Genomic DNA, 72,089 nt, shown 5'->3' on the forward strand with positions numbered 1-72,089 from the left:
AGTGGCCAGTAACAGAGCCCAGTCCAGCACTTGGGTGGCAGCGCTCAGTGCATGTTAGCTTCCTTTCATCCTTCAAACTCTGTAGCTGTTTTCCTTTTGTCCTTCAAACACTCACAAGAGAATGATCTGGCATGCTATATATGCTTTTAGAGCAGTGGTTCTCAACCTTCCTAATGCCGTGACCCTTTAATACAGTTTCTCATGTTGTGGTGACCGCCAACCATAAAATTATTTTCGTTGCTACTTCATAACTGTAATTTGCTACTGTTATGAATTGTAATGTAAATATCTGATATGCAGGATGTATTTTCATTGTTACAAATTGAACACAAGTAAAGCATAGTGATTAATCACAAAAACAATATGTAATTATATATGTGTTTTCCGATGGTCTTAGGCGACCCGTGAAAGGGTCGTTCGACCCCCAAAGGGGTCGCGACCCACAGGTTGAGAACCACTGTATTGGCTTTCAAGGTTTGTTTTCTGAGCCTCACATAATCAGACGAGTTATGCCTAATCAGCCAGAGATGCAGTCTTCTTTGGAGGGTAACAGCTTTAGATTTTGAAAATACATGGCCTTGACTGCATTTATTCTCAGTGCATCACTAAAATGACAAGTTTCATTCCTCACAACGTATCAGGAATTCTGTTTCTTAGCAACACCCCTCCCACAAGCAATAAAAGACAGAACATGATTCCCTTTGGGCATTAGAAGTCTGCTCATAATACTAAAAATGTGGCAAATTTTCCCTTAGATGCAGAATTAGTAATCATTCTCTACTTCTGAAAGACAATACATTTGAGACCCTTCAAAGTAAAGCATTTGAAAAGTTTGGAACATTTTTCGTTCCAATACTTGCTATTTCAGGGCTTGTTTTTAAAGATATTACAAAATTTTAATGTAATAGGTCTTACACAATCCAAAATTGAGAATTAAGCTTTTCTAATTTGTAGCTGTTTCCTCCTACCACCTTCCAAGTTCACTGTTCAAGAAAGTATAACAGCTTTCTAGTTTTGAACACCAGCTGCACTCTTTAGTTATATATTCAAGAATTCAGAAAATAAAAAATCTACATTTTTGGTCAAGTATAAAGTAAGCTTATTGTACATGTAAAGTTTATTTAAAGGTTAAAATCCAAATAAATCCAGTATTTATCTTATTTTATTATCAATTTTGTCACCAAATAATAAGTTACTACATTTACTAAGAGATTATGTGCCAGTTGTTCTATTGAGCACTTCAAATGCTTTATTTTCTCTTCATAAAAACCTTATGTGGTGACCTAAGATTGAAGTTCTCCATAGGATGTAATGGATGCTCAATAGTGCTATGTTCTCCTGAGGAGATAGAAGATTTATCAATGATTGGTGATGTGGGAAAGTAAGTAAATGTTTCCCAAGTTTAAAAAACAAAACAACCTCATGTGATGGGTATTATTAATTCTCATTAACTGTGGAACTAAGACTTATAAACATTAAGGAACCAGCTCATGGTCACACAGCTAGTAGTAATAGAGACCCATGCATGTAAGTAATATATTAATCTTTATACTTGAATAATGACCTATTTTGTTGAATCTAATTAAATGAATAAATAAAACCACCTGTAATTTCCTATTTCTAGGGAAGGTAGTCTTCAGTATTACCGAAGGAACTTGAACACATTCATAATACTTAATCCTTTAACTCCGTAATTGTTTGTTACAAAGAAGGCATGTTGAATGATTTGAATGCACTAAAAAGGCCCCAATGAGCTTTGATGGCTTTTGGAACAGATAAGTTTCTCATCAACAGAGCCAGACTATTTTTTTCAGCTGTTTGACAATCAGAGTAACTTACCACATCTTCTCTGCAATTCTGTCCTGTCCTGTGGGTAACTAGGAGACCAGCAAGCACAACAAATGTAGTCACAATTATTTAAAGTGTGTTCCCATCTAATGGATCTAAATTTTTCTTAGACACCTGACATTTGAATGGCTATCATTTTCTATGACTAAAAAAAATTCTTGCCATTATAACTTAATAGGCCTCTCCTGAACTTTACACAAGTACTCCAGCAAATATACTATGTGTTATGCTGTTGGCACAGTCCAGCAAAGTGCATTATCATTTAGCTATATATTAAAGTATCTTGAGAGGGACTGCTCTCTCTCTCTCTCTCATATATATATATATACATACATACATATATGTAAAATGTAAACTTAAATATATTCTATATAAATATATATAACATGTATGTATTTCTATATAGATGTATATATTAAATGAAGTATCTTGGGGGTCAATATGTAATACATAGTATAAGGGGTGCTTGTAATGAAAAGATATATTAAATAAACATTTCTTCTTTCAGCTACCTTGTGATGTTAGTCCACTGCTAGAGGCATAAGATATTCTCTTAAACATTAAACACTAAATATGTGTAAATAATAAAAATAAAAATTGTATTCTGTACACCAAAATAACCCAAGTGAATTTTTCTAGTAAATTAGAGGAAATGCAATATACAAACTTTCATCCTCCCTGTTGGCCTGGACATTGCAGGAAGGTTTACTTGAGCTAGGTCTACAGTGACTACAAAATGAAGACTGCTCTGTGGCTCAAAAGATTCTCAGCCCCAAATCTTGGCCTCATTACAGGTTGCTCTAAGCAACTTTGCTTTTTATTGTGGCAGAGAAAAAAACAATGTTCACATTCAAAACTAAATTCAGGGGCATGACCAAGGTCATATAGGACTCTCAACACAATTATAATTCTATGCTTTGCTGATCCATTAACAAAGTATAATTGAATTCTAGGGAAAATATCAATGTAAGAATGACCTTGATTCAACTCTAATTTATAAAACTGAAATCCCTTAGTAACTCTGGTACTTGTGACAATTTGAAATGAGACTGGTGGACTAGCTTTGAGACTACCCACTCATTACAAGCACATGGAAATGGTGGATGAACATACCTTGCCTCCTAAACCCCAATTTGTTTTAATACATAGGTGAGTTTGAAAGAAAGGAAGACTTAAGTTTCAGAAATAAAGAGGGGAATTCAAAGCTAAAGTGTAAGTGCACAAGCTAATGCCAACATTGATGGAGGTGGGGTATCTAATGGCCAGGACTGAAGGTTTAGACCTACAGAAGGCATCTCCTTGAATCCCAACTAGACAGAGAACTGAAACTAAATTCTACTAGTACATATAAGAACCAAGAAAGACTACTCCTTGAGTATAGGAACCAAGACCACCTTATCTTTCTAGTCCAGTGAAACAGCTAGGAGCCTTGGTTGTCTATGCATAATACAAAGTGGATTAAAAACAATATGCTCCAATGAGAAAGTAGAACTTTAAGCCTGCACTTGTTGCACAGAATCCAAATTTACTTCACTCTCTTCATATAGAATGCCCAAGCTGAACATTTTATATAAATGCTGAAACCCCAGGGGCCTGTTTGGTCTGGAGAGATATTTATTCCCAAAGTCCTGGACACAGAGGTCTTCCACTTGAAGAAATAGCACCTGTTGAGGATAGCAACAAAAATAAAATTACAGCCTCCAGGAGGAAAGGCTTCATCATGGAAAAAAAAAAAATAAAGCACTATAAATAAGAGGATTCATAGTATAACTACAGGGGAGCATAAAGTAGGAATGTTTAAGGAGGTGAGAGAGAAATTGAAAAATCAGCAAGAAAACTTGAATAGAACTTCTAAAAATAAAAACATAGGCATTGAAATTTTAAATTTTCATAGATGTATTAACAGATTAGAGATAATAGAATTAGTGAACGGAAGAAAGTTTTAAGAAAATTACAGAATCTAGTATAGAGAAATGAAAGATATGAGAAAAGTTCAGAGACAAAGAAGAGATTGGAAAAATCTAACAATATGTATGATAAAAGTTCCAGAAGGAAAGAATAAAGAGAATGAGGAAGAGTTGATAGACATATAATGGGCGATAATTTTCCAGGATTAAAGAAAGGCATGAGTCCACAGACTAGACTCATACTGAGTCACCACAGGATAAATAAATCAATCCCACCTAATCAAATCACAAAGAAACAGTAAAATGCTGAAGACAGAGAAAATCTCAAAGTAAATGAGAGAAAAATGAGTACCCAAAATGAAACATGGAATGACAGAACTCATCAACATTAGAGGCCAAAAGACAATGAAAGAGTATCTTCAAAATGCTGAGGAAAGAGCTGTTAGACTGAGACAAACATAGTTTAACACGCACAGTACCTTCCTCCCCCTGCTTCAAAATAGAAATATTAAAATTACTTTACGCCCTAACTAGTTTGGCTCAGTGGATAGAGCATCAGCCTGTGGACTCAAGGGTCCTGGGTTCAATTCCAGTCAAGGGCATGTACCTTGGTTGCGGGCACATCCCCAGTAGGAGGTGTGCAGGAGGCAGCTGATCGATGTTTCTCTCTCATCGATGTTTCTAACTCTCTATCCCTCTCCCTTCCTCTCTGTAAAAAATCAATAAAATATATTTTTTAAAAAATTACTTTACATTATCTCTAAAGTCTGAAAATTAATAAAAAGCCTCATTTAAAATGCAGTTGGTTAGACTAGAAAAGAGAATTTTCATTCACATGTCACTCAACGCATGCACTAAACTCCAACGGGAAGAGGCATACCTTTCATCTCCAACAGGAAGTGATACCATTTTACTACCTCAGCAGAAGGAAGAAAAGATTTCTCCTTGCCTAATAACAGCTCAGCCAATGAGAGACCGCCATAGCTATACTTCAAAATTTCAATTTCCTCCAATGGCCCCTCCAAGTCCATAACTGAGTGTTCCTCTCCTTTGTTTCTCTGGACTTGCACTCAGTTCACTATTAGACTGCAGGCATATCCCAAATTGCAATTCTTTTTTTTGTTCCCAAATATACCCATTTTGCTGGAGAAATATTTTGCTGTCTCTTACAACTTAACAGAAGTATTTAAACTGAAGACAGAGAAAATCTCAAAGTAAATGAGAGAAAAATAAGTACTCAAAATGAAAGGTAAGAAATTGTTTTCTTAAAAATAAGGATTATGCCGAAACCAGTTTGGCTCAGTGGATAGAGCGTCAGCCTGCGGACTGAAAGGTCCCAGGTTTGATTCCGGTCAAGGGCATGTACCTGGGTTGTGGGCACATCCCCAGTAGGAGATGTGCAGGAGGCAGCTTATCGATGTTTCTCCCTAATCGATGTTTCTAACTCTCTATCTCTCTCCCTTCCTCTCTGTAAAAAAATCAGTAAAATATATTTTTTTTTTTTTAAAAAAAGGATTAGAGTGTACTAGTAAGTAATGGTCAAATATAGAAAGAACCTGGCAGCTACCATCTTAACCAAGTGATCAAGGTAAGTATCAGTGATAAGTCATACTGGTATCATGTACCCATTGATGTGATGTAATGAGAAAGGCACTTCACCTTTGTGATATTCTTCCCTAGAAAATGACAATCCTAGTAAAATCATAAAAAATTATCAGATAGATTCTAATGGACAGATATTCTAGAAAATATCTGACCAGTAGTCTTCCAAAATGTCAATGTCTAGGAAAACAAGGAGAGATTGAGAAACTGTTACAGACTAAGGAGATATGATGACTACAACATACACTGTAGTGTCTTAGATTGGGTCCAGGAACAGAAAAAGGACATTAGTAGATTATTAGAAAAACTGTGAAATATAAATAAAGTTTATAGCTTGGTTAATTGCATTGTACCAATGTTAACTTCTTAGTTTTCATAAATTAATTTTGATAAGCTGGTACCATGTAATATGTTAACAGTTGGGGAAGCCAGAAAAAGGATATATAGGAACTCTCTTTAACTACCTGTGCAACTTTTCTGTACAACTGAAATTACTCCAAACTTTTAAAAAGTATTAAAGTATTCAAGAAATAAAAATATTCTATAAATCTTACTAATTTATGTAATTCATCTGTAAAATAACAAGTAATTTTCATAATTCACACAAATCAAGACTTGTTCAAAAGTAAGTCAGTGATAGAAAACTAAGCACTATAAACACGTTTATTTTTAAGATTATAGAAAAATCAGAAAGGTTTAAATGTATAAGCTCTTTATGTGTAACTAAAGATTCCAATTTCTTTAAAAAGTTACATTTAGATGAATAGAAGGTATCCTAACATCAGCTACTCCAGATTAGCAAGGAATTGTTGCCTACTAACAAAGAATGTGGACTTATTTTGCTACTTGGTACATATATTTGTTTAAGATTACCTTGAAAGTGCATGAGGACTATCTCCAATTTTCCTTTAAACTTCATTATAAACAAGTCACACACATTTAAATTTATCCTTGACCTAATTCTATTTTCAGAATTTCCCAAAATTTAGCTACCATCCACTACTTTAACAATTTGTCCTGAAAGAATTTAACACATACATAAAATATACCTAAGGATTACCTGTGTATACCTGGGAGATGAGATTGGTGGTTTTCTTTTTGCTTATTTTCCAAAGTCTTAGTAATTATCATTTGACAGTGCCTGGTCCTGCAGGAATTCAATATTACTGACTGAATACTCAACTAGCATTACTTTTACTATTAAAGAATCGAGGTGGGGATAGTGACCCAGAACCCAGACCCAGATACCTGTAAAGGAGTGGGGCCCAGTAAGGGGTATGTGAGGGGCTGGGGGTGGGGGAGGGGGAGAGTGGGTTCCTAGGCAAGAGGCTCCAGCAGGAGCTGATACTCCTCATGATAATTCTCTGGCGACAAGAGAATTTCTGCCTTCCCTGACTTGGTCCTTTTCAAATGCGCGGACCATCCACAGAGCAGCCAGAACAGTCAGTAAAGATCTGAAGCCTCTCCAGGGAGTTCACCAATGGCTACAGTTACAGAGCCTACCTACTGTCACAGTGTCATCACAGCCCACTCACCACCACCACGTGGACACCTGTCACTTCTGCCTGGACATCCTGGAGGACAAATGGTCAGCCCATCCTGCTCTCCATACAGGGCCTGCTGAGAACCCAACACCAATAGCCCTTTGAACACACATGTTGCTAAGTTCTGGAAACACCCACAACCTTTGAGAACCTGCAAGAAAACTACTCAGAGCAGGTCTCCCTCCAAGAGCTGCTGTTTTTTCTCCTGATGGTCTCTTCTTTGATTGCTGTGTAGGACGTTGTATGAAGCTGCAATGTCATTTTCGTTTTCTGGTTTTTTAAATGTCTCCAGTTGAGCCCTTGTAATGAGTAGATTAAATATTTTGTCTTAAGAAATCAAGGTGGCTGCTAAATTCTAGGACTAAATATTACCACAAATAAAGTTTTATAATGTACAAAGATATTCAATTGTAAGTGCCAATCCTAGGATCAATTAATACTGGTTAACTATAATGTAAACCAGCCAAAGTTATATTTGGTCTTTCAGAAAAGGAAAAAAGGAAATAAATAAGGCTCAAATATGTCTTTAAAGTAGATCTCACTTTACAAGAGATTGTTTACTGGAAAGTTTTAGAAATATTTTTTCTAGAATAGACTGAATCTTTTTTTCCATTTTTATTTTTGGCAATAATGTCAAATAATTTAAACCACTTCACTTCTTGATTTACAGCAAAGTATACAGTGGTTAATAAGCACCTAAATTGTTTTAGTTTAACTACTGCTCTTTAAATCCTTCTTTAATGTGAATGTTTTAAATGTATTCCTTTTGTAAGTATAAATTTTCAATTTTTTAAGGCAGAGGACCATAGTTTAGTTTTTATATCAAATATTAGGAAAATAAATTATACATCTGAGATAATTATATAAAGTTGAGTTCATTTTACTAGAGATCTTATTTAAAAGTCTTTACAATAAACAAAATGTAAGGTAGCATAGCACCAAGGAACCAATTATTTCACAATTCCCATAACCCCAAGTTATTCAAGAAAGAACCTGCTGATAGTACAGAGATGGGAGAAAGGATTTAAAAAAGTATTTTAAAAGGAGTATCTTGAGGACATAAGACTTTTCTTTGTTCAAATCCTTAAAAATATAACATCCTTACCCTATAAATTTCAATTTTCTTTTAAATATTGGTGGTGGTGTTCAGGGACAACCACAGAACCAAGGGTATAGAAAACTATGGTTTAAAAAGGTCCTGTCAAAAGGATGGCAAAGCATGTACTTGTTATGGATGTGGCAGGTTAATGATTCAAAAGGGGAAAGCCTATTCTATTGAATATTTGTCTATGCATGAGAGAGTACAAATTACAGCCAGTGCATTTTCTAGACCTATTAAATCTTTTTGTATTAGGAAGATTACATATAAGGAAAAGACAATGAGCACTTAGGTTTTATGATTTAAAAGTCACGGAAATAAATTTCTAAAACTTACCTTCATAGTAATATATTTATGACATGCTTCTGATACCTAATACCAAAGCAGTTTAAAAACAAAGAGTTAAAAGCAATCCCTCTCCCATGCATTTGACAACAAGTCTTCCCATCTTTAGTTTCTATGGTCTTCACTGAAAAAAAAAAAAACCAAAAAAAACAAAAACAAAAAAAAAAACACAAACCTGTACCTAAGTCATCTTTTTTACATAGAAATATTAATAATAAATGCTGTCTTAAGTTCTAACCACAAATTGTTTTTTGAAGCAAGAGTCTGCTATCAAAAAGCATTACGATAACATCAATCAAGTATTAAGAGTTAATAAAAATACACTTGTATTTGGTGCAAATTTAATTTTATTAGACCTTACAATGAATGTTGTGGCATATCATTTTCCATTGTGTGACAATTTATTGGCTGGCACCTGAATACAGTACTTCTTCTGAAAAATACACAATGGGAATGGACAAAAGGGAGAGAAACTAGTTGTTTAATGACATATAACGGGAAGGGGGGAATGATGACCAATTAATTTTAGTTTCCTTAGTATCTAACTCTAAAATGGTTAAAGTTCCAAGCAATAATGCTGTTAGAGTGCACAAGAATGATTATTCTCTCATTCAGCCCCCACAATTCTGAGAAATTAATTTACAAGGATTATTATACCTGTAAAATTCAACCTAGGTTTCTGCTGGGCAATATGATTTTAAAGAACTAATTTTTCAAATATAGCCTAACAATTTTCCCAAGTCACAGTAGATGGGGGGTCTCTAAAATATTATACATTAGGTAATCACTTTACAAGTGAGCAATTACTTAACTTCAAAATCATACTGGGCACCAAATTATCTGTTGCTGATTTGGGTTTATGTGCCTGTCATATTTATGGATAAGAAAATGATGATCTTTTAAATCTATAATCCACTTGTCTTTATAAAGTGGACTAGTATCAAATCTGAGTAGAGTGACCATTTCTTTTACAGAAATGATCACTAGTGGAACATCTAAAATTCAGCAGGCCTTAACAGGGCATTTTTATAGAAATGTAGTAAAAACTTACATATTAACTCCAGCCAATATCACCATGCTACAATGTAGTTTGGATGGACTCAAATGACAATTAGCTCATTAAGTATTAAATTATTCATTTGTGGTTTAAAAAAAAAAACCACAAAATCTTTATCTTATTCAGTCTCACAACAATTTTGAGAATACTTTCTGACAAAGGCCTAAACAGTGTCTCAGGTCACATTACCAACCTCCTCTAAAAATCATGGACAATTTTTAGCTATTAAACTAACTGATTTTTCAAGCACTCCTAATGGCATTTGGGGAAATGGCAAACAGAGTAGAATTGCATCTTAAGTGAAATAAGGCATTTGAAGTTATCAAGATTGATGAACAGTTCTAAGTTATCTAAATTTAGTGATGAAAAAATGCTAAGTAAAGAAATCCTTAATTTATACTAGGGTTGTACAATTCAAGTTCACCTGTACAACAGTGTGAGATGTGCCTTACTATAAGAGCATGTAGGCCCTTCTACCCACTCCCAAAAAAGGAGGAAATATTAAATCACTTAAAAATCCAATTGCTCATCTTCTACCCAAAAATTAATGCGATCAACTAGTGTAGATTTATTCTACTGGCAACAGTTTCTTTAAAAAAAAAAAAAAATAGCTCAGGCATATATAATTCTTGTATCACAGGTTAGAGTCAATTATTTCAAAATATTGATGTCTGATATTTTTAGAATACTTGTCTAAATCACAAATTATTCTTAATATATGTGGCAGTTCAAATATTTCATCAAATTTGCCCATGGTAAGATATTAAAATCTCTTCATCAAAAGATTAGAGAGGAACCATTTAAATCCAATTCACCTCTTTTAATGGTGAAATTAAATTTACAACCTAGTAAAATAAGGATATCTTTTTAAAAATTAAACCTCAATTATTTAACCACAAAGTCTAATGCTGTTTTATTTATTTACTATTCTTCATTACAAGTATTTTATTGAGTAAAGATGAAATAAACCTAATGTGACTGTTTGCAATGATGACTCCTTAAATACTAGTACATCAACCCTCAGAATAAAATGACAGAAAAATCCCAGTGATCCAGCTCACTAAACTCACAGGTAAACCGAGTTTTTCTCAAACCAATAAGGAGTTTTTATTTATAACAATTTCATTAAGTAAGACATTTGCAGGGCAAATATGCCATCATAAATTTTATTCTGAAAAACAATAAAGTGCTGAATAATTACCTGAATCTTTTTAGTATGTTTCATTTATCTTAAGTTAAAAGAGCCCTTTCTGTGGCATTAGTAAAGCTGTTTAAAAAACACTGAGGGGGGAAAAAAAAGTAAAGAAAAACTAACTTTCAGTAAGGGAAAAGCACTGCAACCTTTTGTGTTTAACTATGGTGACAAATAATTGAGACCAAAATAATTCATGCAAGTTATCTTTAAAGGTATACTTAAGCTTGAAGAAAGAAAGAACACTGTTACTGACCTTTGATACAATGGCAGTCAATTGCATACTAAAGTATCTTAATTATCCTAGATGTCTAGATTTGGCTTGGCAAGCATCATGCCATTGACATGCTTTAGCTCTTTTTGTAACTAAAAATGATTTGCAGTTCAATTACTGAATATTTCAATGTGACTCATTAAGCCGTGTGATAAATTTTAGTTTAAATTGAAGCTTCTCTATTCCTAATCACTTCATCAGCACAAGCAGGACAATGCTGGCACAGCATGAAAGGTGGGTCACTTTAAAAAGATTCCTCCTTTTACTGCATGATATATTAAGATGACAGACCTAAATTTCAACTGGGTTAATGAGTTAGATTTGTTTCCCAAATTTAGCACATAATAACTTCAGTGGATTAGAGAAAGAAATCTCAGATGTGGAAGAAAAAAAAGCTTGAGCTCAGGTAGCTAACCAATAGCTCTAAAAATTGCCATGCTACAAGAGTACTTTCATAAAATGAACTTTGTAACAAACTCAACAGTGTTTTGAGTTGAAGTTGATCAACTGCTGCATAGAAAATATGCTAATATACAACAGTTAAGTTTAAGCCGGTGCGTAGAGAAGATAAAGCACTTATGGTAACTGCATATGGTAACAAGTCCATAAAGTTTGTACATAAAGTTTATGGGTCCATAAGGGGATGGGGAAATGATAAGTAGAAATGGTTAGAAAAAATATAAAGTGAAAATGGGAGAAGCTTGGAAAAAAGCAGAAAAGAAAGACCTTCAATTGTATAAAATTCACAAACCAGAAGGGTATAAAGATACCACTGAAGAATGGTTAACTCTGCCCCAAACACCCAACAGCAAACAAAACTAGAATGAATAAGCCTTTGGCAGACAATTTTAGAAATTTGAATTATGACATTACATTTTTCAATAATTCACAAACAATATATTATATGGTATATTTATAGTAAATACTGGGAAACCAATCCTGTAAATTTGATGCTTATAATGTTTTAGCCAATGAGAGCACGATGATATCAAGCTAAATGAATGCTGGTGTTATCACAACAGTGCTCATTTATGAAACAACTGTTAATAATTCGTGCTTTAACAGTGCTAAAATACAGTCAAATTATCATCTGTGAAGTGAAACAAAGGTCTCTAGCTTTTCTGGGATATGCCCCTTATAATATATTCTATGATTCACTATGACACGAGCAGCAAGACACTGCAATGTGGTATGATTTATGGGCTGGATCAAATTTTTAGCTATTTCTTTCTCGTCCAACAAGTCACTAGCAGTTTGTTTGTGCAAGTTTGTGGCATCAAAATGTGCACCTGATTTGATAAGGAGATTCATGATGTCTGGATGGTTGTTCAGAGCAGCAATATGTAGGGGACTGTTGTCATCGGAGTCTCTGACGTTCACATCAGCACCACATTCTATCAGTATGGCAGTAACTTGCAGAGATGGAAATTTGCAAACAGGATACCGCCCTACACATGTAGTATTCTTGTCCACAGCCAGATGAAGAGGGCTGAAGTTATTCTTTCCCCTTGGATGCAGCTTAAGAAATCTGTATATAGTCTGCTTTTTGAAGTAGTCCTGTTCTAGAGTACAAGGAACTTTTTCTAACAAGCAAATTAAGTGCAAAATGATGGAAAGAGCCTTATTTAACTGTAAGGGGTCAGCTGGACACTGAGTCTGTTTGATAGCTCGCTCTATTTCAAGGACACTTTTGCACAATATTCCCATAAGATCATCAAATGTAACAGTGGTACCCAGCAGGCCTTTAGCCCTATCCTGTAACATAAAAGAAAACAGTTCTGCAAAAGATAATAAGCTGCTGGCGGTCATTGGGCTTAACGGGTCCAAATTGTTCTGTTGCATATCCAAAGCATACTTCCATAGGTTGATGCATCGTTTGAAATTTCCAGAGTCTGCATAGACAGCGCCTCTATACCTAATATAGTAAGAGGTATCAGGATGAGAAGGACCAAGAATACGTTCTCTAATTAACAGTGCCTGCATTCTCATCTCATCAGGATCAGCAATAAGACCTTCTAGCTCTTCCGAACTGTTTACCTCCTTGGCATAATCATAAGCCATTATTAGTGTCTGAGGTACTGGTTTGCTAATTATATTAGTCCTATCACTGTACCTCATGTTCATTGCCTTTTTCCAGTATTTTAAAGCCCCAAGTAGATCTCTTTTTTTGTCTACAAATGTAGCTCCCAGAAGCTCTAAAGCATTGATCCGCTCTGTTTTGCTAGTCTGTGCATGGTGAGTCAGAAAATCCACAATATTTGTGTGACCAGTCACACTTGCTGAGAGAAGGGGAGTCATTCCATAACCATCCTTTTCCATCTTGGCACAATACATTAGAAGCATCTTCATGATGTCCAAACTTCCAGATTCTGCACAATCATGCAATGCAGTATTACCTTAAGGGGAGGAAAAAAAAGAGATAAAATATCTTGAGGGACCAGGATCCAATGTAATAAATGCATATACTTAAGAACCTACAGAATAACAGGCAGCTCCAACCTACCCTTAATAGGACAGATTTTAATTTGATTACAAATAAATAAACTGATACCGAGCATCTAAAACTAGTGTCTGACACACAACAAGGATTAAAAAAATACTTGTTAAATTTGTTGAATAAATAAAATGAAATGACCAAATTAGGCATGAAAAGATATCCAAGAATGAAATTCAAAATTAATCCATGGCCTCTTGATATTTTTAAATAATGTTTCCAGGTGCATATCTATAACTAAAACCTAATGAAATGAAAATAACCAGCTATTCACAGTTTTGCTGATAGTCACTTAATTTCCTGGGTCAGCTTTCATATTTGGAAATAAGAAATCTAGTCCATAATAGCTAAGATTCTCCAATTTGATTCTAATAGTAGTCAGAAATTATTTCTGGTTGTCAAGAGAACTGTTTAATCAAAATTCTTAGTAGCAAAGTACTTTCCTCAAAAAGCTCCCATAGAAAAACAAGTCCACTGAAATCTGAAAAATATGTGGGTGGTTCAATATGAACTTTAAAAGGAGACATCTGAAGTGTCTTTTCATAATAGATTATTTCCCACTATAATTTAATTTTTAAACAGTCTTTTTAGATGTACTAAATGTTCTAACACTGTCTTGTTCTTCCCACATATGGATTAAAACTGACAACAGGCACTGGCACATTAGTAAAAACATGTATAAAACATATTAAGACGTTATAACCACCGAACTGTTTAGCTACGTAAGTTTAATAATAAACATTTTACTAATTACCAAAACAAAAATTATTACAGAGGCCTTTGATATTCACATACAATGTTTACAGAAAATCTCAACAATTAGTCATTTTAGGCATGTGTACAGAAAAGCTTATAACACAGTTGGCTGAAGACAGCTATCCTAAGAAAGGCCTGCCTGCAAAGCCATTGGCTGGAATCTGACAACCATCTGGGAAACAGTTCAAAGACATACATAAAACTTTTCCTAAATGATAAAGGTGGCTCACCGTATGCAGTTTATGCTGAACACCTGCATTCCTTCTGAGAGTTTAGAATTTTGGGTATGTGCTCAGGAAAGGGTGCCTACATGACCAGCAGGACCTAATAAAAATCTTGGGCTCTGAGTCTCTAATGGGATTTCCTAGGCAGAAACATTGCACACATGCATTTGTGTTGTTAGGGGAAGATTGTAACCTTTGTGACCTCTCATGAGAAGAAGAGAGCATAAAAAACCCTACATACAGATTTCTCTAGACCCCACCTGTGCCTTTCTCATTATGATCTATCTGCATCTCCTTATTACATCACTGTAATAAGTCTTAGCTGTGAGTACAATTATATGCTAACTCACCTCCAAACATGGGGGTGGCCCTGGGGACCCTGGACAAAGCATGTATACTAACAAAATGGTTTAAACCTATAACTAAAATTCCCAAACAGTAACGATAATAATAGACTAGGACTTTATCTCTCCACAAGTTTAGTCTTCAATAGTATCTACAGGGACTAATTATTTGGATATGTTTATTCTGATCCAGGATTTCAGTGGTCTACAGTGGAATGGTGTCTGATAGAATGTTTAGCAATATGTATGGTAACCAAGCACTGAAAGAGTACAGAACTTCAAACTACTGATGTTAATTTGCTGAAAATAATTTCAATTAAACATAACTACTACACAAAGTATATTTTTTAAACTCTTGAATTAGGAATTCCTAATATTCTTATTTTTCTCTAAGAAATGAAAATGTAAACGAAATATAAATTCAGGGGTGGTCAAAAGTAGGTTTGCAGGTGTTTATATGCAAATACAATAATTAATAATAATACAAGAATAAACTCTGTATTTTGTGTACTCACAATTATACTTCTGCCTGCCCCATAAAAGAGAAGACTTAGATGGCATTCTCTATTCACTAACAAAATCAAGAATAATTATACAGCAAAAGCCAGTTTTGTTTGAGTTGATGTATTGGGAAAATACAGAATATACATATTTTGAATGCCCCATATATAGAAAAAAAAATGTTAGTTTAAAAAAAAAGAATAAGGAAGACTTTCACATTTAGAATTGGCAGAGGTAATATGATCACCTTCCCACTAAGAACTAAAAAAACTGAAAAAATGTATTTTTAAAAATCTATTTGACTTCATTTAAGAGCTAACAAGGGAACAACATCCAGGAAAGTAAAGAAAATAAGAAAAGTAAAGCCTACAATTTAGGGAAGCTTCCCTCAATGGCTGCTACCAATTCTGGAGAGACAAGTGAAAAACTGAGTAGAGCTTTTGACAACCATACAGAGCTAGAGAAGAAGTTGGAGTCCAGAGCCCACTGAAAAGGGAACTTTGAGCCTGGCTAGTGTGGCTCAATGGTTGAACATCAAACTATGACCAGGAGATCATGGTTCAATTCCCAATCAGGGCACATGTCTGGGTTGTGGGCTCGATCCCCAGTGGGGGGCATGCAGGAGGCAGCTGATCAATGATTCTCTCTCATCAGTGATGTTTCTAAATCTCTCTCCCTCTCTCTAAAATCAATTAAAACATTAAAAGAAAAAGAAGGGAATTTCAAAATCCCCCTACACTTTGGGTTATAGCTCTGAAGGTCTATACTATAGAAGTTAAGGTGAATTGCAAACATCATAGGAACTACAAACCAATTTTAATCACCTCAATATTAAAGTAATCCAGGACTGCTCATATACATAATAAAAAACCAAAAAGCAAATACAAATACTATTTAGAAGAAGATATTATCATACTAAGGCTCAAATTCTTTTTTATACAAGAGGCCCAGTGAACGAATTTGTGTACCAGTGGGGTCCCTCGGCCTGGCCTGTGGGATAGAGCCAAAACTGGCTCTCCAACATCCCCCAGGGGAGTCCCGGATTGCAAGAGGGCGCAGGCCAGGTTGACGGACCCCACTGGTGCACAATCAGAGTGGGGAGAGACCCAGGAGGTTGGCTAGCCCAGGAGGGACCGAGGGAGGGCTCCAGGGCGTGTCCGGCCCATCTCGCTCAGTCCCGATTGGCTGGATTCCAGCAGCAGGCTAACCTACCGGTCTGAGTGTCTGCCCCTGGTGGTCAGTGCATGTCATAGCGAGCGGTTGAGCAGCCTTAGCATATCATTAGCATTACACTTTGATTGGTTGAATGGCCCACAGGACAACCAGACACTTAGCATATTGGGCTTTTTTTATATAGGATTCTTCAACATAACGTTTTTAGTTTCCAATCAAAAATAATGGACAGAAGGGAAAAAAAGGAACCATAACAGACAAACCAAGAGAACTAAGAGCTAATAGAAAAGTCCAACAGAAGATCAAGATAATACACTTATCAAACACAGATTTTATTTTATTTTTTCAAACACAGATTTTAACAAGAATATGCTTAGCATATTCAGAAAAATTAAAAAACAATTTTGAGAATGAGACAGGAAATTGGAAACTACAAAAGAAAAAACCAAATGTGCATTCTAGAACTGAAAAACTCGGTGGGTGGCTTTAAAAGCAGCCTACATACTGCTGAACAGAAAACTAGTGAACAAGAAAATAAAAGAAGCATGGAGGTGAAGGGATGGCAAAGCAGGAGACTGTAAGAGAAAGAGGGAATGTTGTCGGAAGAGTTACATACTTAAAACCAGAATTCTAGTGAAAGAAAACTGGCCCAAAGCAATACCTAAAAAGTTAAAGTCTGAAAATTTTCTGAAGCTGATCAGAGATTAAAGTATAAATTTAATAAGTTTTAAAAACACCAAGATACATTTTTTAAAAAATCACTCTGGCCCTAGCTGGTTTGGCTCAATGGATAGAGCGTCGGCCTGAGGACTGAAGGGTCCCAGGTTCAATTCCCACCAAGGGCACATGCCTGGATTGTGGGCTCGATCCCCAGTAGGGGGTGTGCAGGAGGCAGCCAATCAATGATTCTCTCTCATCATTGATGTTTCTATCTCTTTCTCCCTCTCCCTCCTGTCTAAAATCAGTAAGATATATTTCTTTTTAAAAATCATTCTGAAGCACACTAGTGCAAAAGCTGAAAACAAACGACAAAGAGAAGATCTTAAAATCAGAGAATAGGTGGAAATGACCTGCAAAAGAGCAACAGTTAAACTGACAGGGAAGTTTTCATCAGGAAAAACATAAGTCAGGAATCAACAGAATATCTTAAAAGCAATAAAGAAAAATAACTGCCAACTTAGAATTCTATACCCATATCAAAAATATGAACTAGATAGGAAGATGGCTGCCGACGGGAAGGCAGACTACAAGATAGTGTGAGAGGGAGAACAAAAAGAGAGTGTGTGGATGTACGGGGAGTGTATATTTGTGGGTGAGGGACAGCTATACTCCAAGGGACTGTTGGGGACTGCCAGACCAGGCTCCCCTGACTGGGCAGCCTCCACTGCTGCTGAAATTTCTCCTGGAGCGACCAGCTATGCTGCAGAGACCATGCCATCTTGAAGGGGAGAGTGGCTGTTATCAGAAGTCTATACAGCCCGGGCCTCTACAACCACAACACCCAGCAACCAGCTGTGAACCCAGGAACACTGGATCTCTAGCAGTGTGATACGCAGACTTGGATGAGCTCTGCACCTTCTCACGGAAAGGTCAGATTTCGCCTAGGGAAAGGTGAGGTCTGCGATCCAGGCCCGAGAGAGAAATGCGCGAATGGGATTTAGAGGTTCAGGAAGTCTGCACCCCACAAAATCTGCAGCCGTTGGGGCTAGCATGACCCACAAATGTGGAAGGGGATCCGCAGGGCTGCTGGCAGAAGTGAACTGTAAAAATCAACCCATAGCTGGACTGGGCGCAAAAAGGCAGACTGAAATTTTTACCAGTGTGCCGGCTGCTTAGTGCCAGGGAAAAAAGCATGCAGTGCCAAGGGTAAAAGCTGCAAGTTCGTGCACTTACTCTGGCTCTTTTTTTCTGTTTAAATCCTTGCTTTTGATTACTAAGCCCAGTACATAGGATCACCCAATTGGGGACACTCTAAGAGACTACAGGGGAAAGTTGTTTCTGTGGAACCTGGGGATCAGAGTGGGGAGAATCAGCTCTGGGGCAGTCCATTCTCCCAAACCAGTATTAAGTGTGACAGGGAAAACAAAAGCTAAATACTGGCTAGAGAGGACTTATAGCCCCAGAGGTCAATTCAGAAACACTGCCACCCAGGGGTGGAATCGCAAATTGACCCTTGTGTAAATACAAATAAAGGAATCTAAGAAACAAAGAAATACTGCCTGCTTGAAAATCAGGACTGTGGCTTACAATACAGAGGAGCAGTGGAACACAGGAAACTTCAATACTGTCCTGACTACCTACAGGAAACAGGCGTGACAAACAGAACAGTAGAGGAAGTAAATGACTTTCACTACTGCACATTTTTATTTTTTCATCTTTTAACTAAAAAACTAATTGTTTTTCTTTTTTCTCACTTGATTTTTACCTTTTTAATTATTATATTTTTATTTTTAATCAGTATTATTACTACTACTATTTTACCTTTATTTTTAAAAAAGTATTTTATTTTCTCTTTATTTTATTTAGGGATTAGTGTTCTACATTCTATTTTCAGTTTTCCTTTAACATCATTTTACTCTATCTCAACTTTACCTTTATGTCAACACGCTCTTCCTCATTTTTCCCATTTTATTGTTCTGTTTCTCTTACCCTATTCCTGCTTTAGATTTTACCTATTCCTTCTTTTTACCCCGTTAAAAATTTATCCTACTTATATATCTAATTTCCGATCCCCTGCTCTAAGTCCATACACACCTCTCTCTCCTCTTTCTTTACTACCCAATTTTTTTTTCTTTTTTCTCCTCCCTTTTTTTGTTTGTTCGTTTGTTTTTGCTGTTCTTGTTATTATTCTTGTTTTGTTTTGTGGGGTTTTTTTGTTATAGGTTTTTGTATTTTATTTTGTTTTGATTTGCTTTCTTTCTCTCTGTCCTATTGTTGTTTGCTTGATTTTGATTAGATTGGGGGTTTTTTGTGCTTATTTGTGAGACTTTCTCTTTTTTTTGTTTTTGTTTCTGTTTATTTTTTGCTTGTTTTTCCTCTCCTCGCTTGTTATTAGTTGTTGTATGTAGTTTCATTCATCTCTGGGCTTTTGTTGTTTGCATTTTTTGGGATTAGTGGTTGTTCTATTGGAGAACTCTCCCCATATAGTTTTTCCCCACTTCTTTTTTTACTCTCTTTCTTTTCCCTCCTACTTTTTTCCCCTTTTCTCAATATCATTTTTGCACTCCTTCCTTCCTTCCTTCCTTCCTTCCTTCCTTCCTTCCTTCCTTCTTTCTTCCTTTCTTTCATATCCCCTAATTCTCTTTTCTCTAGTGGTCACCTTTATTTGGGTTTACTAGTATCGTGAATACATTTGTGCTCAGTGCCTTGTGCGTTGTGCCTTGTTGTGTTGTATTTTGTGCCTTTAAATCAACGCAGAAAAGAGAGAGCTACAAAACCAGACACCTGAAGAAGAGAGATCATGGGGAGACAAAGAAACTGCCCACATATGAAAGAAAAGGAGGTATCACCAAAAAAGGAAGTAAATGAAATGGAGGCAAGCAATATGCCAGAGAAAGAATTCAGAGAGTCGTAAGGTCGCTGAAAAGAACGGAAGACAAATTCAACAATATGTGTAAAAACCAAGAGGAAATGAGGGAGAGCCAAGAAGAAATAAAAAATGGCATTGCTGCTATAAGGAACTCAATGGAAAGCATCAATGTTAGACTAGAAGAAGCAGAGGACCGCATCATTGAGTTAGAAGACAAGGTAGGAAAAAATACCCAAGCAGAGCAGCATCTAGAAAAAAAACTTAAAAAACAGGAGGAGAGCCTAAGGGAACTTTGGGACAACATGAAACGAAACAACATCCGCATAATAGGGGTGCCAAAAGGAGAGGAAACTGAGCAAGGAATAGAAAACCTGTTTGAAGAATAATGACAGAAAACTTTTCTGATATAGGGAAGAAAAAATTCACACAAATCCAAGAAGCTCAGAGTCCCAAACAAAATGAACCCCAAAAGACCGACGCCAAGGCACATTATAATTAAATTGGCAAACACCAATGACAAAGTAAGAATCTTAAAAGCGGCCAGAGAGAGACAGAAAGTTACCTACAAAGGATCCCCCATCAGAGTGGCGACTGATTTCTCAACAGAAACACATTAGGCCAGAAAGGAATGGAATGAAATATACAAAGTAATGCAAAGGAAGGGTCTGAATCCAAGAATACTGTACCCAGCAAGGTTATCAATCAAAATTGAGGGGGAAATCAGGAGCTTCACAGACAAAAAAGGACTTAGTGAGTTTATTACCACCAAACCAGCAATGCAAAAAATGCTAAAGGGTCTACTGTAAAAAGAAGAAATAGGAAGTGAAGAAGGAACACAGGTGTAAAGAATAAAAATGACGACAAACAAGTACCTATCAATAACAACTTTAAATGTGAATGGATTAAATGGCCCAATCAAAAGATAGGGTAGCTGAGTAGATAAGAAAACATGACCCACATATCTGCTGTCTACAGGAAACCCACCTAGAAAAAAGGACTCACACAGACTGATGGTGAAGGATGGCAAAAGGTTTTTCAGGCAACTGGAAATGAAAAAAAAAAAAAAGCTGGGGTAGCAATATCTGACAAATCAGATCTCAAAGTGAAGGACATAACAAGAGATAAGGAAGGCCACTTCATAATACTATCCAGCAATCCAACAAGAAGAAATAACTCTGGTAAACATATATGCACCCAATATAGGAGCACCCAAATATATAAAAAAAAAACTTCTGGAGGATATCAAGGGAGAGATTGACAGCAATACAGTCATAGTAGGGGACTTTAATACCCCACTATCACCATTGGACAAATCCTCTAAACAAAAACTCAGCAAAGAAACATCAATCCTAAATGACTCACTATATCAGATGGAATTAATTGACATCTTCAGAAAATTTCACCCCAAAGCCACAGAATATACATTCTTCTCAAATGCTCATGGGTCATTTTCAAAGACAGACTATATATTGGATCACAGGCAAAGTCTCTTCAAATTCAAGAAGATAGAAATCATACCAAGCATCTTCTCAGATCACAATGGTATAAAACTAGAAATCAACTACAATAAAAACAAAAAAATCAAAAACCTGGAGACTAAATATCATGCTATTAAACAATGACTCAGTTACCAGAGAGATCAAAGAAGAAATAAAAAGCATCATGGCAATGAACAAGAATGAAAACACAACAATCTAAAATCTATGGGACACAGTGAAAGCAGTCTTGAGAATGAAGTTCTTAGCTCTACAAGCCTACCACAAAACACAAGAAACAATGGTAATAAATTACCTAACCCTACAACTCAAAGAGTTAGAGAGAGAGCAACAAGAAATGCCTAGCGTAAATGGAAGGAAGGAAATAATAAAGATCAGAATGGAGATAAATGAAATAGAGACCAAAAACACAATACAAAAGATCAACAAAACCAAGAGCAGGTTCTTTAAAAGGATAAACAAGATTGATAAACCTCTAGCCAGGCTCACCAAGAAGCAAAGAGAGAGGACCCAAATAAACAAAATCAGAAATGAAAGAGATGAAGGCGGGGTAAAAAAGGAGACATATGTAATACCCTTTGTAATACTTTAAGCAATAAAAATAAAAATTAAAAAAAAAGAAATGAAAGAGGTGAAATAACAACCGATCCCAAAGAAATACAAACATTATGAAAAAATACTATGAACAACTCTATTCCAACAAAAAGGACAACCTAGACCAGCGGTTCTCAACCTGTGGGTCGCAACCCCTGTGGGGGTCAAACGACCCTTTCACAGGGGTTGCCTAAGACCATCGGAAACACATATAATTACATATTGTTTTTGTGATTAATCACTATGCTTTAATTATGTTCAATTTGTAACAATGAAATTGGGGGTCACCGCAACATGAGGAACTGTATTAAAGGGTCGCGGCATTAGGAAGGTTGAGAACCACTGACCTCAACAAAATGGACATATTCTTAGAAAAATACAAGCTCCCAAAACTCAACCAAGAAAAATCAAAAAACCTGAATAGGCCAATAACTACTGAAGATATTGAAATAACGATCAAAAATCTTCCAGCAAACAAAAGCCCTGGTCTGGATGGCTTTATAGGGGAGTTCTACCAAGTATTCAAAGAAGAACTAAAACCTATCCTCCTCAGACTATTCCAAAAAATTCAAGAGGAAGGCACACTGCCAAGCTCTTTCTATGAAGCCAGCATTACCCTAATCCCAAAACCAGATAAAGACACCAAAAAAAAGAGAACCTCAAATATCCTTGATGAACATAGATGCTAAAATCCTCAACAAAATTCTAGCAAATTGGATTCAGCAATACATTAGAAAGATCATACACCATGACCAAGTGGGATTTATTCCAGGGATGCAAGGATGATACAATATCCACAAATCAATAAATGTGATACATCACATAAACAAACTGCGAGACAAAAATCACATAATCATATCAATTGATACAGAAAAAGCATTTGACAAAATCCAACACCCTTTCTTGATAAAAACTCTCAGCAAAGTGGGAATAGAGGGATCATACCTCAACATAATAAAGCCATATATGACAAACCTACAGCCAGCATCATACTCAATGGGCAAAAACTAACACCATTTCCCCTAGGAACAAGACAAGGATGCCAACTTTCACCACGCCTATTTGACATAGTACTAGAAGTACTAGCCATAGCGATCAGACAAGAAGAAGAAATAAAAGGCATCCAAATTGGAAAAGAAGTAAAACTATCCTTATTTGCAGATGACAAGATATTATACATAGAAAAACCCAAAGACTCCGTCAAAAAACTACTAGATCTAATAAATGAATTTGGCAATGTAGCGGTGTACAAAATTAAAGCCCAGAAATCTATGGCATTTTTTATACACCAATAATGAACTCTCAGAAAGAGAAATGAAAAAAACAATCCATTTACCATTGCACCAAAAAAATTAAGATACCTAGGAATAAACTTAACCAAGGATGTAAAAGACCTGTACTCACGCCGAAACCAGTTTGGCTCAGTGGATAGAGCGTCGGCCTGCGGACTGAAAGGTCCCAGGTTCGATTCCGGTCAAGGGCATGTACCTGGGTTGCGGGCATATCCCCAGTAGGAGATGTGCAGGAGGCAGCTGATCGATGTTTCTCTCCCATCGATGTTTCTAACTCTCTCTCTCCCTTCCTCTCTGTAAAAAATCAATAAAATATAGTAAAAAAAAAGACCTGTACTCAGAAAACTACAGGACATTGAAAAAAGAGACAGAGGAAGACATAAACAAATGGAAGAACATCCCATGTTCATGGATTGGTAGAATCAACATCATTAAAATGTCCATACTACCTAAAGCAATCTATAGATTCAATGCAATACCTATTAAAATACCAACGGCATATTTCAAAGATCTAGAACAAACTCTCCAAAAATTCATCTGGAATAAAAAAAGACCCTGAATAGCCACAGCTGCCCTGAGAAAGAAGAACAAAGTTGGAAGGATCACAATATCAGACATCAAACTCTATTACCAAACCACGGTTCTCAAAACTGCCAGGTACTTGCACAAGAACAGACATATAGACCAATGGAACAGAATAGAGGATCCAGAAATTGACCCAAGCCATTATACTCAATTAATATTTGACAAAGGAGGCAAGAGCATACAATGGAGTCAAAACAGCCTCTTTAATAAATGGTGCTGGGAAATTTGGTCAGATACATGCAAAAAAATGAAACTAGATCACCATACACAAAAACAAACTCAAAATGGCTAAAGGACTTGAATGTAAGACGGAAACCATAAAACCCCTACAAGACTCCATAGGCAGCAAAATTGCAGACATATGTCGTAGCAATATCTTTACAGACACAGATCCTAGGGCAAGAGAGACTGAGGAGAAAATAAGCAAATGGGACAACATCAAAATAAAAAGCTTTTGCACAGCAAAAGAAACCATCAACAAAACAACAAGAAAGCCCACTGCATGGGAAAACATATTTGCCAATGTTATCTCCAATAAGGGTTTAATCTCCAACATTTACAGGGAACTCATACAACTTAACAAAAGGAAGATAAACAACCCAATCAAAAAATGGGCAAAGGACCTAGACACTTTTCGAAAGAGGACTTTCAGAAAGCCAAGAGACACATGAAAACATGCTCAAAGTCACTAATCATCTGAGAGATGCAAATCAAAACAACAATGAGGTACCACCTCACACCTGTCAGAATGGCTATCATCAACAAATCAACAAATGACAAGTGCTGGAGAAGATGCAGAGAAAAAGGAACCCTCCTTCACTGCTGGTGGGAATGCGGACTGGGACAGCTATTGTGGAAAATAGTATGGCGTTTTCTCAAAAATTTAAAAATGGAACTGCCATTTGACCCAGTAATACCACTTCTAGGAATATATCCCAAGAAAACAGAAACACCAATCAAAAAGGATATATGCACCCCTATGTTCATAGCAGCACAATTTACAATAGCTAAGATTTGGAAACAGCCTAAATGCTCATCAGCAGATGAGTGGATTAGAAAACTATGGTACATCTACACAATGGATTACTACGCTGCTATAAAAAAGAAGGAATTCTTACCATTTTCAGCAGCATGGATGGAACTGGAGAGCATTATGTTAAGTGAAATAAGGCAGGCAGTGAAAGAAAAATACCACATGATCTCACTCATTTATGGATAATAAAGAACATTATAACCTAATGAACAAAAAGATAGATACTGAAGCAGAGAAGCATCAAACAGACTTGTCAAATTGCAGCGGGAAGGCTGGGGAGTGTTGGGGGGGGGGGGGGGTAAGAGATCAATCGAAGGACTTATATGCATGCATATAAGCATAACCAATGGACACAAGACACTGGGGGGATGGGGTAAGGGCATGTGCCGGGAGGTAGGGGAGGCCGGGGGAAGGTCAATGGGGAAAAAAAAGGAGATATATGTACTACTATTTGTAATACTCTAAACAAAAAAATAAAATTTAAAATAAATTAAAATAAATAAAAAAGAAATATGAACTAGCCCTTGTTTGGCTCGAGTGTCATCCCATACACCAAAAGGTTGTGGGTTCAATTTTCAGTCCAGGCACATACAGGAGGCAACTAATCGATGTTTCTCTTTCTCTCTCCCTCTCCTTCCCTCTTTCTAAAATCAATAAACATATCCTTGGGTGAGGATTTTTAAAAAAGAATACATCTATAATAATAAAAGCATAATATGCTAATTAGACAGACATCCTTCCGAACGAAGCCTGGGCTGCGAGGGAAGCCTGGGTCCCGGGTACCAGAGGGAAGCCAGTGCCGGCAGCCAGGGAAAGGAAGGCCTACTCTTGCATGAATTTCGTGCATCAGGCCCCTAGTATGAAATAATATACCATTTCAGGTGAGAAACAAAAGCAAGAGAAAAACAAAGACTACTTATTACCAGCAGATTAAATACTACAGGGCATCCTTTAGGCTAAAAGAAGATGAGCTACATGAAAGCCTGGGGATGTGGTCATAAACATCAACAAAAAGGGTAATTTCTAAAAATACTAAATAAATATTGACTTTAAAAATAATGTCTTATAGGGCTTGAAATACATATGTAAATAAAATGCTCGACAGCAATAGCAGAAAAGTAAGAAGGGTATTTGGAGTTAAACTACAGTGGGGCAAAAGTAGGTTTATAGTTGTGACTACACAAAACAGTTTATTCTTGTATTATTATTTATTAATTATTGCATTATTTTCCATATAAACAACTATAAAACTACTTTTGCTGCACTCTGTATTCTAAGATTTCTGAAAGAGGTAAAATTTGAAATTTTATGTTAGCCTTTGATAAGACAAAGTAGAACTATCTAGGGTAACCACTAAAATAATGATGGTTATGCATGTAATTACTACATATTCTCTTAATATAGAGAAAAAAAATAAAATGAAAAATAATCCAAGCAAAGGAAAAAAGGAGAGGCAAAGAATATAAAACAAGTAGGGCAAATAAAAACCAAAAAGTAGCTAGGAGATTAAAACCCAAATATATTAGTACTTACATTATATGCAAACAAACTGCAAGTTCCCATTGAAAGACAGAAACTGTCAGACTAAAAATATAAACACATAAAACTGAACTACATGCTCCTTATAAGAGACACACATTAAATACAAGGAAAGAAAAAGGTTGAAGTGTAAAGATGGAAAAAATATTTATCTCCTATGCAAAAACTAATCATAAGAAAGCTGTCTGATATTAAATGATCAGACTAAGTAAACTTTAAGAAACATTTTGTAAATGATATAAAATTCAAAATAACATAAAAATTCTAAATGTTTCCATCTACAAACATATGTTTGAATTATAGAAAGCAAAAATCAACAGAACTACAAGGAAAATGAGACTAATCCACAATCACAGTACATTTGAACACACCTTTCTCAGAATAAAAGACCAAAACCAATAAGGATATAGGAGATCTGAACACAATTAACAAACTTGATTTAACTGACATATATAAATGAACACTGAACTCAATACCCATAAAATACCATTTTTTCCCAAGGATACATGGAGTGTATATAAATATTGATCATATATCCTGGACCATAAAATGAGTCTCACACAAATGTCAAAAGACTGAAATCACTGAGTATGTTTTCAATTCACAATACAAGTTAGATATAAAAAAACAAAAAACTAGGAAAATCTCCATATATTTCAAATTTATAAATAACCTACGGGTCAAAGAAGAAATTCCAATGGAAAATAGAAAATACTTTTCACTGAATGATAATGAACACATTATCTTGTAGAATATGGCTAAAACTGTGCTTTTAGAGAAGAAGGCTTTTAAAAGATTACCTAAGTTTCCATCTCAAGAAGTTATAGGGGAAAGACAATAGATTAAAACCAGAGGAAGTAAAAGCAAATAAGAAAAAGCAGAAATAATGAAGAAAAAGGTATCAACATGCTAGCACAGAATGTTTTATTTTCCTAAATTTTATTTAACTATTGCCCCTTTGTTATATTAATAACTGCACAAAGGAGAGAAGAGAAACTTACTCTACAAATAGAAAAGAGAGACATTAGCAGTAAAACATAAACCTACATTTCCCAATCACCATTTCAGAATACCACTCGTTTCTCAGGATTGGTCATATTTTAAATGCTAGATTCCAATGAATAAGTTATCCTATATAATAAAAGAGTAGTATGCAAATTGTCCCCTCGACCAGGAGTTGTCCAGGAGTTTGACCAGGGGGCAAGGCTAGCCAGGGGAAGGGAGGGAGTACCCAGCGGCTGCTAGGGACCCTACCAGTGCACGAATTTCATATACTGGGACTCTAGTACCTAATATAAGTCAAACTGCATAATAAAACTCTCACCAATCACATTACTTTCCAACTCTAAAGCTTTCATGATTCCTGTAAGGAAATAGCTGAAAATTTAAGATGGCTTTAGAAATTCTACAGCATTGATTCTCAACGCACCATCTGTGGGAGGGCAAAAAGGAAGAAATCTATGAGGAAGTCATGGTATATGAAGTAAAGCTTAATTGTGATTAGTGGGAATACACATAAGACAGTGATTAGTGGGAATACACATAAAACAGCCCTAACCGTTTTGGTTCAGTGGATAGAGTGTCGGCCTGAGGACTGAAAGGTCCCAGGTTCAATTCTGGTCAAGGACATGTACCTTGGTTGCAGGCACATCCCCAGTAGGAGGTGTGCAGGAGGCAGCTGATCGATGTTTCTCTCTCATCGATGTTTCTAACTCTCTATCCCTCTCCCTTCCTCTCTGTAAAAAAATCAGTAAAATATATTTTAAATATAAAAATAAAAAATAGCCCTAACAGGTTTGGCTCAGGGGATAGAGCAGTGATGGCGAACCTTTTGAGCTCGGGGTGTCAGCATTTTGAAAAACCCTAACTTAACTCTGGTGCCGTGTCACATATAGAAATTTTTTGATATTTGCAACCATAGTAAAACAAAGATTTATATTTTTGATATTTATTTTATATATTTAAATGGCATTTAACCAAAAAAATCAACCAAAAAAATGAGTTCGTGTGTCACCTCTAACACGCGTGTCATAGGTTCACCATCCCTGGGATAGAGCATCGACCTGCGGACTGAAGGGTCCCAGGTTCGATTCCAGTCAAGGGCATGTACCTTGGTTGCGGGCACATCCCCAGTAGGAGGTGTGCAGGAGGCAGCTGATCGATGTTTCTCTCTCATCGATGTTTCTAACTCTCTATCCCTCTCCCTTCTTCTCTGTAAAAAAAACCAATAAAATATATTTTTTAAAAAAATAAAGACTGAAAAACAGTTCTTCCTACCCTACCTCTCCAGCCTCATTTCTTATTACCTCAACTATGAATGTTGCACTGTGAATCTAGCCCAAAGTTTTGGCAAAGAGTTGGCAAAGTTTTTTTGTAAAGGGCTAAGCAGTGTTTTAGGCTTTGTAGGCCATAAGTCTAAAAGGCTCCATAGGCAATACAGTAGTTCCCCTTACCCACAGAGGATACATCCCAAGATCCTCAGTGAATCCCTGAAACCGAGGACAGTTGTTCATATGAAAAATAATACAGTAATTTAGAAATAATAATACAATAAACTATGTTTCACATCCTCACAACTGTAAACCTACTTTTGCCCCACACAGTATATTGTTTTTTCCTACTCATATATACCTATGATAATGTTTAAACTACTTTTGCACTTTGGAGCCATTTAAGTAAAATAAGGGTCACTTGAATACAAGCACTGCAATGTGCTTACCGAAGTCTACTAAGTGACCAAGTGAGTAGTATATACAGTATGAACATGCCTGACAAAGGAATGATTCACGTTCCAGGCGGGACAGTGAGAAATTTCATTCCACTATTCAGAACAGTGTGTAATTTAAAACTCATGAATTGTTTCTTATGGAATTTTCCATTTAATATTTTCAGACCATGGTTAATCTTGGATAACTGAAACCATGGAAAGTGAAACTTCAGATAAGAGGGAACTACTGTATGTTAAATTAATGGACATGGTGTTCTTCTAACAAAACTTTACTTATGGACACTGAAGTGTGATTTTCCTGTAATTTTCACATAAAAAATATTATTATTCTTCATCTGATTTTTCTCCAACCATTAAAAAATATAAAAACCATTTCTTAACTTTCAGGCAATCCAAAAAAAGGGAGTAAGCAAGATCTGACCCCTGCGCCACAGTTTGCCAACACCTGCCCTAATTCAAAAAACATTACCAGCCCTAGCTGGTTTGGCTCAATGGATAGAGTGTCGGCCTGTGGACTGAAGGGTCCCAGGTTCGATTCCGGCCAAGGGCACATGCCTGGGTTGCGGGCTTGATCTCCAGTAGGGGATGTGCAGGAGGCAGCCAATCAATGATTCTCATCATTGATGTTTCTATCTCTCTCTCCCTCTCCCTTCCTCTATAAAATCAATAAAACATAGATATTTTTAAAAAGACATTATTAATACCTGCCATCCATAACGCAGATATTCTGCTTATGCTTCACATCACTCCATCCTAAGCATCTCTCCCAACACCAGGAATAGTCTGCTCACTCCCACCTCCAAACCTCTGCTCTTAATTTTTCCTGTAATATGCTATCATCTTTTTAACTGCTTGTCCTTCAAGTTTCACCAAGAAGTTTAGCTGCTCAAAGAGGCCTCCTTAGTTATATCGTATCAATCTGCCATGTTGAGAAAGCCTGGTAAATAAATGTATAACTCATTCTGGTAGGTATTCATATTGCATCTACTATTATAAGATTATGCAATACCTTATAATAGTATAATGTCACTGCTTCAGAAATAGGTTTTCTTACCTAAACTGTCCATATTCCTAAAGTACACAGATCCTATATTTCCTTTATATCCCAGATAGCAGTTAGGACACTGTTAAAGCTGAGATAGATTGTTACATTTTTAATACTTTATATCACAAAAAGTGATTCAAACTTTTTGAAGTTTGAAGATACAGAAGATTAAAAAGTAGAAGATACAGAAGTTTAAAAAGTAAAATCTTAAGAAGGGGATCTTCTTAATTGAGGGCATCTAGTTAATATTCTAACAACGTAAGTATATCAAACCATGACTTTCATGCCCTGGAAACCCTAAAAAAATTCTAAATTATAGCATTATTTAGAAGTTTAGAAAACAGAGGCTTAAAAAAAACAAATTTTAAAGCAACCATAATTTTTGTTTCATGTCTCCAAGTCTCTTTTACATAGTATGCGTTGATAAAGTTGTAATCAGTACATATACAACTACTGCATGCTTTTCTCCTACATCTTGGTCATATTTTCATGTTATGTTACTACATGAACTACATAGTTACTACTTAATAATTCTTAATATCTTTATGGTGAAAGTACAAATAAGGAGCCATGTCATAATTTACATAAACACTTCCCTGTTAATGGACATCTAATTTATATGAACACTTTCCTGTTAGTGGACATACACACTGTTTCTGAATTTTCACTATTAGAATTAGTGCCTAAAAACTGTAAGGACAGATAACAGACCAATGATTGCCAGGGAGTGTGTATTGGAAGAGGGGTTGATTACAGTTAAATTATAGTATATAATTGTCAAAAGTTATAGAACTATATACTAAAAAGGGTGGATTTTATTTATATATAAATTATACTTCAATAAACACATAACAAAAAAATGCCGACCTTAAAACAGAATCACAAACGTGTGATAGCTTAACACACCTTTAATTCACTTTCAAAGGAATTATAAAATATTTCAAAAGTTCCAATTTTACAGTATTCTTTCTAGCACTGGAATCAATCTTTGAATTTTAATTTATATTACCTTTATACCTACTTATATAGAACATTTTCCATGTCTGTTCACAAACTTCATTTTCTTTTATGACATGTCTATTTATGTTCGTTTCTGAGATTAGTAAATGATAAGTTGTCTATTATATTTACTGTATACAGATATACCTCAGAAATATTGCAGGTTTGGTTCCAGGTCACTGCAATAAAGCTATTATCACAATAAAGCGGGTTACATGATTTTTTTTGTTTCCTGTGCATATAAAAGTTATGATAATATACTATAGTTTATTAAGTGTGCAATAGTGTTATGTCTATAAAAACAATGCACATACCTTAACTTAAAAATATATCTTGCTAAAAAATACTAACCATCATCTGAACCTTCAGCAAGTCGTAATCTTTTGGTTGGCAGAGGGCCTTGACTTGATGTTGATGGCTGCTTCTTGATTAGGGTGGTAGTTGCTGAAGGTTGGGGTGACTGGCAATTTCTTAAAATAAGGCAAAAGGCATTGACTTCTCTCTAGCTATTAAAGTCCTAGATGGCATCTTCTTCCAATAGAAGGCTGTTTTGTCTACATTAAAAATCTGTTGTTTAATGTAGCAACCTTCATCATCTTAGCTAGGTCTTCCAGAAAACTTGTTGCAGCTTCTACATCAGCCCTTTATGTTATGGAGACAGCTTCTTTCCTTAAACTTTACGAACCAAACTGTGCTAGCTTCAAACTTTTCTTTGCAGCTTCCTCACCTCTCTCTTTCTCTTCATTAAAGAAAGTTAAGGCCTTGCTCTGGATTAGGCTTTCGCTTAAGGGAGCATTGTGGCTGGTCTGATCTTCTATCCAAGCCGCTAAAACTTTCTCCCGATCAGCATTTAAGGCTGTTTTACTTTCTTATAATTTGTGCTCACTGGAGAACTTTTAATTTCCTTAAAGAACTTTTCCTTTGCATTCATAACTTGGCTAACTGGCAAAGAGGTCTCACTTTCAACTTAACTCAGCTTTTGACATGCCTTCTAGCTTTTGATTTAAAGTGAGGGGCCTGTGACTGTTCCTTTCACTTGAACACTTAGAGGTCATTAATGGGTTATTAACTGGTCTAGTTTCAATACTGTTGAGTCTCAGGGAACAAGGGAGCACCAGGAGAAGGAGAGATAGGGGAACAGTCAGTTGGTGTTGTAGTCAGAATACAAACAACATTTATCTATTAAGTTCATTATCATATCGGCATGGTTCGTGGCACTCAAAAAGAATTTTAATAGTAATATCAAAAATCAATGATCACAGATCACCATAACAAATATAATAATGAAAAAGTCTGAAATATTAGATAATTATCAAAATGTGACACAGAGACACAAAGTGAGCAAATGCTGTTGGAAAGATGGCACCAACAGACTTGCTTGATGCAGGGTTGCCACAAACCTTCAATTTGTAAAAAAACAGTATCTGCAAAGTGCAATAAAGTGAAATGCAATAGGACGAGATATGGCTGTATATTTTGTTCTATCAGTTGTTTCATTAAAGAGTGTTAGATATGCTATAAGTATTAAATGCAAGTTCTTGCAAAAAATATAACAAGCTGAATAAGTTACTATATTGTGACTAGTCTATGCTAAGTTACATGCCAAAGACCAATAAAATCATATTTAATTTTAGTTAGGTAACTTCGTTGACTTAAACTTTGGGTGCATAATAATATATATCAAGCACTTTTGAAAAATTTAATTCCGGCACTTTTTCTGGTTTACATGCCCCTTACAAATGTTCCCACAATTCAATAAGCGCACTTTCAAAAATTTTGTATCTTCACCGTTTAATGTCTTATTTTTGTATCCTTAGAGAAAGACAATGAAAATATAAAACAAAGTCAAAAATTACTACCAGGCATCTTAGATAAAATTAAGGATATTAAGCAATAATATTAAATGAACTTACCTTTATCTAAAAAACAGGTAAGTGTTGTATTATATAATTCTCAATTAAGAAAAATTTAATTTGGAGAAAAAATTAAATTTCTGAAACTGAATTCATAATGGAAAATTTTTATGATTTCTCAAAATACATATTTGTTAAATGGACAATTCTTAAAACTCAAGATAATAGTACCCTAAGTGTTAACTCAGTTAAAGTATTGTTGTAGAAGTTAAAATAGTATGATCCAAATACATTAATTTTCAACTATATAACTTAACATAGAAATAGTGTTAAGAATGTTTAGAAGAATAAAAAGAAGCCATATTTGCCTGGCCAGTTTTGCTCAGTGGTTGAGTGTTAACCCATGAACCAAGAGGTCACAGTTAGATTCCCAGTCAGGGCACATGCCCTGGTTGCAAGCTCAATCCCCAGTAGGGAGCATACAGGAGGCAGTTGACCGCAATTCTCTCTCATCATTGATGTTTCTCTCTCTCCCTCTCTGAAATTTTTTTTAAAATAAAAATGTTTTTGTGTGTGTTGTGTGTGTGTTTTTTTAAGTAGCCATATTCATTGTGATACTTCTGAGATGGCTATTAAGGGAAGGAAATTATGGGAAGTACTCATGCATTAAAACATGGTAGTATTCATTAAGAAGACCTAAAGGGCCAATCTTAGTTGTTATAATTTTAAAGAGACCTGTAATCTCTCAATAGCAGGCACAGAAAAAATAGGAATTCATGCTGAATTGTAATAGTTTAGGTGCATAGCAATGTGATCAAGTTTTTTTTTAAATAAGCAATCTGAAACATACTAGTATTTTGAGTGAAAACTATTTTGGATCCCAAGAGTTTCCTGGCTCCAAACCAGATGGTTTGGGTTTAACTAAATGATAAATAAATGACTGTTTGCAACTGAATGTTATCAATTAACAACTTAAATTATGACAAACTTCAATAGAGCATTTATAAATATCTCAATTTGGGTAAGATTACTTACCAGAACCAGAATTCAGTCCATTTCTAAACCACTCCCAAAGAGTAAACAGAATTTATCTTTTTAATGAAACAAAATTGTCCTCATAAGGCAATAAAACATTTAACAAATACAAAATGTTTGTTATAACTTAAATTACTTTTTCTAGCAATATCAATTCAACAGATTCCACTGCCTATAAAGTCTTCACATAGTTCAAGTTTTCTGTTTGTTAGTATAAGTCACATAAAGTTGTTCTTCTCAAACTTCAGTGTACAAACACCAGAGGATCACAGTAAAATGCAGACCCGAGTCAGTGATCTAGAGGTAGTTCCAAATGGTGCCTATGCTGCTGTCCTTTGCTAATTGAGCAGCAAGAAAATAGAAAGAATCTTATACAGCAGGTCCTCAAATAACACTGTTTCATTCATCATCGTTTAATTATAACATTGATGAGATGTCCTAGGAACTTAACTCTTGTTTATAAAAATTAGCCCAAGGTAAAACTGGTTTCATTGTACATTCTTTTGCTTAAAGTCGCTTATCGATGACATTAAGTGAGGACTTACTATATATATATTTGTCATATAGCTAACATATCTAATAGCGCTATCAAGTGATATAAATATAAGTTTAAAAGGAGAGTTAGGTCATGGCCCTATTTTACACCATATAGAAACAAAACTTCACTCTTCTTCTTTACTCTAAATTTAAATACTTACATGCCATAGCAGACACAGGGTATATTATACAACTAGATTACACAGTTGATCCACAGAAAAGTTCCTGTTTATCTAGTAAAGAGTATCAGTAAACTCTGAAATCTATTCCTACCAATTTTCTTGTTTAAGTCAAATCTAAGTAAATGACCCACAGTCGAATATTTTTAAATTAGTTTGCAAAATATAATCAGTATTGCTGCAAAAAAATATCTTCAAAAGAATGAAAATCCACAAAATGTTGAAAAAAGTGTTTCAAGTTATATGTTATAGAACTTGTATTCAGAATATATAAATTACTCTTAAAACTCAGTAATAAAGATACAGAACCCAATTTAAAACGATATGTACACACTCCCCAAAGAACATATACAAATGGCCAATAAGCATATGAAAAGATACTCAATCATTAACTATTGGAGAAATAAAAATCAAAACCATAATGAGATACAATTCTCACCCACTAAGATGGCTATCTTAAAAAGAAGGGGAATAACAAATGTTATTAGTAAGGGTATGTAAACAATGGATCCTCCTACATTGTTAATAGAAATGTAAAATGGTGCAGCTACTTTGGAAAACAGCTTGGCAGTTCCTCAAAAGGTTAAACAGAGAGTCACCATGTGACCCTGCAATTCTATCCCTACCTATGCTAGAGAAATGAAAACATACATCCTTAGAATTTCTACACGAATATTCGTAACAGCATTATTCCTAATAGCCAAAAAATAGAAACAACCCAAATGTCCGTCAACTTATGAATGAATGTGACATATCTCTATAGTGGATTCAACAATAAAAAGAAATAAAGTACTGAAATGCTACAAAACAAATGAGCCTTGAAAACATTATGCTAAATAAAAGAAGTCACAGAAGACCAATATTATGATTCCATTTATATGAAATGTCCAGGACAGATAAATTGACAGAGACAGAAATATTACTGGTTGTCTAAAACCAGTAATATTTGGGGATGAGGGAGGAGGGGGAAAATGGCAGTGAATATTAATAGATATGGAGTTTTTTTGAGAGGGTGTAGGTGGGGGTGAAAAGGTGACTGTGGTGATGGTTGCACAATTCTGTGAACATACTAAAAACCACTGATTTATACACTTTAAGTCAGTGAATGGTATGTGAAAGCTGTTTTAAAGTCAAAGTACCTGTGTTTTTGGTAAGTTTTGACTTATAGAAGCAGCAATTAAAGTGTCTTTCATTTTAACAGATTTGTCTGGAAATGCCCACATCTGTTACAAATAGGACCTCTTTAGCCTACTGTGTTTGGCATCATTCTTCTTCAACTTTGTAGCTGGGACTAAGCTTCCATAAGAGAACTACTTGTAAAGATGGGGAAAGGGGTAAGCAGTTCAACTAGGGATGAAAAATTGCCTTTGAAATGGCTCTTGAAAATAAGTAGAATTTTCAAGGCTAAGCACACTCGAGCTAAGGAATCAGGACTAAAACAACTAATAATAGCGTAATTTGATAAAAATTACACAATGAAACTTGATAAAAGCATCAACATTATAATTCTAACTTCATTAAAATTTCCTTTCTGGTCTCGATAGTTCACTCTATTCAACTGTAGCTCTTCCCAAAGGAAGAGAAAAAAGAAAAAGAGATGTTTCAGTCAGATTTGCATCCTTGTAACTTCTTTACTTGGGCCTCTCCACCACTTCCACCTCCATCTTCCAACACATAGATTCCTGATGTCTCAGTAGCATAAATCTCTAGAATACCAAGGGCTTCCAGAATTTTGTTTTAAACAAATTTAATTCATCAATCTAGAAAAATGTGATACAGATGAACTCAGTGAGAGAACCACATGTACCCACAAGTCATTAAGTAAAACTTAATCTCTGCCTTCAATTCGTGGTGTTGCCTACAGCTTTTGAAATAGCAGTAGTGCAAATGATCTATTCATTTCAATTCAACTTCAATTCTGTGAGAATTCACTTTTCAAAATCCAATCTCCACTATTTTCCTACTGAACTCAATTTACACATCATCTACAGCTTAGCTTTCCAACTAGGATAACAAGTTCCCTGAGGATACAGGGAAGTGTGCAAGGAGATACAAGAGGGAAAAGAATGAACATGGATTATATATATATAATCTTTCCCTTTTTAAAATTTTCTTGACTGAAATACATCTATACACTAAAATGCCTATACTCTGGGAGAGAAATAATGTATTGCCTGGGGTTTGCTTTAAACTACTGCAGAAAACAAAAGGAGAGGAGAATACACATTTTTTAAAACTCTGGTAGATGTGGATAATTGTTGAAGCAAGGTGATAAGTATATAGTGATTCAATGTATTCTTCTTTATACTTACATATAAATTAGAAAGTTTCAATAAAATAAAAACACTGCATGAACTAGCTCTCTACAAACCCTTACATGCTAGCTACACTTAACATGAGCCTATGTGGATTTCTCCCTTTTCTAAACCCTATAGAATTCCACCTGTACCACCCATTTTTCACAATTACTGACAATTCTTCACGCATGTTTTTATTTCCATATTGAAAGGACTACAAGACAGAGTCCTTGCTATCAAGTAACTTATAATCTTTCTTCTATTAAATCCAAGACATTCATTCAACAAGCCTATTTCCTAAATAGTTATCATGGACCAGATACTCTTTCTAATGCATGGATACAAACACCAAGCATCTAACCTCAAAGAGCTAAGTAGAATGTAGTTAGATGAGTTTCTATAAAAAAATCTCAGTTATTCCTCTGATGAAAACTTTCACTAGCTTACCACTGCATAAAGAATAAAATCAGGGAAACCAAGATGGCGGCATAGGTTAACGCTGGAGTTTGCTGCCTCGAACAACCACTTCAAAAATACAACTAAAAGACGGAACGGACATCATCCAGAACCACAGGGAGGCTGGCTGAGTGGAAGTTCTACAACTAGGAGGAAAGAGAATAGCATACCGAGACTAAGGGGAGGCACAGTCCTGAAGTCAAATACTAAGGTGTGGAGTGCATGCGGAGCGGGCTGGTGGCTGAGGGCGTGGTTGTCTGTTTCAATCGGGAGGGAGTCTCAGACTCTGAGCTCCAGATCTGGGCGAGTCTCTAGGGACCCAGACTCAAACGGGAGAAGCAGGACTGTCTGGCTTCGGTCGGAACTCGAAGGCAGCTTTCTCTCCGAGGTTTGCAGCGGTTGCTGGGACTCTGAGAGGCAGAGCCCCTGGGGACAGGACTGAGAGCAGCCATAACTGCTCGCTTCGCCAGCCCTGTTGATCCCTTGCGACCTGCCCCGCCCCGCCCAAGCCCTGCACAGAGGCATTTGCCGGATAGCCTCAGGCAAAGGCTAGATGAGCACCTCCCAAGAGGACAGAAGTTCTCTCACTGCAGACACAGCTGATTCTCACAGCCACTTGGCCTGGAGGTCAAATCCCCCTTAGTATTACCTACAACAATCAAGGCTTAGCTACAACAAGACTGCGCACAAAGACCACTAGGGAGTGCACCAAGAAAACATAAAAAAATGCGGAGACAAAGAAACAGGACGCAAATGTCAGAAATGCAAGATATTGAGCTCAAAACCACACTTTTAAGGTCTTTCAATAATTTTCTAGAAACTGCGGATAAATGTAGTGAGATCCTCAAGAAATCTAATGAGACCCTCGATGTTGTGATAAAGAACCAACTAGAAATTAAGCACACACTGACTGAAATAAAGAATATTATACAGACTCCCAACAGCAGACTAGAGGAGCGCAAGAATCAAGTCAAAGATTTGAAATGCGAAGAAACAAAAAACACCCAACCAGAAAAGCAAAATGAAAAAAGAATCTGAAAATACGAAGATAGTGTAAGGAGCCTCTGGGACAGCTTCAAGCATACCAACATCAGAATTATAGGGGTGCCAGAAGATGAGAGAGAGAAAGATACTGAAAACGTATTTGAAGAAATAATGACAGAAAACTTCCCCCACCTGGTGAAAGAAATAGACTTACAGGTCCAAGAAGCGCAGAGAACCCCAAACAAAAGGAATCCAAAGAGGACCACACCAAGACACATCATAATTAAAATGCCAAGAGCAAAAGACAAAGAGAGAATCTTAAAAGCAGCAAGAGAAAGAAACTCAGTTACCTACAAGGGAATACCCATACGACTGTCAGCTGATTTCTCAACAGAAACTTTGCAGGCCAGAAGGGAGTGGCAAGAAATATTCAAAGTGATGAATACCAAGAACCTACAACCAAGATTACTTTATCCAGCAAAGCTATCATTCAGAATTGAAGGTCAGATAAGGAGCTTCACAGATAAGGAAAAGCTAAAGGAGTTCATCACCACCAAACCAGGATTATATGAAATGCTGAAAGGTATCCTTTAAGAAGAGGAAGAAGAAGAAAAAGGTAAAGATACAAATTATGAACAACAAATACACATCTATCAACAAGTGAATCTAAGAATCAAGTGAATAAATAATCTGATGAACAGAATGAACTGGTGATTAAAATAGAATCAGGGACATAGAAAGGGAATGGACTGACTATTCTTGGGGGGGAAAGGGGTGTGGGAGATGCGGGAAGAGACTGGACAAAAATCGTGCACCTATGGATGAAGACAGTGGGTGGGGAGTGAGGGCGGAGGGTGGGGCGGGAACTGGGAGGAGGGGAGTTATGGGGGGGGAGGGGAGAGAGGAACAAATGTAATAATCTGAACAATAAAGATTTAATTAAAAAAAATAAAATCAAACATCTTTACCTAGAAGTCAATATTCTTTATAATTTAGCCCTTCAGTCCAAACAGTACACCTACCTTCCAATTCCTGGGCCTTCCAAGCATATTTCTCAATGTGTCTTTCCTTATGCCATTTCCTCAGTTTTAAGAACTGTATCAAATCTCTTCTGCATATCTGAACCCTAACAATCCTTTCAAGGCCCAGTTCAACTTGTCCATGAAGTCTAGGTAAGTATACTTTTATAAAATTCTACAGCATAGATTTATACCATTCCTTTAGCAATTAACAAATGTGATGTCCTGTATCTTCTCATAGCCTTCACAATGTTCAACACAATGTCCTGCCTACGGAAAATGCACAGTAATTATCTTATTACCAGTTTACTAATTACCTTGGGTATCTAAAATGACTGGCCCATGCATGAGGATGGTGTGTCCTCTAGGGCCAGCCTCCCCAATTCCAACTCAGAGCTGTTCCATTGATCTGTAGTACTCAATCACTTTCAGCTGCTCGTTTACCAGTTAAATTTTGGTATAAAAGCAGAACTGAAGGGCTTTAAGTAACTTTACCATAGATCTGCAAAGTCCCATTCTAAGTTTAAAAAAATAATAATAAAGAACAAAAGAGCCCAGCTGGCATGGCGTGGCAGTTAAGCACTGACCTATGAACCAGGTGGTCAGGGTTCGATTCCCAGTCAGGGCACATGCCAGGTTGTGGGCTCGATCCCCAGTGTGGGACATGCAGGAGGCAGCCAATCAATGATTCTCTCTCTCATCATTGGTATTTCTATCTCTCTCTCCCTCTCCCTCCTTCCCTGAAGTCAATAAAAACGTATTTTTAAAAAAAGAACAAAAGAAAGCCAAAAATGACAACTATATAGGGCTGAGATCAATGTGACAGCTCAAAGACTGGCCTGTATAATCGCTTCTGATTTAGGGTCTGTAGTTTTAAATAGCAAACAACTCTCCTGTCTCAAAAATCTGCTGGGCTAAACTAGAGAAGTTTCTCTAAATATTTCAAAGTTTTTCTTCCCTTTTTGAATACCAAGGGAAAAGGAGGAACCCACTGTCCCCTAAGGGAATGAGTTGTTTAGGGATAAAGTATTTCCAAAAAAAGAAAGCACTGCTGTTGCACTTAGCATATTGTGGTTTAAGTATCTGCTATGAACCTGTCTCTCCCATCAAACTATAAGCTCCTCAAGGGCAGGGAATCCAAGACTGGATATCTTGTCTTACTCATCTTTATATATCCTAAGTCTAACAGCCTGGCACACTGAGGGACTCAATAAATGCTTTCTCAATTAATGAATGAATTCCACATTAGGTTAAAATATGCTCAAAATGCCAACAGCCTGTTAAAAAGTAATGGATAGAGGTTAAATAATATATTCAAATGCCAACTGCATGTTAAAAAGTAAAGAAATATAGAAGTCACATACATTTTATATTTAAGCAAAGCATAATCTATTGGCATTTTCTTTCTTCAAAATCATTTCAAACAGCTGACATATAAAATTTCCTAAGAGCCCTGGCCAGTGTAGCTGTTGGTTGAGCGTCATCCCATGAACCCAGAGGTAACTGGTTCGATTCCTGGTCAGGGCACATGCCCAGGAGGGGGCTTGCAGGAGGCAGCCCATGGATATGTCTCTCTCATTGATGTTTTTTTCTCTCTCTTCCTCTCTCTCCATTTTATCCCTGGTCTTATCAGTGTTTTCCATTTTCTAAATGGGATTAAAAATGGGGTGGGGTGGGGGGGGGATTCTCCTTGATGCTCTCTTGGATCTTTCTCCAGTGTTCCTGCCTCAGTTTCAACTGATCCCTGCTTTTTTATTACCCTTTAACCCATAAAAAAAAAATATCTGAAGAGCCAATGAGAGTGGGTCATCAGAGAATGGAAGTTTCAGAATCAGAGAGAGGGTGCAATGTACTTTAATCTGCCCCAACAATCATTAAAAATAATTGTTGAAATTAAAATGCACCATGAAAAGGCAGAGTACCACACACAGAGCAATATATATTATAGACAGGATGTCCCCAAAGTATGTATACACACTTTAACAGCTGAAAGCTCAATTGATGTTTCTTTTTCAGATTTAACCCTTTAGAATAAATAATTATTCAAAGTGCATATAGAGGCAGAGGCTAGATTAGCGCCTCCTTAGATCCAAGAGCCAGTGTACCCAGTGGTCAGAGTGGGACCATCCAATTACATCTCCTCAGTTCCATAGGGGACACACTCACAGGGCAGGCTCAGTGAGCACCAAAGCCCCACTGAAGCAAGTCTTGCCCCTGAAGGGTGTCTTCAGCACAGAAGTTCTCCCACCGTAGACACAGCTGGTTCTCACAGCCAATTGGCCTGGAGGTCAATTCCTCCCAGTGTTACCTACAACAATCAAGGCTTAACTACAAGACTGTGCACAAAGCCCACAGGGGGTGCACCAAGAGTGTCTACCTCAGGTAATTGGGGAGGCTGAGCCACTGGACCCTATAGGACACTTAGCACAGAAAGCCACTCTATCAACACAGGGAAGCATAAAAAATGCAGGGACAAAGAAACAGGATACAAATGACAGAAATGGAGGAAAGCAAACTACTGGATATAGAGTTCAAAACCACACTTTTAAGGTTTTTCAAGAATTTTCTAGAAACCGCCAATAAACTTAATGAGACCCTCAAGAAATCTAATGAGACCCTCGATGTTGTGATAAAGGACCAACTAGAAATTAAGCATACACTGACTGAAATAAAGAATATTATATAGACTCCCAACAGCAGACAAGAGGAGCGCAAGAATCAAGTCAAAGATTTAAAATATGAAGAAGCAAAAAACACCCAACCAGAAAAGCAAAATGAAAAAAGAATCCAAAAATACGAGGACAGTGTAAGGAGCCTTTGGGACAGCTTCAAGTGTGCCAACATCCGAATTATGGGGATGCCAGAAGAAGAGAAAGAGCAAGATATTGAAAACCTATTTGAAGACATAATGACAGAAAACTTTCCCTACCTGGTGAAAGAAATAGACTTACAAGTCCAGGAAGTGCAGAGAACCCCAAACAAAAGGAATCCAAAGAGGACCACACCAAGACACATCATAATTAAAATGCCAAGAGCAAAAGACAAAGAGAGAATCTTAAAAGCAGCAAGAGAAAGAAACTCAGTTACCTACAAGGGAATACCCATATGACTATCAGCTGATTTCTCAACAGAAACTTTGCAGGCCAGAAGGGAGTGGCAAGAAATATTCAAAGTGATGAATACCAAGAACCTACAACCAAGATTACTTTATCCAGCAAAGCTATCATTCAGAATTGAAGGTCAGATAAAGAGCTTCACAGATAAGGAAAAGCTAAAGGGGTTCATCAACACTAAACCAGTATTATATGAAATGCTGAAAGGTATCCTTTAAGAAGAGGAAGAAGAAGAAAAAGGTAAAGATACAAATTATGAACAACAAACATGCATCTATCAACAAGTGAATCTAAAAATCAAGTGAATAAATAATCTGATGATGAGAATGAACTGGTGATTATAATAGAATCAGGGGTATAGAAAGGGAGTGGACCCACTATTCTTGGGGGGGGGGGGGGGAGGAGGTGTGGGGGATGCGGGAAGAGACTGGACAAAAATCGTGCACCTATGAATGAGGACAGTGGTGGGGGGGTGAGGGCGGAGGGTGGGAGGGGAACCTGGTGGAGGGGAGTTATGGGGGTGAAAAAAGAGGAACAACTATAATAATCTGAACAATAGAGATTTAATTTTAAAAAAACAAAGAACAAAGTGCATATACATTTTTGGGACACCCTGTATATATAAAATACACATATATGTATGTGTATAAAATTGGGGCTATGTCTATTTTTTAGAGACATAAATATATGATACTGACACTGGGGGAAAAATGACTCTAGACCAGGATTGGGCAAACTTTTTGACTCAAGGGCCACAATGGGTTCTTAAACTGGACCAGAGGGCCGGAACAAAAGCATGGATGGAGTGTTTATATGAACTAATATAAATTCAAAGTAAACATCATTACATAAAAGGGTACAGTCTTTTTTTTTTTTTTTAGTTTTATTCATTTCAAACGGGCCGGATCCGGCCCACGGGCCGTAGTTTGCCCAGGGCTGCTCTAGACTAAGCAGACCATTGGCCAAAAGAGGAAGGATATACACAGCTATACGATAGTGATTAGAAAGGAATATTCTTCTAAAATAGCAAAGGTAATCAAGTTAAATACTGTTCAGAGTTTATTAAGGAAAATGCTCACAAAATAATGAGCTATTTACAATATAGTTCTCTCAAATATTCTATATCTAGGAATATATAAAGCAGCTTTGAAAAACACAAGGAAAATAGTGCCAGTACTCATCTCTCCAATGATATATAAGAGTTTAAAACATACGCCAATTTTACTTAAATATATGAACTTATTAACAAACAATCTGTTCATCATTAGGCTGATAAATAAAAAACGCAAAACAAAGAAACAAAAAATCCAACAAGCCTAAACAAGCAGCCACACCTTTTATCCCTCTTTTAGTTATGATTTCAAAGCATTCCTAGTATGAATATGGTCTCTAAGCAGCAATTTGTTCTATTAAAAATAAGTGTTTTTTAAAAAATGATGAGTGTTTAAAAAGTCATGCTGTCCTCTGACCTAACAACCTATCTCAAAGACAATCAGGAACAGTTGCAAACATATATAAGAATGCTAACAGAGACATGTATATCATACTGAAAAGCTAGAAGCAACATAAAATTCCACTGGAGTATGCAGCTATTGAAATTAAAGAGCTATAATTAATGGTATTAAAGATAACATCTAGTAAGCTAAAAACAGACTATAGAAGAGGACATAATATAAAATTGCATAATATATCTATTCACGAAATTCAGAAACATCTTGGAAGGATTAACTCTAAATGTCTGGATTTTTGTGATATTTTTATATTTCCTCTGGGAAGAACATTTTCAGAAAAATCACAATGAGTCTGATTCACTTTAATAACAAATCTTTTTTTAAAAGATGATACTAACTTCAATAAATATATCCAGTAACTATATGCCCCATAACTGTGTAGTTTAAAGTGTCTGAAAGGCAATCAGACACTATTCAGTGATAAATGCACATATACTTTGATTCAGCAATTCCACCTGTAAGTGTTTATCATACAGCTACTTTCACACAAATGTGCAACACTTTTGTTCAAGAATATTTACAGCAGCATTATTTGTATTGGATGTGACAGAACTGTCCATCAGTAGAGAATAGATAAATAAATTATATACAATGAAGTACTGTGTAGCTATGAATCAGACTGAGGTAGCTATGTGTGTTGGAGTTGAATGACATCCAAGATAAATTGGAATTTTTTTTTTAAAACAGTATGTATCAACTAACAGAGGAAAGGTGAGATTGATATAGAGGCATATCCTTGTATTTGCATAGACTATCTCTAGGACTCACACAAAAACAGTAAATAGTGGTTACGGGTGGGTTGGAGGTCTAGAAATCAGGGGTGATAGGACTTAATTTTCACTATAAACACTGTAAACCAATTTGTGCTGTTTGAATATTTTTTTACCATGTATGTATGCTACTTTTAAGTTTTAATAGTTTTTTTTCATTAGACAGTGAATTATTTTGCTGCTATATAAATAGATGTTTAAGAAAAACAGGTCTTCAAGTATAAAAATTGTAGTATCAGGACAGTTGTTTTTTAAGAATTTAAAAAAATTCTAAACTATCATTTGCTGTTTTAAGTTTATTACAATCGCTGGAAATTATACTCCATTGTAAACCTTAACTTTTGTGGACAAAGGTTATTTACATTGTTGCTAGCCAACAAATCCACATTTGTTTAACCTAATCCTTGTTTTGCTCTCAGTATTGTTAGCAGTTTAAAAAAATGTTTTCTTTCTTGCTATATTAAATACATATTCTTTATTTAAAAAAATTTGGCCAAACAATAAATAGGGAATAAGGGAACAGATTTTTCTCCTTTTCCACTGATACTTATCCTTCTAGGTCAGTTTGCTCTAGCCTTCCCTGACAGAATAACAAAAGAAATGCCGACCTAAGATAAACAAGATGACTCACTAAATATAGTTTTTACTCCAAAGTGTTCTACAAAAATTAAAGCTAAGAAAAACATAATACATTGAAGTATATTCTGAGGAAGATGAAATACAAGCTAATGGCTCAGACTCAACTGCCATTAACATGCTCTGTAACTTTGAAGAACGCATGTTCCAGCAATTAGGAGTTATTCGAAAAAGAGACAAAAAATGCTGCTTAACATAGTAACAGAGGTCTTTCTATTACACTTGTTCAATGTTATCAAATAACAGAGAAACATCAACAAGGTTATACTGGAAGGGATACCTAATCAAAACAAGTCAGTGTTGACTTACTCAACATCACTGCTTATATTTATGTACCAAACTTCCAGAAAATAAGTGGTAAACAAAAATTCAAACGAAAAAGCGAAACTCACCTTTAACACTCTTTCTATTAACATCTGCTCCCTTTTCAAGTAAATACTGCGCAATCTCTTTGTGTCCTTTGTAACAGGAAATCATCAAGCAGGTATGCCCATGCCGGTTTGACACTTCCAAGTCAGCTTTGTGTTCTACAAGGTACTTCACTATTTCCAAGTGGCCATCGAAGCAGGCAGCTCTTAGAGGAGTTGAATTGGTCAAAGTCGTGTTGTTCACAGATGCTCCATGATTTAACAGAGACTGGACCACCTTCAGATGTCCTGCTGCCGAAGCGGCCCACAAAGGGGGAGCCCCCTCGATGGTTTCACCGTCAAAATTGACCGAGCCCCCGATTTCTATGGAGGCGCTGCACTGCTCCAGGAGGAACTCCACCATGTCCAGGTGCCCATACCTGGCCGCCATCAGGAGCGGCGTGGCCCCATTCGTTTTCTCAGAGATCAGGGAGGAAATCTCCTCTTTGGATTTGCTGGCCAACAACTTGGTGAGAAGCCGGAGTTTGCCATCGCGAGCTGCGTTAAACACTGCTGTCTTCAGATCCATTGATGTCCAGGTGGGAGGCGGTGCTTTTATTTATCCCTCAATGCAAAGCTCAACTCTATCGACAACAGGCACGAGTCACAGGAACCAAAGTTCACTTTTCATCACAGAACCCCAGGACGGATATCAAAAAATAAAAAAAAAAAACACAAAAAAACACGGAGAGTATGTTCTGTCCTGTTGCCTTCCGACATCTGACAACCAGAGCAACAAACTGGAGAAAGGAAGAAACAAAACAGTAGTTTTGAATTTGTCATAGGTAAAAGCAAAAAACATTTCTTTTGGTGTTTCGTCATTTCTACTCCTGTGGGGAGGAAAAGTCCTAGTTTAGGGGCTACCACGCCACCGACACCACCCCCCCCGCCCCCCGCCCAAAAGGTGAAAAAGAACACACAAAGGTACGCACACCCCCGAACGGCTCGGTGGGAGGCGGACTCCTCGCTACATATGGTGCCTTTACGCACGAACAGGCGCCCGGCTTCTCGGCTCCTCTCCAGCCAAGCTTCGCCCTAGTTTGGTGCCGCACACGCCCGGGGAGAGTTCGACCGACAGGGGCGTGAGGCGCGGGTCCGGGACGGCGCCTTCTCCCGTCCGCAGGGGAGGGCCGGCCAAGGGCGCGAGGCCGGGAGGCCTCATGGTGGCCAGAAGGGGTGTCGCGGAGGAACAAAAAGTCAGACACCACCAGCCACGGCCAGCCGGCGCCAAGCCCCCCTCCGCACGGCTCTCTCGCCTCCAAAACTCCGAGAGGCTCTCAGGAAATCCGGCCGCCGCGGAGCTCCCTTCGCCCGCCCCATGTTGATCCCCCGCCCCCAAGGGGTCGCAGGTCCCCACACCTCAGAGAACCTTCACCTCGACCTTTTGCGGACGCGGGCAGCCCCTCCCCAAGGTCCTCCGCTGACCACGACCCCCTCCCGGCGGGCGGACCGGCAGGCGGCCTCCAGCCCGCCGCCACCTTCAGCTGCCCGGGACGCCCTCCTTCCCCTTCCCGCCCAGGCCTCCCCGCGGGCGCCTCGGGCCGCGGCAGAGCCACCGCCGCCGCCACTACCTGCCCGTCGCTAGTCCTTCCAGCCGCCGCCGCCGGCCGCTCGGGCTCCAGCCGCCCCCTTCAAATGGAAACCGTTGTCCCGGCCGCCGCCTGCGCCGCCCAGCTCCGCCTGCGGCCGCTCAGTTCCTCCATGCCCCGCGCCCCACAGGAATGAGTGCGGCCGCGCCGCTCGCCCCGCCCCGCCACGCCGAGCAGCCTCCCGCCCTCCGTCTGCGCGGGCTGCAGCGGCTGCAGCGACTGCCGCGGCGGGTGGTGTAATGGGCTGCGGGCCTGGGGCCGGACGAGCCTGAGCACTATTCCACATCACTGACGCGGCAGCCGCGCCATTGGGCCGGGGGAGGGCGGCGGCCGCCGGAGCAACCGCCTAGGGGCGGAGCAGCCGGCCGGGGCGGGCCGGCGCGGAGGGGCGTGGCCACGGGCCGGCGGAGTACGCGCCTGCGTGCGGAGCGCGGGCGGGAGGAGGTGGGGGCGGGGGCAACTGCGTGCCCCGAGGGGGCGGGGCCCCCAGTGCCGCGGCCGCCGAAGGTCAGTGGCAGGGCTGCGGTCACCTGGCGGACTCCTCTGGTCTTCAGCTTTCTGGGCGCTTGTTTCGGGGAACTTTTGGGTCCCACTGCCGTGAACCCGAGGGGTAGTAACCACTGTTACTCTCTCACACACGGTAAACTCTCTCGGACTAGCCTGTTCTCGCCTTCCGTGGGTGGGCCCGAGAGTATATCAATCCGATCTCAAGAAATAAAAATAAAAAACCCACAAGAAACAAATTTGAGAAAAAGATTAGTTTTGGAGGCTGCCAAACATGACTACCTTTTTAAAGTACGGATTTTAAAAAATATAAAGGCTATGAGGAATGCTAAAACTTAAGAGCAGTACAAGTTAGCAAGGTCGAGTTCTTGAACTCTGAACAACCAGGAAATGAAAGAAAGCTAAAAAATTAATATGAACGAGATTATTACTTCACACAGCAGGAAATAAACATCTGTAACTCGTCACATTAAGGCATGGGATGTATTCGATTGAAGAAGAGGTTAAATATATTTGGGAAATAACATCTTTAATGAATCATGATGAGAAATTAGTTTTTGAAAAAAGGATCTTCAATTTCTTGAACACTTCTTTTTGGGGAATTTAAACTAACACATGGTTTCTTAGTGCCATTGGAAGAAAGAGAATATTACATTTGACAGATTACCTGCCCCCCCCCCCCCCCCAGCATCATAAATTTTATTATTGAGTCATGCAACATTGAAGACATTTCACAAAAAATCACTTCATTTTTGCATATTATAGTGTTGTCCAGAAGTTTATGTAGTTTTGCATAATTGAAATTATAATTTTCATACAACTATATTTTGCTTATATCCCTTACCATACTCTAAAGATTTCTTATTTTTTTAGTGGTCTTAATTGTGAATCCTGAAAGAAAAGAAAGAAGACACCTAACTAATAAGGGCTCCTGGTGGCTAACTGGGCTCAAATTTTTAAAAACAGACCCTAGTAGCCATTTCTGCACAGGGGCCTCTGGCACAGACTGCACTTCAAGGAGTAGCCTGCACTGAACTACCTGCGTCTATGCTGAACTGCCTACCTGTACTGTATTTCTGCTACCTGAGTGAGCCTATAAAGGAATTCCTGGCATCCTATTTCAAACAATAGGATAGAGGATTTCCCCATCCAGTCAAAACTGTGAAGCTCTAACCAATTAGAGTGGCTCTATTCTGACCAATCAGTACAGTGCCTTTTGGACCAATCAAACTGTGAGGATTTGGAGTCTTCATTTGCATGAGGCAGGCCACTCAGGGACCAGGGAGGGGACTCCTGTTTATATAAACCTTTTCCCCTATGGCTGGGAGAGCATACTTTCCCTTTCCACTGAAGACTTACTGAGCTGAGACACCCACACATGTGGCGGGACTTACTAACTCAGTCGATTAGGGCATCAGTATAATAGAATCTCCTCCCCCATCAGGGCACATATAAGAATCAACCAATGAATATATAAATAAGGATAACAACAATCTGTGTCTCTCTCTCAAGTCAGTTCAAAAAAGAAAAAAAGAAAAACACCCACAGATGACTCTGCAGTGCTGCACAAAGCAGACCTGCCCTGAGCAGAACAGAGCAAATAATCCAGGAGCAGTGCAGATCTGTCTAGCTGGAGAGGGGCCTGGCCCCAGAGCTGTTGTACAGCTGTGCTGTTTCCCAGCACTTTGTCCTGAGCAAAGTTTCCTTCTTTTCACCACAACTCCAATCTGGTGTTGAATTGGCACCAACAACTACAGACTGACATAATCATTTTTTTAAAAAATATACTTAATTAATTTTTTACAGAGAGGAAGGGATAGAGAGTTAGACACATCGATGAGAGAGAAACATTGATCAGCTGCCTCCTGCACACCTCCTACTGGGAAGTGTGCCCGCAACCAAGGTACATGCCCTTGACTGGAATCGAACCTTGGACCTTTCAGTCCGCAGGCCGATGCTCTATCCACTGAGCCAGACCAGTTAGGGCTGACATAATCATTTTTAAGTGGGGCATATTTCCCTTAGGCAGTCAGTAAACAGACAGCCCTTGGGTTACGTCCGACTCGACGTACATCATTTTGTGGTTACGTCACCATCTCCTATTTATTTATTTAAAAAAAAGTTCCATCATTTCGACGTATGTACATATGTGCTTTATTTTTTTAATATTATTTATTTACCACAAGTAAAGGTCAGGAATTGTTATCTTTCTTTTAAATTCTTTTTACTGTTTCACTTCATTACTGCTGTGTATGTGCTCCATGTGAGTGACCTAGGTGCTTATGTAGGTGGGTTCTGAATTATAGCGAAAATCACATTACATCGAGCTGTAGGAATGGACCTCTGAAGTAACCCCGGGACCTACTGTACAGGCTCAACATAAGTACTCCAAAATGAAGGTAAGGTTACTATCACTGACAAGAAAATATAGAACAAATATAAAGGATGAGATCAGCCATCTATAAAAATGAAACAACCAAGAGGATTGGCTGTTTGATGCCTAGTACACAGGTCTCAGTTCTCAGTTCTATACTCCCAAGGTATAGACACCAGTGCACAGTGTCCCCAACGGAGGCCTAATCTGAGATGACCTTTCTCTCATCAAATTCAATAAGTTGGTGTAAAAATTTACAGCAGTGGTCTTTAAAGTGATATGTGCCTATAATTTATGATGTTATTGAATCCTATTATGTACTATGTTAAATAATAAATGAATATGACCCCTGCCTTCAAGGAATCTATAGTCTGTGAGAGAAATATAACTATAAACAGATCAGAGTCAAATATGTATATATACAAATGTGATAGACCAAAGGATGGAGCTTCTAACTCTCCTTGGGCAAATCTGGGAAGGAGGTGATAGTTAAACTGGATCCTAAATGATTAGTGGGCAAAGGCCCAGCCAAAGGGCAGTGGGAGAAGGGAGCAGGCCCAATGGAGAAAGCAGAGGTTGAGCAAATACAAGAGATGGCCCCTTCCCTTTTCCTCACTTACCCCCCACATATAGGGTGGTACCCTAAGTGATCTTCTGAAGACCCAAAATCCCCCACTTCCCTCTCTCAAAGTGCATCATAATTCACCATTTCCCATTTCTGCAGCTCAACTAGAATTCACATTCTCTCAGTGCAGCTGCTCTCTTAAAAGGTTTTAGGAGCCCTACCTGGTTTAGCTCAGTGGATAGAACGTTGGCCTCCCAGGTTCGATTCCAGTCAAGGGCACAAGCCTGGGTTGCGGGCTCGGCTCGATCCCAGTGGGGGGTGTGCAGGAGGCAGCCAATCAATGACTCTCTCTCATCATTGATGTTTCTATCTCTCTCCCTCTTTCTTCCTCTCTGAAATCAATAAACATATTTAAAAAAACAAACACGTTTTAGGAGTCTGGCTGGGTGAAAGTAATCTACTTAAAGCAAGAATACATTCCTGGGGTACCATTAAACTTGCAGAAGTATGCAGGGAAGAATTCTTTCAGCAAGGAAATTTTCAGATTCCCCTTGTGTATTTTGGTCTAGCCGCTCTTTTTTTTTCCTTATAAAATCTTTATTATTGAAAGTATTACATAGGTCCTCTTTTCCCCCATTAACCTCTTCCAGCCCGCTCCCGCTCCCATCCTCCCCACCCCACCCCCCAGGCCCTCACCACCCCATTGTCTGTGTCCACCCATTATGTATACTGGTATGCCTACAAGCTCATTGGTTGTTCTCTTCCTACCCACCCTCCCTTGCCTTCCCTCTGAGGTTCAACAGTCTGTTCATGCTTCTATGACTCTGGGTCTATTTTTGATTATCAGTTTATTTGGTTCATTAGATTCCACATATGAATGAGATCATGTAATACTTATCTTTCTCTGACTGGCTTATTTCGCTCAACATAATACTTTCTAGTTCCATCCATGCTGTTGCAAATGGTAAGAGTTCTTTCTTTTTTATTGCCACGTAGTATTCCATTGTGTAGATGTACCACAGTTTTTTAATCCACTCATCTGCTGATGGACACTTAGGCAGTTTCCAAGTCTTAGCTATTGTAAATTGCGCTGCTATGAACATAGGGGTGCGTATATCCTTTGTGATGAGTGTTTCAGGTTTCTTAGGATATATTCCTAGAAGTGGGATCACTGGCTCAAATGGGAGTTCTATTTTTAAATTTTTTAGGAAACTCCATACTTTTCCACAGTGGCTGCACCAGTCTGCATTCCCACCAGCAGTGATAGGGTTCCCTTTTCTCCACAATCTCACCAACACTTGTCATTGGTTGATTTGTTGATGATAGCCATTCTGATAGGTGTGAGATGATATCTCATTGTCGGGGTTTTTTGTTTGTTTGTTTGTTTGTATTTACTCTTTCTTTTTTTTCTGGCTTTGTTGCTCATGCCACTTTGATGGAGGGGCAAAAAAGTTTAGTTATTTCATTTCTCTCATTGTTATTTTGATTTGCATCTCTCAAATGATTAGTGACTTTGAGCATTCTTACATATGTCTCTTGGCTTTCTGTATGTCCACTTTGGAGAAGTGTTTATTTAGGTCCTTTGCCCATTTTTAATTGGATTGTTTATCTTTCTTTTGTTAAGTTGTATGAGTTCCCTGTATATTTTGGAGATTAACCCTTATCAGATGTATCATTAACCTCTCTTTATTTCCCTGAATAATACAAAATGAGGAGGTAGCAACTTGATCACCAAATTCAGATAATGGGATCATTCAGATAATGATCCCAGCCATGTTTTTCTCTTGACACTGTCTCCTACTTTGGTATGGTTCTATCATTTACTCATCACATTTTTACAAACTACAAATCTTGTGTCATAAAAGTAACTGTTTCTTTCCTCTGTTACCTCATTTCCTGAAGTTTTTAGGGCCCTAACTCTAGCTCTGTAGGAGCAATGGATGAGAAAGATTCTGAAGAGTCTTAAGAATCAACGTCTACCTCACATCTCAACCCAGCCCACCCAATATTGTCCAGCAATTCTAGCATAGAAGCCCAAAGTTTCCTGGAGAGATGAGGATGCATTTGGTAGCTCAGTGCAGGGGATCTGTCCTGAGGAATTTTTTATAGCTTAAAAGAGTTTCTTAGGTGTGAGACAGATGAAGGAGACCAGAATCACCTCACATATGAGACCGCTGTCAGCAGTACTCTCCTGTCATACATCAAGAACAGCTGGGCCCAGCCAGTATGGCTCAGTGGTTCGATTCCCGGTCAGGGCACATGCCCAGGTTCTGGGCTCAATCCCCAGTGGAGGGCGTGCAGGCAGCAGTTGATCAATGATTCTCTTCTCATCATTGATGTTTTAATATCTTTCTCTCTCTTCCTTCCTCTCTCTAAAATCAATTAAAAAATATTTTTTTAAAAAAAAGAACAGCTGGAAATGATCCTTATGTACTGACGATCTTGGCTACAGCTTCAGTCTCAGTTCTTCTTTCTGTCCATGCCCCTGACTGGCTGCCCATGCTATTGTGGGTGTCCATCCAATCACCGAGGAATACCTAGCTCCAACCTCACCATGACTCCTTAGCTGCAGCCAGTCATCCTAATGAGTAATCCAGAAATTATCCAGCCTCAATATTTACCCATCTTATATAATTTTTATCAAATATTGCATTGCCTGATGACTGCATCTCTTCCAAATACCACCACATCTAGGCCATCATGAATAAGCCAAATCAGGGCAGTTTTCATCCAATCCCCATATAATAAAAAATCTACCTCTACTTGCTATTGCAGAATGGGCCTCCATGTTAATGTTTCTTCGAATATGGTCCACAGATCTCAAGCATAAGAACCACCTAGGAAACTTGTTTAAAATGAAGATTTCTGGGACACATCTCAGTAATGAAGATTCACTAGTTTTAATGTGAAACATGAGTCTGCATTTTTAATAAATCCTAGAAATGATTCTTATGCTCATAAGAACCATGGTCTATAGGACCCTGTCCTCCAACTTTCTAAAGAGAAGGTGACATCACGGGTGTGTTTCCCAACCACATTTCCTCCAATTACATTAGTAGACACGTTGGGTAGAAAACTCAAGACTGCTCTACAGATCTTTAGCCCAAGGATATGACTTTATGGCTGATGGATCACCCTACCAATGTTGTGGGATTTGCTTATTGGGGATTTACCAACCTGGTTGACAGTCTGATGAGTCACATCCTAAATGAGGAACCATGATGTTGAGTTTTCTGACATCGCCCAGACTGATGTGAGATGAGGCAGGCTCTTGTCAGTTACAAACATATGAGACCCCACCCAAAGTCTTAGGAGCCACACTTTATTAGGAGGAGTCAGATGGCTTCTAACCCAGTAGTCCATTTAGGTCCCCTAGTGCCACCCCAACCTGGGTCTAGGGCAGCCGTGGGCAAACTACGGCCCGCGGGCCGAATCCGGCCCGTTTGAAATGAATAAAACTATTGAAATAAAAGACCATACCCTTTTATGTAATGATGTTTACTTTGAATTTATATTAGTTCACACAAACACTCCATCCATGCTTTTGTTCCGGCTCTCAGGTCCAGTTTAAGAACCCATTGTGGCCCTCAAGTCAAAAAGTTTGCCCACCCCTGGTCTAGGGCATTCCAACCCCCTCTCCCAGCCCTGGGGACATTACCTCAGACACCACTCCAAAGTCCCTGTTGGCCAGGGACTTTTTTTTATTTTGGCTATATCAGTGTTTTCCATAGCTTTTGGACAGTCTAGGGCACCCAACCTAAGAATACAAAAAATAAAAATTAAAATTAAAATAAATCCCTCATCTTCTAGGCCTCTATTCAAAGTAACCCTCTTGGTCATTTGTAGAGGACTGGCATATTTCATGCATCCATTCATTTACTGATTCATTCAGTCACACATTCTTTCAACACATTTTCTGCTGACTCTGCTCTGCCCAATGATGAGGCCTGGGAATACAGGGTGTGTGAGCAAGGTCATGCTGAACGTGTCCTCGTGCAGCATCTGAAGCACCTCACCTGGGCTGGGCAGTGGGATAGGAGCCGGGGGCTTTCCAGAGGCAGCGATGATTATGCAGAAATCCACACAGACGAAGAGGTGATCTGAAGAAAGTTCTAGGCAGAGGGAAAGACTCAGAGGCAAGAGAATGCCTGACCGCTAAAGAATTGAAGTTCCATAAAACTGAGAAATAACTTGCAATGGGAAGTGGTGAGAAATACAGGCAAAGTTTTGAAGCAATCAGGTCATGGAGTATCTTAGAAAGCCACGTAAAATAACTGAACTTGATGCCATACAGCTTTCCTCAGGTGGAATTCAAACCTGAGCAAATGGGGCAGGGCCAGGTGTGGCCTAAAGGGTGCCAAGTAAAAACCAACTTCTGCTTTTACAGGTAGAAAACTGGATATGATGCTGGAAACTAGCTAAGTCACTGGCTCCTTAGCCCGAGGACAAGTCTTTACCCAGATCTCCAGGTCGGCCTTCTGGATCAGTGAGTAAAAAAAAGTAGTATTTCCATGTTCCATCTCCCTCTCAACAACAGCAAAACAAACAGACAACAGCACACACCCAAACTCTAATGCAGTACATCTATTCAGTAGGTTCTGGCACTGGAACCCCATATTTTTCCTGCCCAGAAGAGCCCTATCTGTTAAAGTTCTATCTCATCTGCCCTCAGAATAAACAATAGTATCCAAGGTGTTTGTTTTATTTTAAGTAAAACCATTAGCCTGGGTCCCTTCGCTCCAAACATATAACTCATGTCCGAGTCCGAGTCTGAGTCTCTTCCTGTGTCAGGTACCTAGCTGGACTTGGGCAGGAAGACAGCCTCTGCCCTACTTCCCAGACCAAACCTGACACAGGCAGGCAAACCCAAATGTCCTTACTCGTCAGAACAGCAAGAGCTCCTGACCTTGAGGAAAGGATGTGTCAGCTGAGACCTGAAGGAGGTGGGGAAGTTGTAGCCAGACACTGAGGAGGGAGATGAGGTTCCAGGCATGTGGAATATCGTCTGTGAAGTCCTGAAGGGAAAGAGGGGCATGGTGATTCAGAGGTAGCCTCTGAGGGTTCCAGTGCTGATCATGGGTTTCCCAATTAGTGCTTGCTGCTGCTGACAATATCAGCATTTATTTAGTGTTTCTGTGTGTAAGGAGCTGTGCATAAAAGCTTTACGATTGTTACTGCATCAAATTTTCCTAACAAATACTGTTAAGTACTACTACACAGATGGGGAACCCAAGGGGTCAAAGGTTGAGTAACTTGAGCAAAATCACATGGTTAGTCAGTGACAGGTGGAATTGGTATCTAGACAATCTGACTCTAGAACTTAATCTCCTAACCATTGTGCTACACAGCCTCCCCACTACATTTCCTCTGTAATGGGTGTTTGCTTCCCAGGCTGCCACCACCCTAAGTCCCCAGGTGCTAGAGTTGAGCTTCTGCTTATCGTTGCCTCCTGACAGGGTTCCCACCCCCCTGCGACCTGCCCTACAATCTTCAGGTGGCAGGCCTGCCCCTCTGCTGCTGGGGAAATACCAGTGAGAATGGGCCCTCCACCTTGGTCCTGCTCGTAGTTTATATCCTCAGCTATTTCTTTCATTGTTTCCTATCTGCCTTCTCACCATTCCTGACTCCTAGACTCCTGCTGCCTGAATTCACTGCCCATTTGTAGACTTATTTGCCCCTTAGATCTGACATGTGACCATGTGCCACTGGAACATCGTGGATGGCTCATATTGATTATGGTTTGCACTTATCCCTTGCATGCTGATGTTTCTGGCTGCTTTGAGTAAACACCTCATCCAGGAAATTCCACTCTCTGAACCTGGCCGCCTATGTGAGGCCTCCACGAGGGTGTCCATGCTAGTGTGGGGGCTAGATGTCAGGCCTTGGTCTCTGGTCAGGGTAAATCTGGAACATTTTTGTTCCACAAGGTAAGAAGGGACTGAGGGTAGTATTAGCTCCAGGGGCCAGATGGCAAAGGTTGTGATAGAGGTAAGTACTTACTTAATTTGTGCTTTGTTACCCACTAGCCAAATCTTTATTGAGCATCTATTTGTATAAGCATAGTGCGAGGCATTAGAGATTTAGTCTCTGTTCACATGGAGGGTAACCTACATTCGCCGGTTGCCTACCCAATAGCCAACCCTCTCTCCACTCCCTAACAGCACCCAGACCTCACTATTGAGAATTCTCCTTCTCTCATTTTATATTAGCCTTGAAACTTCAGTGGGGTGGACATCACCCCCACCTCCTGCAGATGGGGAAATGGTGAAGGCCCAACTGGTCTATGACCGTGGTTGGCAAACTGCGGCTCGTGAGCCACATGCGGCTCTTTGGCCCCTTGAGTGTGGCTCTTCCTAAGCCTTAGGATTACCCTAATTAAGTTAATAACAATGTACCTACCTATATAGTTTAAGTTTAAAAAATTTGACTCTCAAAAGAAATTTCAATCGTTGTACTGTTGATATTTGGCTAATGAGTTTGCCGACCACTGGTCTGTGACAACAAGAGTGGTTGTATGACACAGTCCTTCTGGTGTGATGTGGTGTGTGGATGTAAAATAACTGAACTTATATTGGAAATCAATTTGGAGATTTTCGGTATATCTGATGATTAAAAAAAAAAAAGTCTGGAAATGCTGCCATCATTTTGCCATGATAAAGAAATCCAGGCAGGATGGAGCTTACACAAAAATGTAAACCCGGCCAACAGATCACAGAGCCTAAATCAAATTGTCCTGAAGTTCACTCTACTTATGGAATTTTCATTTACATAATTCAATAAATCTCCTTTAAGCTTATAAAAATTTGAGTTGAGTTTTCCATTGCTTAAAAACTTAAAACCTAACTGATGCATGGAGCTTAAATCTCAAGACCCAGGAACTATTCTCCTTTCTTTGGATAAAAGCACTCATTTGTTTTGTGTTAGATTTCAGGACAATGCTTCTAAGGGGAGAGATCGTGTCCTTCCTCCTCTCATGTGTTCATGGCTAAAGCTGGAGCAGCGGCGTGGGGCCATCAAGTAGAAGTGGACTGAGGAAGATGTAGGAGTTTGAGTCTTGAGGAGAAACATGCAAACCAGAGACTACATAATTCTGGATCTCTTTTACCTGAGAGAGAACTAAACTTCCTTTGATATCATACTCTTACTGGTATGTTGGAAATTAATTTGGGGACTTCTGGCACGTCTGATGATTAAAAAATAGTAACAATAATAAACCTTTTTCCAAGGGGTTTTCAGCAGGGAGAAGAGCAGCCTGAAGCTGCTGGGTGCCACCACATGAAGCAAGCCTACCAGAAATCAACATACATGAGGGAGATGTGGACAGACACCATGACCAGCCTGATGGCCTTGCCTAAGCCCCTGAATCCTGCAATTTCAGAGGCAGATCTCCTCCAGCCACTGGGTTGCTTACCTCCAGAATTGTTGAATGGTGCTCCCTGGAGTCAGACTCCATGCTAATCCTGTCCCAGCCACTCAGTTATGTGAGCCAATACACCCCTCCTCCACTTTTTCTGGTTTTTGCTTCAGCCAGTTTCAGTAGGGTTTCATTCATTTGCTAGCAAAAGATTTCTGGGGGGAAAAACCCAAAACAAATAAACAATATGTACAAACTGAGACGAACACTAGGAAGGAGAAACACAGGATGTTTTTGAGAGAGTATGAGAGGGGGCCTGACCTATTTTTAGCACACAGGGTAGGCTGCTCTGAGGAAAGGACAGTTGATAAGAAAGCTGGAGGAGAAGCAGTTAACTAGTGGAGATGAGTACAGCCGGGAGAAAGAGTGGTCCAAATGGAAGTAAATACCAGTCACTAAGAGCCCGGTGGGGCGAGGTGAAAAAAGAACTCAGTGCACTTGGGAGAGTGAAAGAAAGCCAAACCATGCATAACGTAGTAGATGAGAGTCTGGACTGCACAGGCTGTGGAGTAGGCAGGGGCCAGACTGAGCAGCCGCAGAACTGCTCTGTGTCCAGACTCCTGACGGATGCAAAGTAGCTTTCACCCGGCAGAGAAATAACTTGGCGGTGGATGTAGTAGTGGTGCTGTCAGGGGGCAGACTCGTTTAAAGACTGTCCCATTAAGACTCAGGCATTCATCTCCTAACAGTTGCTCTTGCCTCCTCCAACCAATTTTCCACTCAGCTAGCCAGAGAGAAAAGCATACATATCCAGCTACCCTTCTAAATTCAGTGGCTTCTCACTGCTCTTAGGAAGAAGTCTACAGATTTTAATGTGGCTTAAAGGACCTCCGGGATCTGGCCTGTACCCGCGGTACAGTCTCATGCTTACCATTCTTCTCTGTGCCTTCTCACCCACCACCTTGGTCTTGCAGTTCTGCCTCTGTGTCACACACTTGCTCACCACTTGGCTTCAGGCCTCATAATGCCTTTCCAGCTAATGCCCATGTAGCCACGCTGCCGTGGGCCTCCACTTAAATATCCTTCACACATTCCCAAACTCTGAAAACTAACTGGGGTCTCCCTAATATGTTTTCCCATAGGTCCTTGCTCTTCACCATTATCAGGCCTTGGCTACTGTCTGCTACGCTGTGAGCTCTATGGGCCTGTGCCCCATCCTTTTCTGTTTCCTCGTGTCAAGCAGTAGTGCCAGGAACATGCGAAACATGCAGTAATTATCTGTTTAATATTCTATGTGCTCTAGAAGGTGGGGTGGGGGTGGGGGTGGGGGTGGGGGTGGAGAGGAAGTTAGAGGAAGAAAGAATTTCTACCACAGTTTTCCATGTGTTGTCATGGAGTCCAGTTTCTTACCATCAACAAGAAAAATTTGCATGAATGAAGAATTTCAAGAATTCTTCCAAAGAGGACATAGGTCATTACTCGGAGGCCTTCTAATGCTGAAACTTTGCACTGTCCTTGCCTGCAAGCCTTAATTGTGTCCCTGCCACATTTTTATAGTGTTCTTACATCGACTAAGCTTAGGCAGATGATAAGAGCACAGGCTTTAGCAGCAGACAATTCAGTTCAACACACATGCATTGCCTGCACTGGGTTCAAAATAAGAGAGTCCCTCTCCTGGTGAACTTACAGTCTAGAGTGGGCAAAAGACACATAAGTAGGTCATTTCAACTTACTGGGCACGCTATGAGGAAATTATGCAGAGTGCTTCAGAGGCAACCACCACTTATAATTGCGTCCTTGGGCAAATAACCACCTCTCTCAGATCCCCAGCTTCCCCAACTATAAAATGGGTCCACAATTCTTACTGCCAAAGGATTGCTTTGAGAACTAAGTGAGATAACATTTGTAAAATACACAGCACAGTGTTTCACACACAGGAGGCACTCAGTAAATGGTATCCATTCGTTATGTAATAAGTCCAGAAGCCAGAATTCTTGTTCTATCTGTGCTGGCTAAATTTGTATGATTCTCCCACCACAAAGCCTATGCACTATAGTCATTTTATCAACACACTGTGATACTTGTCCTTGTTCACAGGAGAGTGTGGACAAGAAATGATGACAATATCAGCACAAATCCATAGCTGCTACTCAAAAAACACCTCAGAGAACATCCTGTGCTGACAATGAGCATGAACCGTTGTTTTAATATGTGAAGAACAAAATGTCCACGTTGTCACTGTAACTTCTTCCCACTAGTCCATCTTTTACTCTACTGCCAACGTTATATTTTACCTGCTGTTCCAGCAGCATTAACCCTATTCCCTCCATTTAGAAATATCAAAGATTTCCTCTCAATCAGAATCAGACTCATAATTATGTTCTAGGCTTTCCCTTCCAGCTGGTCCTTATCTCATGCCTGTCTGCTACAAATTATTAAAGTAAATATTTTCTCTGTCTTTTGCCCATATCAGCCCTCCCATGACTCTGTCCCAAGGTCCCACTCAGGACAGCCTTGCGTGGAAATAGTCTCCAAGGCTGTGTGATTGAAACACCCTCCCCCCCACTCCCCCCGCCGACCAACACCAAAGAGTCTTCCAGATGCTGGCCACTGAGATTAGGTTTTGGGGACTTACCCAAATACAAATGAGATTTGGTTGGCTTTTTCTTACTGATGAGATTTGACTATTCTAGATGAATCCTTGGTTTAAAGAACTGCTAGTGGACTTTGTTTAAAGCATTTACTGTGTCATCCTGGCTGGTTTGGCTCAGTGGATAGAGCGTGGGCCTGTGGACTGAGGGTCCCAGGTTTGATTCTGGTCAAGGGCACATGCCCTGGTTGTGGGTTCAATCCCCAATAGGGGGTGTGCAGGAGGCAGCTGATCAATGATTCTCTCTTATCATTGATATTTCTATCTCTCTCTCCCTCTCTTCCTCTCTGAAATCAACAGAAATATATATTTTTAAATAGCATTTACTGTGAACTTTTCTCTCAGTTCTTTAATTTCCTCAAGATACCTGAAATGTGGGCTATACACACACCAAAAAAATCCAGTAATTGCTACAGTAGCATTATTCTTTTTTTTTTTATTATTGCTTAAAGTATTACAAAGGGTATTACATATATGTCCTTTTTTTTTCTTTTTCTGCCCTTGACAATCCCCTGGCCTCCCCTACCCCCCAGGGTCTTATGTCCATTGGTTATGCTTATATGCATGCATACAAGTCCTTCGGTTGATCTCTTAACCCTCTCCCTCCTGCCCCTCAACCCTCCCCGGCCTTCCCGCTGCAGTTTGACAATCTGTTTGAGGCAGCTCTGCCTCTGTATCTATTATTGTTCAAAAGTTTATAATGGTCTCTATTATTCATGAATGAGTGAGATCATGTGGTATTTTTCCTTCACTGACTGGCTTATTTCACTTAGCATAATGCTCTCCAGTTCCATCCATGCCATTGCAAATGGTAAGAGTTCCTTCTTTTTTATAGCAGCATAGTATTCCATCGTGTAGATGTACCACAGTTTTCTAATCCATTCATCTACTGATGGGCACTTAGGCTGTTTCCAGATCTTAGCTATGGTGAATTGTGCTGCTATGCACATATGGGTGCATATATCCTTTCTGCTTGGTGTTTCCGGTTTCTTGGGATATATTCCTAGAAGTGGGATCACGGGGTCAAATGGGAGTTCCATTTTTAGTTTTTTTGAGGAAACTCCATACTGTCTTCTATAGTGGCTGCACCAGTCTGCATTCCCACCAGCAGTGCACGAGTGTTCCTTTTTCTCCACATCCTCTCCAGCAGCATTATTCTAATAATGACACTCACCCAGAGGTCAGAACCAAAAGCCAGGAGAGAGAAACCAACAGCCTAGATAGTGAAGCAAAGAGTGAGGGGGAAATAGTCCCAAGCCTTGAAACCTAATGGAGTCAGCCCACCTGGATGCCAAAACTGTTTTGGACTGATAACTCCTTTGTACCTTCCACTCCCTTTTTGAACTGAAATGCTGTAACTGTTAGCTTATGCCAATCCCACCATTGGAAGTTGGAAGTGAGGGGACGGGTAACTGGTCTCTTTAGTTTCACAGGTCTACAAATAGAGAGGAATTGTGCCCAGGAGCCTCATCAGTGCCTGACTTACATGATGATATTTTTTACTTTTGAGTTGATATTTATATGAGACTTTGTACTTTGAACTGATGCTATATAGGGCTAAGGCCCTTGCAAGTTTGGAGGAGGTACATGTATTTTGCATGTGGAATAGGCATAGATGGTTGGGGTTCAGAGGGTGGACTGAAGCAGTGTCCCTCAGTCCTGTATCATCACCCTCCTTTGAGAGTGGGTGGAACCTGTGAATAGGATGAGATATCATTCCTATGACTGTCACCTTTAATTTCAAAAGGGAGATTATCCATCTAGGCCTAATCTAATTATGTGAGCCTTTCAAAGGAGAGAGTTTTCTCTGGCTGGTGGAAGCAGATTCAAAGCATAAGAGGCTTCAATGCGAGGAGATTCTCCTGCTGGCCTTGAAGGGTTCTGCTGCGGCCATCTTGCAAGAAAGCCTGTGAAAGGAACGTCCGTGACCTTTGAGAGAGGAGATTTATCCCCGGCCGACAGTCAGCAAGACAAGGACCTTAGTCCTACCATCACAAGGAACTGACTTCTGCCAACAACCTGGATGAGGATGGAAGCAGATTCTTCCCTAGTCGAGCCTCCAGAGGAGAATGCAGCCCGCTGACACTGATTCACGCACTCCGCAGCATCAAGCAGGGAACTCCACTCTTGCTTTCCAGGCTTCTGACAGGCAGAACCGTGAGCTAATAAAGGGGTATGACTTTAAGACATGAAGTCTGTGGTAATTTTATTATGTAGCAAGAGAAAACCAATACAATTCTTAAATATATACGACTATATTCAATGTAAGTTTGCATTTGTATAATTGAAGCCAATTGTTATTCAAGTCATCAATTGCTGATTCTCTTTTTAGTTATAATAATTCAACAGCTAACAATCACATATCCCTACTGTACTTCCAAACTCAATCAAATCACACATTTCTATTTCCCTTTAACCCCTAAGAAAATTTTAATTCATCATGTTAATCACAGCAATTGAACTATACTAAATCAAAATTCTATATGTAGTAAGTTTTACAAGGGACTTGGGTGATAACAGAACATGTCAGGCCAAGAATGGTTGATGCAGGCAGAAGACGGTTGGCAGGCACTGCAAATTACATGGGTGTGGGAGGCAGGCTTGAAGTCAGGCCAAGAAATGTTTTAAGGAACATTATGTGAGCCCTTCAAAGGAGAGAGCCCTTCAAATGTTTTAAGGATGCAGAGCCTGGGCTAAGATATTAGAGAAACAAAGGGTCAAGGACATGAGAAAAGAGCCTGCAAAATTCTGGGATCCAAGACTCAGGCTCTAGACAAGAGACCAGGAAAGAGACTTGCAGATTAGCAACAAGAGGAGACTTGAGACTAGGCTACCTAGAATTTATCTCAGCATGTTGAAAGGTAAATCTAAAAGAAGGAACATAAAATCCACACAGCTGGGGGGTGGGGGTGGGGGAGAGGGGGGGTGGGGTTCAACAGATAGAAATATACTAATAAAGGTTTTTAAAGTGTGGCTTCTATCAGCACTATGGGCGTCAGTCAGGAACTCACTGGAAATGCAAATTCTCCAGCCTTACCTGAGAACTCAGGAATCAGAAGCTCTTGGGGGCAGGGCTCAGCAATTGGTGTTTTAAAACAGCCTCTGGGTCATTGTGATGTGCAGTGAAGTTTGAGAACCACAGCAATAGTGTCCTCACCCTTACCTTCCACTGACGAGTATCTCGAGAACTGCCATTAGCCTAGCTTCCTCCTTCCTCCTGAGACTGCTTCCTCTATTTTCACACTAGAATCTTTCTGTCAGGGCATGTGGAAGGGGAGCAATGGTCAATATGCTGTCCATTTTGCTTTTCACTTTGGGAATGTCATGAAGTAGATTACTGTTGAGCTCCATGTATGCATATTAATTCAGGACAGGTTTATAACAGATTATAACTACAGTTGTGAGTATGCAAAACAGTTTATCTTGTATTATGATTTATTAATCATTGTAATATTATTCATATGAATAACTGTAAACCTACTTTTGTCCCACCCTGCATTACTGCAGGAACAAGTGTCTGTGGAATATGATCTGGAAGAGAAGGGGGAAAGACCAACAGTAGTTTACTATAGCCAGGCACAAAAGCAAAAGGACAAAGCAGTGAGAAAACTCGAAGGTAATTCTCACCCGTCATATTGTCCACATGAAAAACAAAAATATTTTAGAATATTAGTGTTTATATAGTTTTTCTGACTGAAGAAAATAGTTTTGCAACACAAATGAAGGACATTAACATAATAATCCTAGTGTATATTATGCTAAGGGAAATTAGACAGAGATAAATACCGTATGATCTCACTTATATGTGGAATATAAAAAACAAAGTAAATAAATAAAACAAAACATAAACAGACCCATAGATATAGAGAACAAGTTGATGGCTGCCAAAGGAGAGGAGGGCAGAGGTAGGTGGGTGAAATGAATGAATGAATGAAATAAGAAGATCCTGTCTAAGTTAAAAGCACGTATATTAGGAGTGTTGTGTGTGTGTGTGAGAAAAAATTTCGTGCCTATTTTGGGTCACTGTATTATCCAAGTACTATCATTTATGAAACATCGAAGAAATAATATTTACTAAATGCTTTGTTTCCTTGACTTTTTCTTACATAATATATTGTACAACTTGTAATCCAGAATCTAATTGTAGCTTTTATCATTATTCCTCTGTGTCTTTATTGTTTATTATTAGTGTGCAACTAGCCACATGGCATTACACTATTTCTAGAACTGAAACACATCAACTGAAGCTCATATATGACTTATAATATCATTCTCTGTACATTGATTAACAAGTTATTACCATGATCCTTTGTAATCTTTTGTTAAATGTAAAAAAAAAAAATAGATAAAAAGAGAAACCAGGAATAGTCAAATCATTATTTTTTTAACTAACAATGATTACTGGTATTTGATTACCAAAGAATAATAAGTGTGGCTGAATAAAACATAAAGTAGAAACTCCTTTTTTAGAAATATTTTTTATTGATTTCAGAGAGGAAGGGAAAGATAGAAGCATCATCAATGAGAGAGAATCATTGATTGGTTGCCTTCTGTACATCCCCTACTGAGGATTGAGCTCAGAGCCTGGGCATATTGCCTGACCCAGAATCGAACCAGGAACTCCTGGTTCACAGGTCAATGCTCAACCACTGAGCAACACCTTTTTTGTTCTTCTTTCATACCAGGATGAAAGATATGTCCAGTCTGAGACACACCCTTCTGAGGAAATATTTTCCTGCTATCGTTGGGGTACTCCCAGTCTAACTTCCTTAAATCAGCCAAAGAGAATTATAAAATTTCCATAATGTTAACCATTAAAAGGAACAACAGCATTTCTCTCCCTTTATATTAAAGTACCATCATCTGAATTTCAAAACACAGCATTATATATAGAAAATAATGTGTGCATCTTATAGTGTTGCACTTTGCATTGAGAAAGAAAACAAAAATGACAGTCCCTGACATTTAGAAGCTTGCCTTACCCTCACAATTAGGCCATGTTATTCTCCTACTAGACATAAATCATCTCACAGAACATTATGTTTTTCTTTTTAGACTTTATTTCTGCTCTGATCTTTATTTCCTTCCTTCTACTCACTTTTGGCTCTGTTTGTTGTTCTTTTTAAGTTCCTTTAAGTGTAAAGTGTAAACTGTTTGAGATTTTTCTTGTTTCTCAAATAGGCCTGTAATGTTATAAATGTCCTACTTAGGACTGCTTTTACTGTGTCCCATAGATTTTGGGTTGTTGTGTTCTCATTTTTATTTGTTTCAAAGTATCTTTTTATTTCTTCCGTGATCTCATTGTTAACCCATTCATTGTTTAGTAGCATGTTATTCAGGCTCCATGTTTTTGTGTGTTTTTCAGTTTTTTTCTTGTGATTGGTTTCTAATTTCATACCATTGTGGCCATAGAAGATGCTTGCTATGATTTCAATCTTCTTAAACTTATTGAGACTTGTTTTATGACCTAACATGTGGTCTATCCTAGAAAATGTTCCATGTGCACTTGAAAAGAATGTCTATTCTTCTGCTTTGGGGTGAAATGCTCTGAAGATATCAGTTAAATCCATCTGATCTAGTGAATCATTTAAGGCCGCCATTCCCTTGTTGATTTTCTGTATGGAACATCTATCCATTGATGTTAATGGGGTGTTAAAATCCCTGACTATAACTGTATTACTGTTGATCTCTCCCTTTATATCCATCAAGATTTGCTTTATTTATTTAGGTCCTCCTATGTTGGGTGCCTAAATATTTACAAGGATTATATCCTCTCATTTGATTGCTCCCTTTATCATTATGTGGTGTCCTTCTTTGTCTCTTACTATATAGCCTTTGTTTTTAAAGTCTGTTTTGTCAGGTATAAGTATTGCTATCCCAGTTTTTCTTTATTAAAAAAAAAAAGGAATCGGGCTTGACAAGAGTACATTTTAAAAGTCGATTGTAGAGAGAGGAAGGGAGGGGGAGAGAGAAAGAGTGAGACATGGATTGGAGAGAGAAATATTGAACATTTGCCTCCCATGTGCACCCCGACCTGGGATCGAACCTGCAACCTGGTTATGTGCTCTGACCAGAAATTGAACTCACCACTTTTAGATGTACAGGATGACACGACAACCAACTGAGCCACATCAGCCAGGGCCCAGTTTTCTTTCTTTCCATTTGCATGAAGTATCCTTTTCTATCCCTTTATATTTAGTCTATGTTTCATTCTGAAGTGAGTCTCTTGTAAATAGCTTATATATGGATCTTGTTTTCTTATGCATTCAGCTACGCTGTGTCTTTTGATGGGAGCATTTAAGCTGTTTAAATTTAAAGTTAATTATTGATAGGTACATATTTATTGCCATTTTATTCTTTTAACTATGTTCCTCTGATCTCTTCTTTTTCTTCTCTTTCTCCTTCTTAAAGAAGACCCTTTAACATTTCTTGTAATACTGGTTTGATGGTAACAAACTCATTTAGCTTTTTCTTACCTGGGAAAAAGCTCTTTATTTCTCCTTTAATTTTAAATAATAGTCTTGCTGGGCGGAGTAGTCTTGGTTGTAGGCCCTTGCTTTTCATCACTTCATGCCAATCCTTTCTGGCCTGAAATGTTTGTGTTGAGAAATAAGCTGTCAGTCTTATGGTAACTCTCTTGTAAGTAACTAACTCTCTTTTTCTTGATGCTCTTCCCCCCCCCCCCCAATAATAGTTTATTGATTTTTAGAGGGAGAGGAAGGGAGAGAAACATTGATGTGAGAGTGCAACATTCATCAGCTGCCTCCTACACACCCCCCACTGGGGATTGAGCCCCATAACCTTGGCATATACCTGACCAGAAATTGAACAGGCAACCTTTTGGTGCCCAGATGACACCCAACCAACTGAGCCAGGGCTCTCTTGCTGCTTTTAAGATTCCGTCTTTGTCTTTAACCTTTGTCATTTTAATTACGATGTGTCTTGGTATGGGCCTCTTTGGAGTACTACTTAGCCATAAGAAGAAGAAAATCTTACCTTTTGCTACAGCATGGATGGACCTGGAGGGTATTGTGGTGAGTGAAATAAGCCAGAGAAAGACACGTACCATATGACTTCACTTATATGGCAAATCTAATGAACAAAATCAACTAACAAATGAAATAGAAACAGATACAGACGCGGATAACAGACCGACAACAGTAAAAGGGGAGGGTGGATGGGGGCCTAGTGAAAAAGGTGAAGGAATTTAAAACAAACAAAAATTTCTAGATGGTTGTTCAGAGCTCAAATGTTCTTCCTCCATCTTTCACAGTACCTAGTACAGGGAGTTTATGTCATTACTGTGGCCATACTTTTACTTTACTTGTGTCTTTCACATATCTGAACACTCATTGAGAGCAGGGACAGCGTCTTCTCTATATCTTCAGCCTCTTATTTAGTATATCACTAAACGTATGATGCATAGTGTGTGCTCAATAGAAAGACTGTGAATGAAGGTGTACAAATAGCTCTATACTGCAACACCTGGGAACTAGGAAACCCTCCAGAGTCTAGGAACAGACCTAAAATACATGTCAATTTTTAATAGATGATAAAGTGGCATTTGAAAGTACTGGAGAAAGATAAATTATTACAAAAGGGTATTAAAACAACTAGAAAAAAAATAATTACATCAACATTTCTCACTTTACACCAAAATAAATTCCATAGAAGTCTAAGACTGTAATGTGAATAAACCCACAAAGGTACTAGAAGAAACCATAGGATAATTTTTAATAATCTTTACATTAGGAAGTCCTTCCTAAGCATAAAAAGGATAGGGGGAAAAAAACCTCAGATAAGCCCTAGCCGGTTTGGCTCAGTGTCAGCCCACAGACTGATGGATTGCAAGTTTGATTCCAGTCACGGGCACATACCTGGGTTGCAGGCTCAATCCCTGACCTTGGTTGGGGTGCGTGTGGGAGGCAATTAATCAATGTGTCTATCTCACATCAATGTTTCTCTCTCTGTCTCTCCCCCTCCCTTCCACTCTCACTAAAAATCAATGGAAAAATATCCTCGGGTGAGGATTAACAACAAGAACAAAACACACAGACACACAGACACAGACACAGACACACACACACACACACACACACACACATACACACAAACTCAGATAAAAGAAAAATTGATAAATTCTATAATTTACACATTTAAAATAAAGTTTATGTGGAAAAAACTACCATAAGTAAAGTCAAAACTTACATGAGAAATATATTTGCAACTTAAATCTCACTCAGTGGCTAATTTATCCCACACATAAAAAGCCCCTATAAATCAGTATGAAAAGACCAATAATCCAATAAAAACTTGGGCAAGAGGAGAAAAACCAAGATGGCGGCATAGGTTAACGCCGGAGATTGCTGCCTCGAACAACCACTTCAAAAAACAACTAAAGACAGAATGGACATCATCCAGAACCACAGGAAGGCTGGCTGAGTGGAAATTCTACAACTAGGAGGAAAGAGAATAGCATACCGAGACTCAGGGGAGGCACAGTGCTGAAGTGAAATTCTGAGGTGCGGAGTGCGCGCGGAGCGGGCTGGCGGCGGAGGGCGCGGTTGTTGTTTTCAATTGGGAGGGAGTTTCAGACTCTGAGTTCCAGATCCGGGCGAGTCTCTAGGGACCCAGACTCAAATGGGAGAAGCGGGACTGTCTGGCTTCGGTCGGAAATCAAAGGCAGCTTTCTCTCCGAGGTTTGCAGCTGTTGCTGGGACTCTGTGAGGCAGAGCCCCTAGGGACGGAACTGAGAGCAGCCATAACTGCTTGCTCCGCCCACCCTGTAGATCCCCAGGGACCCGCCCCGCCAAGCCCTGCACAGAGCCATTTGCCAGATAGCCTCAGGCAAATGCTAGATTAGCACCGCCCTAGAGATCCAGCACAGAGGCTCTCCCACTGCAGACACAGTTGACTCTCATAGCCAGTTAGCCTGGAGGTCAAATCACCCCCAGTATTGCCGACAACAATCAAGGCTTAACTACAACAAGACTGCGCACAAAGACCACAAGGGGGTGCACCAAGAAAGCATAAAAAATGCAGAGACAAAGAAACAGGACAAAATTGTCCATGGAGGATATAGAGTTCAGAACCACACTTTTAAGGTCTCTCAAGAATGGTCTAGAAGCTGCCGATAAATGTAGTGAGATCCTCAAGAAATCTAGTGAGACCCTCGATGTTGTGATAAAGAACCAACTAGAAATTAAGCATACACGGACTGAAATAAAGGATATTATACAGACACCCAACAGCAGACCAGAGGAGCACAAGAATCAAGTAAAAGATTCGAAATGCGAAGAAGCAAAAAACACCCAACTGGAAAAGCAAAAGGAAAAAAGAATCCGAAAATACGAAGATAGTGTAAGGAGCCTCTGGGACAGCTTCAAGGGTACCAACATCAGAATTATAGGGGTGCCAGAAGATAAGAGAGAGCAAGATATTGAAAACCTATTTGAAGAAATAATGACAGAAAACTTCCCCCACCTGGTGAGAGAAATAGACTTACAAGTCCAGGAAGCACAGAGAACCCCAAACAAAAGGAATCCAAAGACGACCACACCAAGACACATCATAATTAAAATACCAAGAGCAAAAGACAAAGAGAGAATCTTAAAAGCAGCAAGAGAAAGAAACTCAGTTACCTATAAGGGAATACCCATACGACTGTCAGCTGATTTCTCAACAGAAACTTTGCAGGCCAGAAGGGAGTGGCAAGAAATATTCAAAGTGATGAATGCCAAGAACCTACAACCAAGATTACTTTATCCAGCAAAGCTATCATTCAGAATTGAAGGTCAGATAAAGAGCTTCACAGATAAGGAAAAGCTAAAGGAGTTCATCACCACCAAACCAGTATTATATGAAATGCTGAAAGGTATCCTTTAAGAAGAGGAAGAAGAAGAAAAAGGTAAAGATACAAATTATGAACAACAAACATGCATCTATCAACAAGTGAATCTAAGAATCAAGTGAATAAATAATCTGGTGATCATAATAGAATCAGAGACATAGAAAGGGAATGGACTGACTATTCTTGGGGGGGGAAAGGGGTGTGGGAGATGCGGGAAGAGACTGGACAAAAATCGTGCACCTATGGATGAGGACAGTGGGTGGGGAGTGAGGGCGGAGGGTGGGGCGGGAACTGGGAGGAGGGGAATTATGGGGGGAAAAAAGAGGAACAAATGTAATAATCTGAACAATAAAGATTTAATAAAAAGAAGATACTAATTAACATTTTGTATGTCATAAATTCTATAAATATTAAAAAAAAAAATTGGGCAAAAGGCATACACAGATAGTTTACAAAAAAGTAACACCAAAGACTCCTAAACATATGAAAAGATGTTCCACCTCACTTTTAAAAAGATACCAATTAAAATTTTGCTGAGATACTATTTTTTGAGATGCTATTTTTTTTATCTACTAGATTAGCAAAGATCAAAAAGTTTGGTAACATCCTTAAAAGGATCTGGGAAAACAGTCACTCTTGTATAATGTCGGTGGCAATATAAATTGATACAAACTTTGTGGAGAGTATTTTGACAGTATCTGTAAAAATTTCATAGACACTTGCCCAGCAAGTCCACTACTAGGCTTTTATCTTACTGACATAATCATTCATGCATGTGCAAAATTTCACACATATTATTTGTTACTAGAGGCCCGGTGCATGAATTCATGCACCAGTGGGGTCCCTCGGCCTGGCCTGTGGGGATCAGGTCGAAACCAGCTCTCCGACATCCCCCAAAGGGTCCCAGATTGTGAGAGGGCGGTTCTCAGGTGACACACCCCGGAATCAGGCTCCTTCCTCTGGTTCCCGGTGCATCACCCTAGAACCGCAGCTGCCAAGTCACTGCAGCTTGGCAACTCCTACGTTGAGCGTCTGCCCCTGGTGGTCAGTGTGCATCATAGTTACCAGTCGGACAGTCTCTTAGGCTTTTATATACATGGATAGGACCACTGTAACAGCAGATTGGAAACAACCCAAAAGCCTATCAATAGAGACTGATTAAAATAAATCATCATACATTGAAATAATGAAATGTTTGAGAGTCAA

At 38.7% G+C, this 72,089-nt stretch overlaps 1 protein-coding gene across 1 annotated transcript; it reads right to left on the reverse strand.

Moving 5' to 3' along the window:
- Positions 1-11,703: 11,703 nt before the first annotated feature.
- Positions 11,704-47,901, reverse strand: FEM1C (fem-1 homolog C). The gene is made up of 3 exons (XM_081090199.1): positions 47,569-47,901; positions 45,983-46,737; positions 11,704-13,264 (listed from the first exon to the last, which is right to left on the reverse strand). Exons 2-3 carry the CDS (start codon positions 46,524-46,526, stop codon positions 11,955-11,957), a joined length of 1,854 nt encoding a protein of 617 aa, XP_080946325.1. The 5' UTR covers positions 46,527-46,737; positions 47,569-47,901; the 3' UTR covers positions 11,704-11,954.
- Positions 47,902-72,089: the final 24,188 nt, after the last annotated feature.

The sequence above is a fragment of the Myotis nattereri genome (genome assembly GCF_964212035.1).
Source record: "Myotis nattereri genome assembly, chromosome: 4".
Classification (NCBI taxonomy): domain Eukaryota; kingdom Metazoa; phylum Chordata; class Mammalia; order Chiroptera; family Vespertilionidae; genus Myotis; species Myotis nattereri.

What these genes read in the sequence shown, in the direction of transcription:
- FEM1C (XM_081090199.1), bottom strand. Translation starts at nt 46,526, where the DNA reads ATGGATCTGAAGACAGCAGTGTTTAACGCAGCTCGCGATGGCAAACTC. An exon ending in TAATAGAAAGAGTGTTAAAG is followed by an intron (nt 13,265 to 45,982) that starts GTGAGTTTCGCT and finishes CCTCCCCTTAAG; the next exon opens with GTAATACTGCATTGCATGAT.